Source organism: Lactuca serriola, chromosome 3 (assembly GCF_051521515.1).
Source record: "Lactuca serriola cultivar US96UC23 chromosome 3, Lser_US96UC23_V15, whole genome shotgun sequence".
Lineage (NCBI taxonomy): Eukaryota > Viridiplantae > Streptophyta > Magnoliopsida > Asterales > Asteraceae > Lactuca > Lactuca serriola.
The window spans coordinates 57,087,255-57,156,612 of NC_136410.1; the positions used below are offsets into that span (position 1 = coordinate 57,087,255).

A 69,358-nucleotide genomic window follows, 5' to 3' on the forward strand; every position below is an offset into this window, starting at 1 on the left:
AGTGAAGAAAACAGGATCTTCCAGGTTGTCAACATATAAAGTGACAATTTGCGGGATCGCAGGCATGCTCACATCCGAAACCCCTTCAAGAATCCGTTCCACTAGACTCATGGCAGGGAGTTTTTTTTTTTTTTTTTTTTTTTTTTTTTTTTTTTTTTTTTTGTAAAATTAGATTCTTTTTAAATTAGTTGGTAGAAATAGGTTTGTTTGAAAAACCTTTGTAGAAGTAGGTTAGTTTTTAGAGGGACCCACAATTCTATCACATATAACTCCTACTTACTAATGATCTAACTAAAAACTGATATGTATTTGCATTTTCAAGCGTGACATTTTACAATTTCAGCCCTTCAAATTTCTTCATTTACCTCTTTTAATATATAAAACTCCAACGTTTACCTTTATTATATATCATGAATAATTTACTTTATTAAAAATATATAGTTATAATTTATATAATATCTTTTAACAAACTAAATCATAAAATACATCTTAAATACATACCACTATTGTATAAAAGATCAATTAAAACTATATTATCATAACAAGTAAGCTTTAAATTACAATATTAATTAAAACCACATTATCTCCCTTACAAATATATATTTCTGACGTTTCTAACTATAAACATCCGACATTTTAGAAATTTCAGACCGTAGAAGTGTATTTTGAATGTTTTAGACTATATATTTTGAACATTTCAGAATCAAGATTTTCTCACATTTCAAACTAAACCATAATGAAAAAACCCGACCTTACAATTCTTATAATATAGTTTTTAGTTAAATTTGACGTTTATTTTGTATTGTTATTTTATTTTATTTGATCATGTAATTTTGTAACATTTAATTATATTCAGTAGTGATATCTATTTGATATATTTAATGAGATAACTTGTTATATCTTTACTATAATTCAATTATTTTTGTGTTAATATATTCCATAGTGGTATAGTTTTTTTTGTGTGTTAATATATTTAATAGTGATATATTCAGTACTCCAAAATATATATCATTACCGAATCTTAATAATAAACTTACAATTTATATATTAGTTTTCAAGGAAAATAACACAAAAGACAACAATTTTTTGGCATTGCGTTATTTTTTTTTGTTTTAAATTTGATATCGTATTTTCTAATTTTGTTAATTATTGACCATTTCATCGAGACCCCTCTCATGCAGGGGCGGACCCAAAAAATTTCCGAAGTGGGGGCAAATTTTTTTTTTATAACTTTTTATGGGTGCAAATTTTTTTGAAGATTCAAAATATATAATTTTTAATGGTTAAAATAAAATATTTTTTGAAAAAAAAAAATTTTTAATTAATTTTTTTTTTGTTGTGGGGGCAGCTGCCCCCATTGTAGGACCGCCCCTGCTCTCATGGTGATTTGGAAAATACGATGTCAAAATCGCCAAAATAATAAAAAAATGAAAAAAATGAATTTTAAACAAAAATTGGATAATAAGATGTCATTATCAACAAAGAAGAAAACGACCTGTCATTTGTGCCATTGAACAAAAATGTAAATGTCAGTATGGAACAAAATCGGAAAATGTGATTCAATTTTTTTTAAATATAGTTTCGAAATCAAAAAAATGATATTATGGTGTTTTTGCGTCATTTGTTATATGTTTAACAAGTTATATCATTAGGAATACATTTCAGACATTTTAGATTATAAATTAAACACATTTCAAACATTAATTTCAGACATTTCATATGGTTTCTAATGTTTTAATTAATCTTTTATTAATATTGTTGTGTATTTCAAGTGATTGATGAGATATATTTTATTATTTTATTTGTTAAAAATAATATATAAATTCTAATTATATACATTAAATAAATTAATTGTGGGTAATTAATAACAATGGTAAAACTTGGTGTTTTCAATAATAAAAAAGGGTAAATAAAAAGTAGATATATTTTGAAGGGCAAAAATTATAACATATGAAGGTTAGAAAATGTAAATATATATAATTTGTTCGTTAGAAACAAGAGTGAGGACCGTTAGATTGTTAAAGCTGGTGGGGCCATTTAAAAAAAACTACCTATTTCTACAAAGGTTTTCCAAACAAACCTATTTCTACCAATTGATTTAAATATCATCCTAGTTTTACAAAAAAAAACTCCAACTCTCTGCCTCATCTTGGATACACCAACATGCAACTTTGCAAATTTTTGTGACTTCTTCAACACAAGCTTCCTTGTTTAACCTTGTATGTAACAGGCTAAGGATATCACCTCCCTCCATAAGAACATTTGCAACCAAACCTGGGAAGAATGTACTCCTTGAATCTTCACAACGTACTACATTTCGCTTTCCTTAGAATAAACTTCAAACCAAATCTTTAAAATAGATATATGGATATCTTTGATGGTCTTCTTGGTGCAATTGATAATGAATCCAACCAATTCCACTTCTAATTGATCAAGAATCGAAATTTCCCCATTGAAGGGAAGATTTCCATTTTGTCACCGGCTTAAATCTCTCACACTTTCTCCATTGTACTCAATTAGTCCCCTATCTTAGACTATACATATGGAGTTCTTACCCAAACTGAGAATTTCTTATCATTAAAGGTCTCTAATAAAGTTGATTAGATACATTTCCAACCACATTATAAAGCCTTGATGACACTATGGTCCTACACTTAAATAGGCTAACTACCTTTACATATGAGCCTCCACTTAGATAAACCCAATATACTATTATGGAAGCCTAAAATGTTGAGCAAATCCAATATAATAATTAGTTCCAATATACTTGATAGACCCATCACACTATATAGGTCCAATACGTAAGATAACTAATGAAAAAAATATTTTTTTACTCGTGCAAGTACACTAATTAGTAACATATCTTAATCCTTTTAAAATAAATTTAACACTAAAGAATAACAATTATCATAAATAACCAAACTTTATATCCTTGAATGCTAGAATAACTACATCAAATCTCATTAATCATCGATTTTCAATTTAGCTGACTTTCATGTAAATTTTACATCAGAGTGCAACATTCGGTTCATTAACTTTACCTTCTAATAAACTTCATTTGATTCAATCTTAACACATGTTGTTGCTAAATTCATTTATTGATTTTTTTATTTTATAAATCTTCAATAGCAAAATGTTGTCTCTATATGCGTTTGCAATGACCTTCTACAACAAAAACAACCCTGTGGTCGCAAAGCGAACCTTCAACGAAGAGGCTTTTAGTATCAAGTTTGTCTCTTGCAGCTAGACCTAATTACTTTTATAGACGCCAAGTGACGTCTCTAAAGGTCATATTTCTTGTAATGTTTACATCTTGTGACTTATATGTAAGGGTATTTCACTAAGTAAATGGTAACAGAGTTTACAATTGTTCTATCAAGGAACTCAAATTTTCTTTCAAGTGGTTTAATATTCAAATTTCAGAGTTTGTATTTTATTATACTTTTAATTAATATTGTCTTTGGTTTGTCACGTCAAACTAATAAGCTAGTTTATTTTTTTAGCTTTTTAAATTTTTTATTTTGGCAAACAAAAAATTAGTTGATAAGCTAACTTTTTGAAAAAAGCTACCTAGACTACCTTTTCATGAGCTTTTTAAAATTTTCTGAATATACACTTCATTAACTATATAAAACATACCCTTCTAAATGTCCTTTTATATTTTACAGGTAGCTTATTAGCCAATTAACAACTAGGTTATAAGTTAGTAGCTAGCTTTTTAGCCAGGGAACATAGTCTAAATGTTATGGATGTGGTGAATAAGGCAATAATTCAAATTTGGGACCAGAAGTTGGTGCGATGCTCTTAGCCCAATAACCCTTACAAATCTCGTGGGGAACAAGACAAACAAACGTATTCCCTGATCGGTTAAAAGAACTGAAATGAATCTTGGCTCTATGCTCATAAATTTGTGCATTCCTCTAACAATATATATAATACATAACAAGTTATATAGCGAATAATTTTTCATTATAACATGCTTTTTATTGTTTCTTCTATGTTATCAGGGACGAAATAATTAGAGGTAGGTAGGAAGTTAATGGTAGAGGGTTGCATGCTAACCCATATGACAATTACCAGTGACTCATTAGTTGTTTATATATTTGCTTTGTCTTGATGGAGAAAGCAAGGATGTCAAGTCCCACCATGTAGATGTTTTGACTTAGCATTTACGTCTATAATATAGATAAACGAAATATAGATAATATTGGATCAGTGATAGTTGTGAAACACTTTCAAATTAAAGCATTTCGAGGGTACTCTCAAAATCTCTAATCGGATGAAACTCATTGTTTTACTAGAATAGAGAATGAAGAAGATGTTATGAAATGTGTACCCAAAATGAACCCGAAATTGATCATATAACAGAAACCAACTTTCTGTCCTAAAACTGCCATATGGTGGTTATAGGAAAACAACTTCTTGTCAAAAAAACAGTCAAATTACCTATAAAAACTAACATAAAACCGGGTCTATAAATGGATCACAAAACCGGGTGTTCTACAAAAATACGAGATTTTTGAGACAAAACCAGGTCTATAAATGACTCTGCCCCTTGGACCCCGCCAGGGGTTACCGCCCCTTGGACCCCTCTCCCAGGGGCGCTGCCCCCGGACCCCCGTTAGTTCAGACGCTTCGCACCTAAATAGCAGTATACTTTCAACAATGAAAAAGTCAAACAAATGTGCACTCCACATCATACTAAAATCACCAATAACTTGTCATACATGTGAACTGTATGTGATTGATGAACCATTCCACTGTCGAGTTGTGTATTTGGTTCAAGTTATCTAAAAGCTTCAAAGTCTTGCATAATAGTCTTTTTAACTTTACAACTTAGAAGAAAGGACTTAGAATGAAAGAAGATTTTCATTTTATATAGACTGACTTGTATGGCCATTATTCCAAGCGGGTTTAGCAAGTTAGAGTACTATTTTTACTGACTATCAACCAATCATGCAAGGAAAGTAACACTTTATTGAGGATTCTTGTCCTCATGTGTTTCTCTCTTACCATAACTATCTCATCTGGAGCCAACACCATATCTGCAAATCAGTCTCTGTTGGGAAACCAAACGATCATATCCGAAAGAGGCGAGTTCGAGCTGGGTTTCTTCAAAGCAGGTAAGTCTTCCAACTATTACATAGGCATCTGGTATAAAAAGGTCGATTCCAATCCTCCCACCATAGTTTGGGTGGCTAACCCAGAAACACCCATCTCTAATATATTCCAATCAGAATTAAAAATCATAAATGGTAACTTAGTGCTCTTGAATGAGTCCAAGTTCCAGATTTGGTCTACAAATGTCTCCACCACCACCACTTTGATGTCTGCAATAGCTGTTCTTCTTGATGATGGTAACTTAGTTTTGAGAGACTCCAGTTCAAATTCAGTTGTACCTGCAGTTTGGCAAAGTTTTGACCACCCAACTCATACTTGGTTGCCTGGTGCTAAACTTGCTTATGATAATAGAACCAAAAATAGCCAGCTTCTTACATCATGGAGAAGCAATGAAGATCCTGCTGTAGGGCTCTTTTCTTTGGAGCTTGACCCGTCTACTACAGAGTACCTATGCAAGTGGAATGGCTCCCAGCAATATTGGACGAGTGGGCCTTGGAATGAGAATTTGGGCAGATTTGATAAAGTACCTGAAATGAGGTTGAATTACATTTATAATTTCAGCTATCATACAAATGAGAATGAGAACTACTTCACTTATTCTGTGTATAATTCTACCATTATATCCAGATTTATAATGGATATTTCTGGCCATGCACAACAACAAACATGGTTGGAAGCTACCAAAGAGTGGAATCTGTTTTGGACTCGACCTAGAACACAGTGCGAGGTGTATGCTTGGTGTGGGGCTTTTGGGATTTGCAGGCAAACTGAATTACCGTTTTGTAATTGTTTGACTGGCTTCAAGCCTAGATCAGAGAGTGAATGGAATCAGAGTGATTTTTCTGGTGGGTGTGTGAGAAAAACTGAGTTGCAGTGTGGGAGAAATATGGAAAAACCTGATTTTCTGATGATTAGTATCAAGAGTCTGCCTCAAAATAAATTCATGGCAGTTGGAAGTGCCCGAGATTGTCATACCACCTGTTTAAACAATTGCTCCTGTAATGCTTACTCTTTTGTCGATAATAAATGTTTGGTTTGGGATGGAGATATCTTGAACCTCTCAGAAGACAATAATAATGGGAAACAAGTTTATGTCAAAGTTGCTTATAAAGATCTTCCACATCATAACAAGAGTAATCAGGTCACCATGGGAGCTGTTGTTGGGTCCATTGGAGTTGCAGTTTTTGTCTTGGGTCTATTTTCGCTTTCGGTCTATAGAAAAAAGAGAATATCGGTGGGTAAGACAAGAATGGAGGGATCATTGGTGGCATTTGCATACAGAGATTTAAAAATAGCAACAAAAAATTTCTCGGACAAATTAGGAGGAGGTGGCTTTGGTTCTGTTTTCAAGGGAGTATTGCATGATTCGTCCATTGTAGCAGTGAAAAAGCTTGAAAGCATCAGCCAAGGAGAGAAGCAATTCAGAAGCAAAGTTAGCACAATCGGTACTATCCAACACGTTAATCTTGTACGCCTTCGTGGGTTTTGTGCACAAGGTAACAATAAGCTGTTGGTCTATGATTACATGAAAAACATTTCTCTGGACACCCATCTTTTCCATGGAAAACAAATTTTAAACTGGGAAACGAGATATCAGATTGCACTTGGAATTGCAAGAGGCTTGGTTTATCTACATGAGAAGTGCAGAGACTGTATCATTCACTGTGACATAAAGCCAGAAAACATTCTTTTAGATGCCGAATTCTGTCAGAAAATTGCTGATTTTGGTTTAGCAAAGCTTGTTGGTCGAGACATTAGTAGGGTTTTGACGACTATAAGAGGGACACAAGGGTATCCAGCACCAGAATGATTATCAGGAGTGGCTGTCACAACCAAAGCGGATGTTTTTAGCTATGGGATGATGCTTTTTGAATTAGTTAATGGTAAGCGAAATGCAGAGCAATCTGAAGATTCAAGGAGTCCATTCTTCCCTTGTTTAGTTTCTAATGTTCTGAAGGTGGGAGGTGATATCCTTAGCTTGGTAGATAGTAGGTTAAACAGGGAAGCTAGTGTTGAAGAAGTCTCAAAAATTTGCAAAGTTGCATGTTGGTGTATCCAAGATGAGGAAGACAGTAGGCCTTCAATGAGTTTGGTGGAACAGATCCTTGAAGGGATTATGGATGTGAATATGCCTCCGATCCCTCGATCTGTCACGTTATTTGTTGATAACACCGAGCATGTTGTTTTCTTCACGGAATCACCCTCAAAGGGGAGTTCAGAGGTATACAGTAGCTGTTCCCCCCAGAGCTCCTCTTCTTGAAGATAATTATCTTTATTTAATCTGTTGTATTCAAATAATTAGACATATATTGTATTGTACGTAATAGAATAAAAGAGAAAATGAATTTTTGTTGCAAGTGGATGTGCATCATGACCTTGCAAACATGAGTTGGGTTTGGCAGTGAAGTTCGAATCGACTTGCTAAAAAGTATGGAAGTCATAATCTTGGAGATGAGTGGTTCTTACTTCTTAGTGCGACCCTTCATTCACGTTGCATTTTAGTCAAAGACACTATGTGGACTTACTTTTTGTGAGTGGTTTTATTGGACTCATACAGACATCTTCTTGGTAAAATAAAATAAAAAATAATAAAAACAAAATTTCATTCTTATACTTACAAATTTTAAATATTACTTTTATGTTTTTACAAATTCATATCTATTTCTAAACTAATATTATAATTTAATATTGAAAAGCTCACATCTTTTCATCGATCAATCTCTACCTAGCAACTAACTTTTCCTCGATGAGCTCTTAGCTCATGCGTGACCAACAACCTTACTCACTTTGCCTGTTGACGTAATTGATCACTTTGATCGTACGTGTGGACCACGCTAGTTATTGTGTTCTTTGTTTCTTTGTGAAATCATTTGAATCGTCCTAACTCATTAACTCCCAAGGTTATGTTGAGTGTCAAGTTAATTGCTCATACATTGGTTGTCATTAGGGTTGTAAACGAACTATTCATGAACCGTTTGACAGGAAGTTCGTTTATGTTCGTTTATTTAATAAATGAACGAACTTGAAAATAAATTCTCTTTCGTTTAGTTAAACGAACGAACATGAACAATGGTCTCATTCGTTCAATTATGTTTGTGAACGTTCGTATAAGTTTGTTTATGTTCGTTCATATAAGTTCATTTTATCTTCATATATGTTTAATTGTGTTTGATTACATTACAATATTATACATTAATTTATGTTCATATATGTTTTTTTATCTTGGTTCGTTTATGTTCATTTATCATGTTCACGAACATAAACGAACGAACATGAATAATGTAATTTATTAAACAAACGAACATGAACAAGAAAACTCGTTCGTTTAACCGTTCATGTTTGTTCATTTGTTTGGTTAACTTAAACGAACGAACATGAACAAGCCTCGTTCATGTTTGTTCGGTTCGTTTACAAACCTAGTTGTCAAAACTAATACTATTGGGAAGAAAACTATACTTATTATGTAAGTTGATAACATCATCCGAAGACGATGTACAATCAATTAGACTACTAAAATGGAATTGTGCCCAAATACTTACTTCGAATGGAAGTTGCTCGATCCAAGGAAGGCATTGTATATCCCCGAATGAAATACATCCTAGATTTCTTGAAAGAAATGGGCCTACTAAAGTGTAAACGGACAAAATCTCGTATGATCCAATAGTTATGGTCCGTGATTCATTAGATAAAAGTGCACACCGATGCAAGATGACCTAAAATACTACAACCGAACTCAACCACATATTACTACTATTATGGCTTGTTATTATGTTTGGGTAATCTTGTCACATGGAGGAGCAGGAAACATTCGTTCATGTGATAGGTCATGTGTCAGTGTCGCGGCAATGTGGAATCTGAGTATCGTGCTCTTCCACTAGGAATTTGTGAAGGAATGTGGATATAGAGTTCACTTGAAATGAAGGAAGAATCTATTTTATAGGTAGATAGCTTGCAATTATCATAGAAAAAAAGATTGTTCACCAAAACCGTACAAATTAAGCACATGGAGATTGATTGACACCTTATTTCTAAAAAAGTTAACTATGGAACTGTTCGGCTAAGATATGCTCTTTCTAATCTCCAAATTGTTGAAATTCTAATTAACCAAAAGTTTGCCTACAGCTAACTTGAATAACTCATTTTCAAGCTTGGTTCAATGCATATAGAATACCATGTTTTGGCTCTGAAAAATGATCCATGATAGTCCAAACTACATCTTATCTCATACACACGTTAACGTTAACGTTATGAACATGATCAACTAAGCTATATTAGAATGATTATGTAAAATGAAATGCAACTTTTATTCTGGAGTGATCGGCTCTATGAACCATTTATTCGCAACAAAACAAGTCAATGACTCGTTTATTTTTATCATGATATAATTTCTAATCACTAACGTGAACATAACAGAGAAGATAAATAGAATTACAATTCAAGAAGATGAGCCCTTTGACTGGGAGCCACCACCAGTGGAATTGCTGTGTACTAGTGAGCACTCAATTGAGCATGAATCAGTGAAGAAAACAGGATCCTTCATGTTCTCAACATATAAAGTGACAATTTGGGGGATCTGAGGCATGCTCACATCCGAAACCCCTTCAAGAATCCGTTCCACCAAACTCATTGAAGGCCTACTGTCTTCCTCATCTTGGATACACCAACATGCAACTTTGCAAATTTTTGTCACTTCTTCAACACAAGCTTCCCTATTTAATCTACTGTCTAACAGGCTAAGGATATCACCTCCCTCCATAAGAACATTCGTAACCAAACCTGGGAAGAATGTACTCCTTGAATCTTCACAATGTACTACATTTCGCTTTCCATAGACTAATTCAAAAAGAATCATTCCATAGCTATAAACATCTGCTTTGGCTGTGACAGCCACCCCTGATATCCATTCTAGTGCTAGATACCCAGGTGTCCCTCTTGTAGTCGTCAAAACCCTACTAAAGTCTCGACCAACAAGCTTTGCCAGACCAAAATCTGCAATTTTTGGACAGAATTCGGCATCTAAGAGAATGTTTTCTGGCTTTATGTCACAGTGAATGATACAGTCCCTACACTTCTCATGTAGATAAACCAATCCTCTTGCAATTCCAAGTGCAATCTGATACCTGGTTTCCCAGTTTAGAACTTGTTTTCCACAGAAAAGATAGGTATCTACAGAACCTTTTTCCATGTAATCATACACCAATAACTTGTTGTTACCTTCTGCACAAAACCCACGAAGACGTACAAGATGAACATGTTGGATTATACCCATCGTGCTAACTTCGCTCCTGAACTGCTTCTCTCCTTGGCTTATGCTTTCAAGCTTTTTCACTGCCACAGTGGACGAATCATGTAAGACACCCTTGAAAACCGAGCCAAAACCACCTCCTCCCAATTTGTTAGAGAATTTTTTGGTGGCTATTTGTAAATCTTTATAAACAAAAGCCACCAATGATCCCTCCATTCTCGTCTTACCCACCGATAATGATATCCTCTTTTTTCTATAGATCAAGACCAAAATTACACCCAAAACAAAAACCACACCTCCTACAAACCCAACAACAGCACCCATGGTGACCCAATTACTCTTTTTATGATGTAGAGGATCTTTAGAAGAGAGTGGAAGATCTTTAGAAGCCAATTTAACAAAGATTGTTTTCCCACTATCATTGTCTTCCAAGAGGTTCAAGAGATCTCCATCCCAAACCAAACACTGATTATCGACAAAAGAGTAAGCATTACATGAGCAACTGTTCAAACATGTTGTACGACATTCTCCAGCACTCCCAACTCTGCCTTAGAGTTATTTGGTGGTAGACTCTTGACACTAATCATGAGAAAATCAGGCTTTTCCACGTTTCTCCCACACTGCAAATTGGTTTTTCTCACACATCCACTGGAGAAATCACTCTGATTCCATTCACTGTCAGATCTAGGCTTGAAGCCAGTCAAGCAATTACAGAAAGATGGTCCAGACTGCCTGCAAGTCCCAAAAGACCCACACAAAGCATAAACATCACACTGTGTTGTAGGTTCAAACCAAACTAAAATCCACTCTTTGGCATTATCCAACCATGCCAGTTGCTGAACCTGACCAGAAACATCCATTATAAATATAGAAATAATGGAAGGATTATACGTATAATCCTTTCATGTCCATCCTCAGAAGGTTTCTGAATTAGCTTGTTCCACCTATTTATATAATAATACACAAATATAAAAGAAATTATATAAACCAAAAGAAACTTATTTTCAATTTTTTTTAAATAAAAAAACATACCAAGACCAGCTCCCGTTCAATCCTTAAGAACCAAAAAAGTAAACATGTTGACCAAAGTCATACTTGGATAGGGGTCCCGGTCAAACACCGTCTCCGGTCAGCAACACGAGTAGCTGCCGCCATGGAAATTTGACTTTTTGAAGGATTTTATTGTGTGTGCTTCAGCATTCTACAAATACAAATTATAAAATATAAAATATAAAATAAACATAAAGCTTATAATTTCTCATCTTAGAAAAAACAGAAAGTATTCTAAGTTACCTCAGATGAAAATTCTGAAGCTACAACTCCATATGTGGTTAACACAACATCACTCTAAGCTAATATTTTGGCATCTTTTGGACGACTTTGCCCATAGTGAACATAAATTGACACAGTCCCTGGTTCTGAATGGCTTTCAATCTCTGCCTATTACCAATGTTCACAAACATTAAATTTAGCTTCCATTGACCTATAAGAGCCAAGGGACATATGAGAAGATTCCCACCACCAATGAGTGATTGTTTATGCTTTCTAAGCTTATCAAAACCAGAAAATTTAGCTGCTTTTTTTTGGAGATGATGAAGATTGATCTGAGCCATTGATTTCACTGGTGGAATCTTTATCTAATGATCCACCTTTTTCAGTATGAGCGAGAAGGAGTGATATTGTCATTATAGTCTTTCCAAGCCCCATTGAATCTGCCAAAATCTTTATATTATCATGTCTAAATTATCTGTTGTGTATATAATAAAACATGGCAAAAATGTAATTATAAGCAAGAACATAGTCACATACTCCTCCTCTTGCCATTTGAAGGGTACTTGGAAATTCTACAGTAGCTTCTCCAGAAAATGAATTCACATACACTATGAATTTCCTCCTGTATACAAAAAAAAGACATCAATGTAAAAAAAAAAGAATCTAATGAAACAAGAAAAAAACATACTTGTCTGCAAGATGATATGCATCCCAACATGGATGAAGAGTAGTAGCTGCATCATCAACACATGGTCCTTTTTCCAAATTAACCATGAAATGAAGTGCTTGTTTTTCATAGAGGCGAAGTTCACACAATAGAGTATTAGGAGGTTCCATTTCCTAAAACATAATATGAACAAGTTCAGATTCTTTGTTAAGACATAAAAGTTATTAAGATGAAATAATATTAATATTAATACCTCTAACTCAGAGACATTTGCAACACCAACAATATTGTCAAGATCATTATCTGAAATTGTCTCTTCGGGTTCAACTGTACTTCCATTTGAAGATGAGTTTTTGAGTTTGGGAGCATTGAGTAATGGAGGAGGAACACCAGAAGAATCCTTTATGTCTAATCTTTGATTCCTTGTGTATAAGTCAGTAGGTGTAAATTCTGCCTAATTACAATCAAGGACAAAAGAATGAGCATTTCCAAATTCCAACCAGCATAGGGGTATTTTGGTAAATTATGAAAATGTATTACTTTTTTGAAAGGAATTAGTCCAAGTAATGGGAATAAAGTTGGAAGAGGTTGGATGGAGGTTTCATCAACTGAAGTGGTGGGTACCTTGACAGATGTCTGATGGCTTGTGTGCAATATGGAACTGTTGATGTAAACACTGTTTGAACAAATATTAACATCAACATCAGAAAGAGTAGGTGATTTTAGGTAATAACACCACAAACATACCTGATAGATAGATTAATGGTATCCATAAGACCTAGATTATGTGGAGCAGATTTACAAAACCCTTGAATTTGAACTTTCTTATCTCTAACAAGAGGCAAAAGGCATCGAGACCATTCATTTGGGATCCGACCAATCTGTTCAAGATGAAAATGGATATCAGCTTTTCAGGGACAATTTGATTATAATTACAAATAAATAAAGATATGTGTACAACGTACATCACCTCTCCGGAAGCTGATGTAGAAAACCTCACAATCTCTGAACAGGCAGAGGGCTCCCTGCCAAGGCCGCCGCTACCAAACTTGGCCGGAGAGGGTCCACTCAGCGATTTCTCAGGTGGAAATGTAAAATTTTCTGATGTAAGAGAGATGTTTTGAGAATGAGTGGAATTTGGATTTCCGTTGTGACTGATGAAAGAGAAGTGTGGAGACAACCTCAGAATATAGTTCGAATTAAACAGTTTGGTAGAATGGCAGAATAAACAAAAAAACAGCTAATTGTAAACTATATGCTAATTTATTCAAGCTTTTATGTTTGTTGAGAAAGTCATGTTTCTAGTTGCTATGATTTTAGGTACTATTTGGTAGAAGGGAATCAAGGAGCCGATCAATTAGCAATTGAACAATTCTAGTGGAGAAGATGTAGCTACATCAATGGTCGGAGTGGAGAAAAGAGTACCTGTTTGACTTCTAGTGGAGAACCGAGGTGTGTCCATAGGAGGGTATGTCCCGGCTATGATTGACCGAAGACGATGGATCGGCGACGATTGACCGGCAACGATTGACTGGCGACGTTGGACCGGCGACGCTGGTGCCGAATCGCCGATGGTTGATATGTCGATTTAGGGCAAAGAGGAGAGATGTGGTGACTAGAGAGGCGCGGTGACTTTGAGTTTGAACATTACGATGAAAACAGTAAAAGGACATCTCAACTTTTTCCCCAATTCAGTAAAAGATAAAAGGGGCAAGAATAATTTTAGGTCGTCTATATTGAGAAGGGTAGTATGGTAAATATGTTTGATGAGAAGGTTTTGGTTAGTTGTGGAGTGTACAGGGACTTAAATAAAGACTTCAAATAAAATGAGTCTTTGGAAAAATATGTTGGTAAATAAAATAGGGAAAGCTCCGGTCATTTTCAAAAATAAAAAAATATATATTAATTAATGACAACAATTAATAGTCACTAACTATTTTTCGGTTTGTAAATCAGTCGTCACAGTTTAACTGCGTATGGTTTAGAATAAGAAAGAGTAATTAGTGACCATTATTTTTGGTCACTCAACCTTAAATAAAGTGACCCTTATTTTTGGTCACTAGCCTCTAACACAGTGACCATTTTTTTTTAGTCACTAATAGTTATTTTGATATGAAACAAAAGTATTTTAATTTTATTCACAGTTTAGTGACTGATTTAGTGACCACCACATATAATTGGTCATTAAATTTGTAGGATTACCAAAATTCAGTGACGACTAAGATTTTGGTGACTAAATGATGTTGTTAATGACTAAACTTTAGGTCGTCACTAAAAATTGGTCACTAATAAGGACTTTTCTTGTAGTGTACACAGAATAAGTGAAGTAACTCTCGTTCTCATTCGTATTGTAGCTGTAATTAAATATGTTATCCAACCTCATTTCAGGTACTAAGTCAAACGAATTCCCATTCCAAGCCCCACTCCTCCAGTATTGCTGAGAGCCATTCCACTTGCTTACATACTCTTTACTTGATGGATAAAGCTCCAAAGAGAAGAGTCCTACACCAGGATCTTCTTTGCTTCTCCATGATGTAAGAACCTGGCTCGTTTTCGTTCTATTATTATAATAACCAAGTTTAGCACCAGGTAACCAAGTATGAGTTGGGTGGTCAAAACTTTGCCAAAAAGGTTCAACTGAATTTGAGCTGTCAATCAAAACTAAGTTACCATCATCACGAATAAGTGCTGTTGAAGAATTCAGAGTGGTGGTGGTGGTGGAGACATTTGTGGACCAAATCTGGGACTTGGACTCATTCAAGAGCACCAAATTACCATCAATGATTTTTAATTCTGAACCGAATCTATCAGAGATTGGTGTTTCTCAGTTTGCCACCCAAACTATGGTAGGAGGATTGGAGGAGACCTTTTTATACCAGATGCCTATGTAATAGTTGGAAGAGTTACCCGCTTTGAAGAAACCAAGCTCAAACTGCCCACCTTGGGATATGATTGTGTTGTCTCCGGAGAGAGACTGGTTTGCAGATATAATGTTGGCTCCAGATGAAAGATGTATGGTTAGAGAAAACAACAGGAGAAGCAAAAACCTCACAAAACTATTACGTTTTGTGAAGAACATGACTTGTACAAAAAATCTAGACAAATAGATAGATTGTGAGAAAGAGAGATGACAGATATAACATTATATACAGAAACATATTATGAGTGAAATTGTTCACACCTCAGAGAAATTATATAACATTGCCATGAAAGACTTTTGAAGCATTCAAATAACTTGAAAAAAATATACACAAATTGTGAGTGAAATTGTTCATCAATAACAAATATTTAATAGGTTATACAATTCTAATTAAGTCCTTTCTCCATAAGTTCTGAAGTGAAAAGAACATTGTCATAAAAGCCTTTTGAAGCGTTCAAATGACTTAAAAATATACACAAATTGACAGTGAAATTGTTCGTCAATCACACGTATTTCATAGGTTTTACAATTCTAAGTCCTTCATCCATAAGTTCTCAAGTGAAAAGGACATTGTCATAAAAGCCTTTTAAAACGTTCAAATGACTTTAAAAATATACACAAATTGACACTGAAATGGTTCATCAATCACCAATATTTCATAGGTTTTACAATTCAAATTCCCTTCTTTATAAGTTGTAGAGTGACAAGAGCATTGTCATAAAAGACTCTTGAAGCTTTCAAATGACTTGAAATATATAATTGACAGTCAAATGGTTCATAATCACCATTCACCAATATTTCATAGGTTTTACAATTCTATGTCCTTTCTCCACAAGTTGTGGAGTGAAAGATAAAAAAAATAAAAAAGCTTTCAAATGACTTAAAAAATATGCACAAATTAACAGTGATATGATTCATCAATCACCAATATTTCATAGGTTTTACAATTCTATGTCCTTTCCCCATAACGTGTGGATTGATAAGAGCATTGTCATAAAAGAATTTTGAAGCATTCAAATGAATTGAAAAATATACACAAATTGACAGTGAAGTATTGACCAATCACCAATATATCAAAGGTTCTACAATTCTAAGTCCTTTCTCCATAACTTGTGGAATGAAAAGCGTTGTCATAAAATGCTTTTGAAGCGTTCAAATAACTTGGAAAATATACATAAATTCATAGTGAAATGGTGAATCACCTATATTTCAAAGGTTTACATTAAAAGATGTTAATTTTGAATTTAAAATTTCATGCTCAAAGACCAAGCTGTTTCATCTTCGCCTCATGAAGGCACTTCGAAGCCGCATAGAAGGTACAGGGAGAAATCAGAATAGCAACGTCTCAGTTCTTGGAGGTCCGGGCGGTTTGGCCACCGCCTCCCGAGAAGTCATCGAAGTCACGTGGAGGCTAGCGGTTCATACCTGGAAGGTCATGGCGACATGATCGCTTGTTTCCGTGCTGCTTGGAAGCCGGGTGAAAGGCACAGGCGTGCGGTTTGTTCCCCGCCTCATGAGCTCGCAGTGAAACTGCGTGAGTCCCCATCGGGCTTAGAACAGATCTGCTGCCTCTTTTGTTCTTCACGATAGAATTAACGGCGTTAGGGAATTATAATAAATCCTTATTTTGGATTCCATTAACCAAAAAAAATGAATTTAACCGTGGAACAACCACAAAATTAACAACGTTAAGCAAATATAATAAAAATCCTAATATTTTGGTTTTATTGACAAGAAAAAATCAAATTTTTTTTTTTTTGTGATATTGGAACCGACTATTACTTTTAATTGGATTTAATTTTTGGGTTACGACATACAATATTTCGATGGCTAATTGGATTTAATTTTTAGGTTACGACATACAATATTTCGATGGCTAAATTGTAAACAACATATACCAGTAATTTTTTTTATCAATAAGACAGAACTTAGGTAGTTTTTCTTTTTTTAATGCATAATAGTTTTTAAACTCAAGTATTATGTATTTATTCTAAAAGTTTAGGTCATTTTTAGTGGCTAAATTTTTTTAGATGTTTTATTTTAATCATTATACTATGTTTAAGCTATTAATAGTCCCTGAATTTATTTAATGTAAAGTCCCAAAAATACTATGTAAAAAATTTATTTTTAAAACTATCATTTATTCATTCCAAAATCCATCAAAATGTGATAATATATAAAATAGCCATCAGAGTACAAATCATATCATAAAATGCGAAATATTGGTGGATATGGTGTTATCATGTCAGACTCTTCCCTTTTGAGCCAAACCATAAACATAAAACTGAAAGCACAAAGTTTAGTGAGTTTTCCCAAAATACCCCGTACAAACATACATAACAGCCGTAAACTAAACTGGGTTTATTTCACCCCCTAAGTCTATTTCAACTCCTTCGGTATCTTTCAACCAGTACTGGATCTATTTCACCCCCTGAGTCTATCTCAACTTTATATCTCGGTCTAGTGATACGGGTAGTCTCAGCGATGGTTTGGGAACCATTATATCCCGGTCTAGTGAGGGATTATCGTGAATCAGGAGGTTTGGGGTGAAATGCAAGTGCAAATATGTGGATCTCGGGTTATGAGTTAAGTATCGGCTTGGTTTTTAGGTGAGATCTCGAGTTGGGAATCGCGAGTGATTATGTACAATATTTTCTTTTAAATCTGATAAGAATTGGGGTATCTTTGCCGAGGGCATCAGTCGAATGGTTCAGACGTAAGGAATGGATTCGGTTTTCATGTTAGATCAAGCCATTGAGATTGCGTATGGAATTGGTTCTATCTGTAAATGGCATCAATATAAGTAAAGGCGGTATTATTACTTGGAACTCGTGTGTGGAGTCTCTTGTCATCCGAAGAATATGTTAGGTCACTTATAGTTTGGGTTTGATAATCTCAGAGTAAATGATTTGACCATATTATGCATCTTTCATCTGATTGTAACCGTTGCAGGGATAAGTCTTCTACTCGAAGGATTATCTGCGTCTTCTGTTAAGTATAAGTGTTCTGCAGCAATAAATTGTATATGATTATGTTTCTAGTGGGAACCTCAAGTTATCAGAAGTTAAGTAGTCAGTTGGGAGATAAGTAGAATGGATTTAGCAATGGTTCAATATGGGCGATCTGTCAGGAAGTGAGACCATCTCGAGAATTCAGATTTTAGGTTGAGTAGACGTGGTTATTTTGCAAGGGATTATCTTTAGGTGGAGAAAGGATTCATTCATATTCGGGTTGGAGAGCCATGCTAGGGTTGGTTTTGGTTGCCTTAGGAAGGTTGTGTATGTTCGGGGTTGTCGCCATGTTGCTCAGGTTCTCTGGCGTGTCGTGGATGGTAAGGAATGATTTTGTGGATGAAATCTAATTTAAATGGAGTAGAGTTGTAACGCCCTGTTTGATGGGTTTAAAGTAAAACAAATAAACTAGAAAAACAATTCCTAAGTTCACATGCAACCTACTTTGGATCTATGTTTTAACTATTGAACATATAACTTTGAATTGCAAAACAAGAACCCTAGAGGAGAGAGGCTATTTTCAAAAATAACAAACTAGGGTTTAGGAGTTACATAACTTTCAATTGTTATAGCAAACAACTGACAATCCTCTTGATTTTGATCTTGATCTTCTTGGAAGCTTAGCACCACAAATGTAATTCCTCTAATGGAATCACACCTAAGAACTAGCAAGAAAGAAACTAGAAGGAGAAAGAGGGAGGGAGTATGAAATTCTCGGCCTAGGGTTTCTTCAAAAGAAGGAGTGACCAAAACATGAACCAGGAGGCTCCTTATATAGCTGAGGGATCTAGGGTTTAGGGGAAACCCTAGTTATCCTTTGCTTAGGGCCTAAGCAAACCCAAGGGCCTTATCCAAGCCCCCATGGACGAAATCATTAGTGTTTCCCCTATAGATTTCGTCCACCCTCTTCCAAGGGGGTTCTAGAGCCTTCCACTCAACTATTAGATAATTACAAACTAGTCCCTACACCTTACAATTAATACTTTTAACCCCAAAATTAATTCTGATTAATTTCTTGCTAACTGTTAATTAAACATAATGATTTCTAATTAATATATTAATCTTTTAACATATTAATAAATCATTTATATTAATTTATTAATCTTATAATAAATCAATATCTCTCCTTTCATAATTTCCTTGTCCGGTTGCTAGGTTTGAGGGCAACCCAAAAGGATTGTGTTGCTATCAATTCAAGTACATACCAATTATAGTTATGGGATTAGACACCTAATCCAACAGTCTCCCACTTGGATAAGTCTGTAACTATAATTGCTAGTATGCCTTCTAAATTTGATCAGCAAATTGTAGCTTCCAAAAAGTTGCTGCCGAACTCTGACCCAGTCAGTTACGTGTCCTAAGATAAGTGATCATATAATCCTTCGTTCTACTAGATATCCCTAGACAAAAGACATGGAATGTATTCAACCTCTTTTGTCCAGAATCTATGTTTCCCGATTCCTGATTTGTGATGATATAGGACTTCTAATCGAACACATCAATTCAGTCCTGGCTAGGCCCAACACAAAAGTCAACACCAAATCATCGAGGGGCCCACAGATATCGCTTTTCCCATTAGGGAAAAAGGAACGAATAAACATTGACTCATATGCTTGTATCTTTTACTCATCAAACCATACATGACAATACGTTTTATAACACCAAGTTACTGAAGTATCACCAATGTATAGCCGACTTGCAAATTACAACACATATATCTTTGTTTCAAGATCATAGATATTATTGTCTCAGTATTACTCGTGATGAATTCCATGAAGTAATACTCTGATCGTGGGTTTATCCAATACTCAAATCTCACTCTCTGAGTACTCATGAACATTGCAGCAATTCTATTGCTATGTCTATCCTTAGACAATTTGCAATCCAATTCATGACAGTCTTAATTCACTACTTACTTCCAAAAGTACGAGCGACTGTGGAGTTTGAACAATCATATTATTCGGGAAGTAATACATGCAAAATATGAAACACAATAATAATCGAATCCAATATGGCCCCAAACTTTTGAGTGTAAATAAAACTTCTTTTATTTAGTCACCATATTAATTACACATTATTCATTGTATAATGTTTCGAGTAATCAACCTATCACTTGAATTATACCAATAATTGTCCCATGCTCCAAGCATGCACACTTTGTTTCCCATGGTCCTTACTTTGTGAAATAGATCAATTGAAAAACTTTTCCAATGATGCCCATTTCACAATTTCCAATCCTTTTTATTAGTGTTAGAACACAAGGTTCTTGCTACTACTAGAATATGTTAGATTCTAACATTTTATGCAATGATCCCTTTCGCAAAGTCATAGCACAAAAGTCACCAAGACTTGGCCAATGAAATTACAAAGTACTCTATCGGAAATTTTTACAAGATAATTCCATAGACGTGAAGTCTCACATTCAAAGTACATTCCTTTGAACATCCTTCTTGCATAAAAGTTTCTAATCTAGGCACAGACTCTCAACATCCAACTCCCAATATGGAAACATTTCCATATTTACCATATGACAACTTATTCTTAATAGAATCTTATCTATTCATAATAATGTCGATATGGTCCATCCAACACCATACTTCCAAATACTCTCAAGCGACCAATCCTCAGTGAACTTTGGATTGTCCTTTGATAGTTGTTTAATTATTTTAGTCAAAACCAATTCTAGTCCTTTTTTTCCTCTTAATGTGCTAGACATTTGGAAAATTTTAGAATGGTCAAATATTATAGCATTTTCAATCGATCCTATACCCGAAGCGTATGGGACACAATGCATAATGTCTTACATAAAGATATGATACTTTATCAATCTTCTGCAATAATATTTTATGTGTCACGTTCTCACAATTTGAACTATGAAGAGGGATGTCGTAATCATAATCGATTTTTGAGAATGTACTATGTATCCTTCACTAAATTTATTAACGTTTCTCGATCTAAACTTTAGAATTTTGAAGCGAAGTATAATATTCTCTCCCTTAATTATAGCAAAACAACTTCTCAACCATTGCAACTTTGCAAAGTCAATCTTTTTTTTCTATAATTAATATTGCTAACTTGCAATACTTACCATAATAATCATACTCCCACTAACATGATGATTATTTTCTTACCAGCATAACACTTATGCTCCCACTAGCTTTGACATGTATTCAGAAAACTATTTAACTTCCAGAAAATAGTGCTTATTGAATTCCTTAAGTTCATATTTCTAATACCTAATGCTTTGATAAGCCTTTATCAAAGCTTCTTAAACTTATACACCTTTGCTTTAGGTGGCTCATATGTGTGTCTAAACGATTTAGAACTTATATCAATAAGTCTCAAATGTTAGACTAATTTCCAAATCTCACAATTCCAACTATAGAAAGGGATGCCGTAACCATAATTGAATTTGAGAATACAATTTCCACAATCGTTATCTTCTTAAAATCTCTCTTAGTGAAAGCATTTTCTCACAGTCATTTTCATGAAGGAGGGAATCTTATGACACTTAGATTTTGTGGTGTATGAGTTCCTATCCATGTGAATTTGCCAAAACCAAAGTTTGCGACAAATCTAAACTCATATGGACTGAACTTTCTTAATCTTGATTTCTTACCTCATGGTAACACAAGTGCCCACCATGTCTTCCAAGTGGTTTAGCAACTCATCCTTACTTATCAATGTACTTTCCATTGATCCAGGTGCTATGTCTTTTTGCATTCACGTGAGAACTCATAGAACTCACATACATAATTAACTCAATTGGAATGGAACAGAAAAAAAATTAATGTCATCATGATAGGTTGTAAAGCTCAAGTCGTGTGCTAGTGATGATTGATAAGGTTTATTCTTGATTTTTTCTTGAAACCTTTTTCAAGATCATTAAAACTCACACTGACCTCTTGACATATATGACTCTCTTGTCAGGAAACTTTCCTAGACAAAACAAATATTCAAGAGTTAGTGTAGTTTTTATCAAGACAAAACACTTCACAAAATTTGTCCTAGTTGGTCTTTGTCTTATCCAAGACATCACAACTTACCAATTTCAAATGTGCAAGAATAAGAAAACTATTCAAAATTCCACATTTGATGAGTGTTATAAACCTTCTCGAGACTTGTCACTCAATTCACAATCTTGGAGTATAACTCTAAGACTTGATGTTGGAACGAATTATGATTGACTTCTTGATTTTAACCATTTCCACAATTCTCAATTCCTCTTCTTAGACATGCAAATGCACTAAGACTTACTTAGAGGATCAATTGAGATATGGTTCCTAATCATTAAGACTTATCATAAAACTCAATAAAAGTACTCTCCATTCTTCTTAGAATAGAGAAACTTTTATCTTTATGCCTACTTGATTCTTCTTATTCGTTCTGCTATTGATTGAAAATCTTTCGATCAACTCAGAATTATACTTAATCTTATAAGTATAACCATATTTACTAAACTTTAGTAAATCATGATGAATATTTTTATATGTATTCTTGTGGTGGACTTGATCAACGCACAACCTAGTGTACTTCATCTCCTAGTCCTTCTCTTGACACTTTGCCAAATAATTAGTCTAATTTCCAAATATGAAGTTTTTCATTCATCACGCAACCAAGTTGCATGACTCCAAGTTTCTATCCAACTGAAACTTGGGCGATGAGAATCTTCCTTTATTTGGCAAACTCTCGACATTTCCACAAATGACATAATTAAGAATCAAATCCATTATTGATAACAATACATAAGCATCAATTTTTCATAACGATTTCATTGCAAGGATATATAAAACTATTCAAACCAAAAATTATATTTTATTCATAAAAGCAGCGGAAAGCATGTCCTTACAATGCAAAATCAATTGAAAAACTATGTTATTAGCAAATCTATCATAACTTTCTAAGCTCAAAATCTGATCTTTGAATCCATGCGACGGTGATCCATTTCTTCGTGATCAGACTCATCTTGCTTTTCCATCAAGCTTCCTCTCTTTTCTCTGATCCTTCAAAACATTCAAATGTAATCTTATCACATTATGTATTAAGAATCAATGAATAGGAACTTAATGGAGTTAGACAGTGGATTTTACCTGAAGTAGAGCCATATTCCTTGACTCTCCCATTTCTTGGACTCTTCAGGTTCTCAGGGCAGATTTGTATCCAACGCCCGTTCTGTTGGCAGCAGAAACAGGTGGGTTCTTTTGGAATGTCCTTGAAAGCATGGTTGGTTGATTCACCAAACAAATATGCTCCATTGCTTTGCCAAATCATTTCTAATTCAGCAGCAATAAGCATGTAAGTTAGGTCAATGAGGGTGGCGTCAAGATCCATCATATAATACTCTCTTTTAAACTTATTATATGATTCCGGGAGTGACTGAAGAACCCAGTCCGCAACCAACTTCTTAGGAAAGGTCGCACCCAACATTATCAACCTATCGATGTGTGATTTCATCCCTAGGACGTGAGCACACACGGGTTTACCATTTTCATGTTTCATTGCCAATAAGGCTTTAGTGATATTGAACTTTTCAATCCTTTGGTCTTGTGGGTTTGGGAGAACAACGGGAGGAGGTGGAGGAAGTGAAATCAAGCTAGTCCACATGGTAGGGATTGATCTTTCACCTTCATTGTGGAACAGACTTTCACTTTGAGTAGGAATATATTTTCCTTTGGATTTGGGAATACCATGGTTAGATTCAGACATGCACACAACGGGAGAAATCAAGTTAGTTGATTGAATCCTTAATAAAACACCCAAAAGAGATATTAAGGCTAGGATCCAACACAATATTCCACAAATTGGAAAAGGGATGCCGTAATCCAATTTGCAGAATATTTGAAGGTAGGTAAATGACGATTTACCAATTTCCACCATGAAAAACGAAAAAGAAGGTTATGTTTTAAATGTATTGGAAACTCCTAGATCTTTTGAGATACATTGAAACTATTCAATGGCATGTTTTAATCTCGGATTATGCTCTTCTATTTGTGACTGGGATGCCGAGGATCACAAACAAGATGTGAATAACCATGCAAATGTGCTTGGTAAGCTCATTGTCTTTATCATTAACTATTGATGTGCCAGTAAACCACACACGCTCCATCAAAATGACAATCATGAGATACCCATTACTATTCTTTATTAGTTCCTTTTAGTGTGCTGGTTAACCACACACGCTCCACTAACGACCAATAAAGCATAATGTGCAATTTCATGGATTAGCATACTATTTCACATTTTTTTTTCTAAAGTAACTAGAGTTGGGATTTTGTAAAATAATGTTCTAGTACTTTATTTAATAACATTATACTTTTAATGAGATGTAGTTGTCCTATCAAATCCGTTCTGCTAACGACCCTCCACTAATCAACGAAGCTGTGGGTGAGAGTGGACACCCATTCAACTACCATTTTATAGGCAGTTTCCTTATACCCCCCTTATAGATTAGCTTCGTGAATGAGGCATACTAGCGATTTGACCGACCATAGTCTTATACATATATAATATTTAACTTTTAATTATAATATATATAAGGTGAGTTTTAAACTTTTAAAACTTTAGGGTTTATATGTAAATTTCGAAAATTAAGCCATTAATTTTAAAATAAACCAAATAACTAGATTTAATATTTATCTATTAATTAACTTTTAATTAATTTATTAAATCTTGTAAGGTTTATCTAATCAAATTAAACAATTAATTTAATCCTAATCCTTAACCCTCTAAATTTCGAAAATGTGGGGATAGGATAACTTCCTATTTTTCTCAATCAAATAACTAGATTTAATATTTATCTATTAACTATTAATTAATTAATTAAATCTTGTAAGGATTATCTAATTAAATTAAACAATTAATTTAATCCTAATCCTTATCCTTCTAAATTTCCAAAAACTAGGGTAAAGGATAATTACTGTATTCTTCTCAATTATCCAATTAGGCAATAATTATCCAATCAAGTAATAATTATCCAAAATAAGATAAAACCCTAAAATAACTAGCAAATTTCGAAATTAAGGGGAGGAGGCTAGGGTTATCCAAAACCCTAACCCTAATTTCGATCAGGGTTCATGGAGGCTAGGGTTTTTCCAAAAACCCTTTGAACCAATAACCCTAGAAATCGAAAATTTGGCCTTTTAGGGTTTAATAGCTATAAACCCTAATTTGCAATTCAACTATTATAACAATTCAACTATTATAACAATTTAACCACTTGGGTTGTGGTGATTTGGTAAGACATGTGGAAGATATGGTGGATAACCTATTGACCCATGTTCAAATCCTGGCACTACTTAGCCTTTGTGGCCATGGAGGTTCGCCTGCAGTGACTCCAGGGCATGAGACAAAGTCTCATGTTTGCAGCGGGGGATTAGTCGGTGCGCGTAAGCTGGCCCGGAAACCCTCGTTAGGGAAGTTCCCTTTCCAAAGAAAACTATTATAACAATTCAATTTAAAACAACAATGGGTTTTAGGTAAAACAAATAAACTAGAAAAACAATTCCTAAGTTCACATGCAACCTACTTTGGATCTATGTTTTAACTATTGAACATATAACTTTGAATTGCAAAACAAGAACCCTAGAGAAGAGAGGCTATTTTCGAAAATAACAAACTAGGGTTTAGGAGTTACATACCTTTCAATTGTTATAGCAAACAACTGACAATCCTCTTGATCTTGATCTTGATCTTCTTGGAAGCTTAGCACCACAAATGTAATGCCTCTAATGGAATCACACCCAAGAACTAGCAAGAAAGAAACTAAAAGGAGAGAGAGGGAAAGAGTATGCAATTCTCTGCCTAGGGTTTCTTCAATAGAAGGAGTGACCAAAACATGAACCAGGAGGCTCCTTATATAGCTGAGGGATCTAGGGTTTAGGGGAAACCCAAGTTATCCTTTGCTTAGGGCCTAAACAAACCCAAGGGCCTTATCCAAGCCCCCATGGACGAAATCATTAGGGTTTCCCCTATAGATTTCGTCCACCCTCTTCCAAGGGGGTTCTAGAGCCTTCCACTCAACTATTAGATAATTGCAAACTAGTCCCTACACCTTACAATTAATACTTTTAACCCCAAAATTAATTTTGATTAATTTTTGGCTAACTGTTAATTAAACATAATGATTACTAATTAATATATTAATCTTTTAACATATTAATAAAGCATTTATTTTAATTTATTAATCTTATAATAAATCAATATCTCTCCTTTCATAATTTCCTTGTCCGGTTGCTAGGTTTGAGGGCAACCCAAAAGGACTGTGTTGCTATCATTTCAAGTACATACCAATTATAGTTATGGGCTTAGACACCTAATCCAACACTGTTTCGAATCATTTCCCATTTTGGGGTAGTGATCAAGGATTGGGTATCAGCAGACTTAGGACCCTTGAATAATTAAGATTTGGACTCATTTGGAGGTGGATGATGTAATTTGGATGATTCGGGTGTCCGGTTTGTGTTTCGGAGCCAAAGGGCATTTTGGTAATATGACAGCTTGGGCTTTTATGGAAATTAGATGTTTTTCGGGAAATTATAAGGCAGGTATGATTTGATTAAAGCGTAGATCTTCTTGTTGCCTTTTCATGAATGTAAGGATCGTTGGAATCAGATTTATATCGAAGAAGTTATGGCCTTCGGAGTGCTTTATGGTTTAAGGGGAAACCCTAATACGTGGGGTGTACCTAAGGAGTACACAGGGCGTACTGGTGCGAATAGTAGTATGTAAGGCGTAATGTGGTGTATGCTTAGCGTACTGCGAAGGAAGGATCAGGAGTGTGAGGCCTCATATGTTGGGCGTACGAGGAGTACGCGGGGCATACGAGGTGTATATGAAAACCCTAATTTTTGATATTGTACCCTATATAAGCACTCTAAGTCTTTAGGGTTGGTCTCTTCACCAGCCTCCAAGTCGCCAAAATCCTAGAAATCGTCCCTTAGCCTCCATGGTGGTGTTTTTGAGCTCATTGTGTGCATCTTGGTGTGTTTTGGTTCATATTCAAGACGATGGAGTTTGGTGCAAGGTTGTGGATCAAGAAAGAGCTTGTGGATCCTGATTCTCTACTTTATTTCCAGGTTGTTTAAGGTAAAAAGCTATAAACATGTTCATTAATGGCTTACTTCTATTATATATGAGTTTGGTTCCTTTTTTGGCCCCAAGAATGAGATCTAGTGGGTTTATGCCACTCTAGGAGCTACAAGTTGCCAGGTTTGGTGTTTCCGAGGTTCTAGATTTATAAAGTTGTGTCATTTAGGGTTTAAAATCCCCCATGCATGATTTTGTGTCCATTTAATGAAATTGAAGTGTCATATCTTGAAGTTGGCTCCATTTGGGGCATGCAAAGTCACCAAGTTCGTGACTTTATGGTTATATACGTTTATTAAGAAGTAGATCTATGGTTTGGACTTATGGACTTCAGCATTAAGATCTTAATGAAGAGTTTAGCTCAATGGAGGAGTACATTGGGCATACAAGTCTATACGCACAACGCACAAGCCGAATAGCGTGTACGCTTAGCGTACAGCTGAGTACGCCCCGCGTACTTAGTTAGGTGGGATTTTGCATATTGGGCTTCAAGTTTGTGCTTTCTTTTGGGCTTGGGTGTAACGCCCCGATTCTCAGGTATGGGTTTAAATGAAAGTTATTTGGTTTTGAGACCTACTCGAAGATTTTGTTTCCCTACTCGTCGAGTAGCAGCGAGGTGGTATCGCGTATTTAGTGGCCTACTCGCCGAGTCCATAAAGGGACTCGACGAGTAGGAGCTGGCAGATGAAAACCTAAATCCCGGGGTTTTACACCCTATTTAAGGAAGCATAACCCTACTTTGGCCTCTTTGCAGTCCATTAAGAGCTCAGAAAACCCTAACTCGTTGGTGTTTCATCCTTATGTGTCTAAAGCTTTGGATAAGAGATCTTTTGAGAAAAAGAGCTTGGAGGACAAAAGGCTAGGGGCAAGGAGGTGTGGGAAATCCGGAATCTACCTCAGATTGCATCATTTGGAGGTATCAAGTCGTCACCTTTACTTCATTCTTCTTCTAGACCTCTTTTGGTTGAGATCTAGGGTTTTTATGGTTTGGTTGAGATGATAATGTGGGATATGAGCTAGATATGAAGTTGTAACTTCAGATCTAGACCCTTCTTGTGTTCTAGAGTCATAAAGCCCCGAATATAGTCATATATGAAGCATTTTTGAAGTATGAAACCCCATTGTGAGCTTGGATTTGACATTTGGATCCTTTGTAGCTATGCATGCATGTAAAGTTTGCAACTTTACGTGAAAAGCATGCCTTGGAAGCTTGGATCTGTAATTTGGAGCCACTGCATGGCTTAAAAGAGTCTGTAGGGCTTAAGGACTGAAAGAACTCGGCGAGTCGCAAGGTTGACTCAGCGAGTCTCATGAAGATGAGCCTGGACCCGATGAGTTGGATGAACAAGTCGACGAGTCCAATGAAGATTGATGTAGATTCGATGAGTTGGATGAACAACTCGACGAGTCGGATGAGTTTCCCCAAATTATGTATGTGTGTGTAACCGTCGAGTTGCAAGAAGGAAAACTCGAAGAGTGCCCTTAGGGTTCGATCGTAAACCAATGGAACTCGACGAGTCACTCCATGACTCGGCGAGTGGACAAGTATTTCAAGGAACTCAACGAGTAGTCGAGGGTACTCGGCGAGTTAAGGTCAACATGGACTGTTGAACTTGACTGATGACTTTGATTTTGACCAGGGCTTGATTAGTTGATTGTTGGGGTACCTTGAAAGGTTGGGAACTTATGAGTATGATTATGCTATGGTATCAGGTGGTGGAGCTTTTGATAGGGATCTGAGAGTTGGAGTTCATCTACTGAGTCGACATCTGCAAGGTGATTTATCCTCACTATGTCAATAGGGTCTACGGCACCAAGGCCGTCCCTTAAGTTGTTTATTGTTATTATGTGCTACATGTGGTTATGATCTGTTAGATCGAAATCAGGATAGACAGTATATTATGGTCTTATAATCCGTAGGGATTGGTATGTTAGTGACCTGATAGGTCGGTACTCTAGTTACGAGGGATTTCTATGATCGATGATCATTGAAATAGATATGTTTGATGTTTGTATATGCCAATATATGTTTGTTATGCGCACTTGGATATTTTCTTGTTGGTTGGGTTGAGGCGGTCCTGCTTTGTGCTGAAGGCCAACATACCCTATGAGTGGTCCAGGGAGACTGTAGGCCCATGTGGCGGTCCAGTTATGCCAAAGGCTCGGGAAAGATTCAGATAGACTGTAGGCCCGCAGGGCGGTCTAGTCAGGCCGATGGCCCAGTATGCATGTTATTGATTGTCTGTTATTGATATGGTATTATCGGTGTGGTATTGGTATTTTGGGGGTAGCTCACTAAGCCCTTGGGCTTACAGTTTCAGTTTATTGTTTTAGGTACTTCAGGAGATCATGGCAAGGCGAAGGCGTGACCGTACCGCTCCTCATCCTTTTGATCTAGTTATTGGGACACTCTGATGAATAATGATTTGAAAACAATTTGTAAACAAATACTATTTGGTTTTATCTATGATTGAAAAAGTTTAAATTTGGCATAAAAATTTTGGATGTTACAAGTTGGTATCTGAGCCTTGGTTTCAATGAATTGGAGGAACACTCGTGTGAGTCCAGTCTCAAATCAAGGGAATTTTCGAAATAAATACTAAAATGGTTTTCAAAATAAGGATGGAGGATGCAGAGGGTACGATCAGCCGGAGCTTGTAAGTAAACTCCAAAATACCATACAGTTATTTGAAATTATGATATGATAGAACAGCATGCTAGTGCTAGGCTAGGAGTCTTCATGAATTACATGATAAGATTTGCCTGATTATATGATGCCTACTAGCCTAGGGTTTCTTATATACGGAATTGACATCATAACTGTAGATGTTTAGTGTGTGGATCAAGATCTTATAGCCTGAGAATGTCTGATTCGACGTTAGTGTAGGATTAGATATTCGAAAGTCTATTGGGTCCAGCGTTATGTGTGGCTAGCATACACTATTACTGCAGGGTTGGTGAAGGTTCCATGGATGTGTGAGCTGTGAAAAGCATAAACTTTATTTATAGATTCTATACTCCATAAGATAACCATTAACTCATGCATGGTTGGACCAAAACCATAAAGACATGATTTTTACGAACAAGGCACCCCAAAACACCAATAGGTACAAACCAAATCTTATGCAGTAGCTTTTATTCACAAAGACCAACTCATGGGACCAAAATATGTTCAAAACCCTTACTAACCTATATCTAAACAAGGAATCAACAAGGTTAAGACCTTATACCTCTTAGAGGCTGAAAATGATGGAAGGACTCTGGATCTACAAGCTCCTACTTGATCAATGCTGCTCTACAAGGCTTCTTCTTCTTCTTCTTCTATATTCACCACATACACACACCAAAACACACACAATGGTCAATCTTTTGAGATGTAGGTTAGGGTTTCGAGATAAAGCTCAAAAGAGGCAGTTGAGGCTGATAAGGATAGAGCCTTGGGGATATCAGGTGCTTAAATAGATTGTAAACCCTAAAAATTAGTATTTTCCCCTGGTTGACGTACGCCCAACGCACAATTGGTACGACCATCCTACCAGGGGGCTAAGAATGTGCGATGCATGCTTCAAAGTATGCCCAACATACGAGGTCCTTAAGCTAAATAAGAGAAAACATAATTAGCTAAAGGGTATACCTGACATATCGGTCGTTACATCAACCCTAATTAATAATCTGGGTAATAACCCATAATCAAGTGTCCAAATCATATTCTATCTTACTAAGGGTAAAAGACTATTTTACCCTTCCCAATATTGACCAAACTAAACATGAACCAAACCCAATATTACCCAAGGCCCAAAATTGGCATAAAAATGATTTCTGAGATTACGCCATGTGTACCTCCCTACTACACCGTATGTACTGGACTACAACGAAAGGAGAACTTTGGCTGAACTCGTTACACCATGCGTACCAAGAGGGTACGCCCGACATACTCCCTTGTGCCTAAAACTCATCATTAAGCTCTTAATGCTTAAAGACCAAACATCCAATTCACAGATCTAACTCTTGGGGAGGTCTTAATTTATAAATTAGGAAACTTTAATCTTTTTCATGGCTTAATAGGGCCTAAAACCAAATCGTAGGTTCATAACTTCACCAAAAGACCAATAATTCATGCATGGTTGGACTAAAACCTCCAAGATTCGATTTTTATGCAATAAGGAATTCAAAACATCAAGAAATGCTAATCTAGGCTTTTGGAGCAGCTTTTACTTATATGAGCCAACCCTTAGGACCAAAACATGCCAAAACCTAAGCTATACTAGATCTATGCAAAAGAATCATAAAGGTTGAGACCTTATACCTTCAAGAAGATGATGATGAAGAGTAGAACCTGGATCTATGAGCTATGTGTTGGGTTTTGGCTATAAGAACATCCTATGTGCTCATACAAACCCTAATGCTTGGATCTAGGTTTCTCTTATTGTACATGCAATTCATCCAAGACTATAAATTAGGGTTTAGATCATACCTTGATTGTTATGTAGCAATAACAATCACAATTCCTCCTTGTAATGACTTTAGAAAGCTTAGAGTCACAAATGTCACTCCTCTAATGGTTCACAAACACCAAGAGCAAGAGGATGAAGAAGAGAAGAGAAGGAGGCTGCCCAAAACATGTGGAAACCCTAAGGATCTTATTCGCCACGTTTTTGGGGCATAAGGGTTCTTTAAATAGTGAGGCTATTAGGGTTATCTAACAAGGAAACACTAATTTGGATGCTTAAGCCCTAAGCAACCCATATGCTCCTTCCTTAAAGGCCTTGGGACGATTTCTAATGGGTATCCCCATAGAATTCATCCACCCCTTTAATATGGAGTCCATTAGCTCAATATTCAACTATCATACAATTGACAGTTCTAGTCCCTTAGTTTAATTAATGTCTTTTAGTCACAAACTTAATTCTTATTAATTCTTGACTAATATTAATTAAACAATATGATTTCTCCTTTAATATATTATTCTCATAATATATTAATAAATCATATTTAATCCTTTCTCTCCATAATTCATCCTATCAAGTTGCTTTGGTGAAGGCAACCCAAAAGGACCATGCACCATCGGGTCAAGTACATACCAAAATAGTTATGGACTTAGACACTAATCCAACAGTCTCCCACTTGGATAAGTCTAATAACTATTCTGAGTATGACTTCAGATCCTGATCTGCAATCGTAGCTTTCCAAAGCCGCTGTCAACTCTGATCATATCAGATACGCGTGTCCTTTAGATAAGGGATCATATATTCCTCCATTCTAGATATCATATAGACTGAAACATGGATCTAAATCATTATCTCTGTCTATGTGCTGTTTCCCGAATTCAGATTTATGACGACTGACAACAGACTACAATTTGAACATATCAAATTAGTCCCGGCTTGGCCAAGCACTTAGGTACCATCACTAAATCATCGAGGGGCCCACATATATCACTTTTATCCTACTTTGAATAAAAGGAACGGATAAACTTGACTCAATGCTCGCTTGCACTCACTCACGAAATCACACACAACAATATGTTTTATAACACCAAGTTACTGGTGCGTTTACATATTATCAATATGCAACCGACTCGCAAGATACAACTCACACATCTCGTTTTCAAGAATATAAGATGTTATCGTCTCACCAATCACTTGTGATAAAATCCATGAAGTGATCCAAGTGAGCGTGGGTTTAATCCAATGCTCAAATCATATTCATAAGCACTCATGAACGTTGCAGCAAACATTTGCTTATGTCTAATACTCTTTAGACAATCCACACACCAATTCACGACAGTCTTCATTCATATCTACTTCCAACATATGAACGACTGTGGCCCGTTCGAATAATTTGACTATTTTCAACCAATTAAATTATTCAGGAAGTCAAAACATGCAAAGTGAAACACATGAATAATACTAATCCCATATGGCGAACTTTGGATTGTCCTTTGATAGTTGTTTAATTATCTTAGTCAAAACCGATTCTTGTCCTTTTCCCTCTAAATGCACTAGACATTTGGAAATTTTTTGAATGGTCAAATATTATAGCATTTGCAATCGATCCTATACCCGAAGCATATGGGACACAATGCATAATGTCTTACATAAAGATTCGATACTTTATCAATCTTCTGCTATAATATTTTATGTGCTACGTTCTCTCAATTCGAAATATGAAGAGGAATGCCGTAATCATAATCAAAATTTAAGAACACATATGTATCCTTTGACTAATATTATTAATATTCCACAACCTAAGCCTTTAGATTTGAAATGAAGCATAGTATTCTCTCCCTTAATTATAGCAAAACAACTATTCAACCCTTACAACTTTGCAAAGTATGACTCTTGTTTTCTATAATTAACATTGCTAACTTGCAATACTTGGCTTAATAATCATGCAATCATAACATTTATGCTCCCACTATCATGATGATTATTACAAATATAACACTTATGCTCCCACTAGCTTTGACATGTATTCAGAAACAACTTAACTTTCAGAAAAACAATGCCTATTGAATTTCTTTAAGTTCATATTTCTAATACCCAATGCTTCGATAATCTTTTATCAAGGGTTCTTAAACTTATACACCTTTGCCTTAGATAGTTCATATTTGTGTCTAAACAATTCAGACTAATTTCCAAATCTCACAATTCGAATCATGGAAAGGGATACCATAACCACAATCGAATTCGAGAATACAATTTTCACAATCACTATCTCATTAAAATCTTCCTTAGTGAAAGCATTTCCTCACAGTCATTTTTCATGAAGGAGGGAATCTTATGAAACTTAGATTTTAATAGTGTATGTGTTCCTATCCATGTGAATTTGTTAAAACCAAAGTTTGCGACAAATCCAAAATCATATGAATCGAACCTTCTCAATCTTGATTTCTTGCCTTATGGTAACACGGCTGCCCACCATGTCTTCCAAGTAGTTACGCAGCTCACCCTTTCCTATCAATGTACTTTCAATTGATCAAGGTCCTTGTCTTTTATTCATTCAAATGAGAACTCATATGGCTCACATGCATAATTAACTCAATTGGAAAAGCACATAAACAAGGTAATGTCAACACGATAGGTTGTAAACCTCTACTCGTGTGCTAGTGATGATCGATAAGGTTTATTCTTGATTTGTTCTTGAAACCTTTGAAGACCATTAAGACTCCCACTGACTCCTTGACATATAAGATTCTCTTGTCAATAAATATTTCTTGACAACCAAATATTCAAGAGTTAGTGCAACTTTTATCAAGACAAAACACTTCATAAAATTGATCCTAGTTGGTCTTTGTCTTATCCAAGACATCACAACTTACCAATTTCAAATGTGTGAGAATAAGAAAACCTTTTTCCACATTCTACATTTGATGAATGTTATAAACCTTCTTAAGACTTGTCACTCAATGTCAAAATCTTAACTCTAAGACTTGTTTTGGAATGAAGTATGATTGACTTTTTGATTTAACCATTTCTTCAATTCTTGATTCCTCTTCTCAGACATACAATTGTACTAAGACTTACTTAGAGGATTAATTGAGTTATGGTTCTTAATCATTAATACATATCATAAAGTATAAAAGGTACTCTCCCTTCTTCTTAGAATAGAGAAACTTTTATCTTTCCGCCTACTTGATTCTTTTATTCGTTCCGCTATTGATTTAAAACTTTTTTCAATCAATTTAGAATTACACTTAATCTTATAAGTATAATCATATTTACTAATCCTTTAGTAAATCATGACGAATATCTTTGTTACCTTTGTGGTGGACTTGATCAACACAAAACTTTGTGTACTCGATCTCCTAGTCCTTCACTTTACACTTTGTCAACGAATTAGTCTAATTTCCAAATATGAAATTTCACATTCATCGTGTAACCAAGTTGCATGATTCCAAGTTTCTGTCCAATTGAAACTTGGGCGATGAGAAACTTTCCCTATTTGGTAAATTCTTGACATTTCCACTATTAACATAATTAAGAATCACATCCATTCGTTGTAGTAATATGCAAACATCAATTTCTCATAACGATTTCATTGCAAGGAAATAAATAAATAAATAAATGAGTCAAATCAAAATTTATTTTATTCATAAAAGCAGCGGAAAACATTTGTCCTTACAATGCAAAATCAATTGAAAACTATGTAGAAAAATTCCTAACAACTCTATCATAACTTTTTAAGCTCAAAATATAATCTTCAAATCCATGCGATCGAGATCCATTTCTTATGATTAGATTTATCTTGGTTTTCCATCAAGCTTCCTCTCTTTTCATTGATCCTGCAAAACATTCAAATGCAATCTTATCACATTCTGTATTAAGAATCAACAAATAGGAACTTAATGGAGTTAGATAGTGGATTTTACCTGAAGCACAGCCATACTCTTTGACTCTCCCATCTTCTGGACTCTTCAGGCTCTTAGGGCAGACTTGTATCCAACGCCCTTTGTCTTGGTAGCAAACGCAGGTCGGTTCTCCTAGAACGTCCTTGGAAGCATGGTTGGTTGACTTTCCCAACAAATATGCTCCATTGCTTTGCCAAATCATTTCTGATTCAGCAGCAATGAGCATGTAAGTTAGGTCAATGAGGTTTTCGTCATGATCCATCATATAATACTTTCTTTTGAAATCATTATATGATTCAGGTGGTGACTGCAGAACCCAGTTCACAGCCAACTTATCAGGGAATGACGCACCCAACATTATCAACCTATCGATGTGTGATTTCATTCCTAGAATGTGGGCACACATGGGTTTACCATCTTCATGTTTTATTTCCAATAGGGCTTTAGTGACATTGAACCTTTCAATTCTTCGATCTTGTGGGTTAGGGAGAATAATTGGAGGAGGAGGAGGAAGTGAAGCATGATCTCTTGTTCCTCGATCGAATCGTGGAATATCATCTTTGTGTGGAAAGCTTGTTCCACGGGATTTGGGAAGACTATAGTTGTCGTACTTTGACATCTACAAAACGGGAGAAAAACAAATTCAAGTTAGTTGATTGATCGAGTCCTTAATAAATCACCCAAATGAGATATTAAGGCTAGGACCCAACACAATACGCTACAATCTAGAAAAGGGATGCCGTAATCTAGTTGCAGAATATTTGAAGGTAAGTGAATGACGATTCACTAATTTCCACCATGAAAAATGAAAAAGAAATAAGTTTTAATTTTATGAAAACTCCTAGATCCTATGAGATTCATTGAACATTTCAATGGAATGTTTAAATCTCGATATGCCCCCTAGTTTGTGACTGGGATGCCGAGGATCACAAAGCGGGTGTGAATAACCATGCAAACTTACATGGTACCCTCACATGTTACATTCACCTATTCGATGTGCCGGTAAACCATACACGCTCCACCAAACAATGACAAACATTGAGTCACCCTTTGCTCCCTTTGCTTAGAACCATTTAGTGTGCCGGTAAACCACACACGCTCCACTAACTTCTTCGCAAGGGCACAAAGTGTAATTTCATGGAATTGCATCAATTCACTTTTGCCTAAGTAACTAAGATTGGGAATTTGAAAAAAATTTAGTTACTTTTGTACTTCATTATACTTATAATGGAAGGTTTCTGTCCTATCCTACCCGTTCGGCTAACGACCCTCCACTAGTCAAGAGTGCGGTGGGTAAGAGTGGATACCCATTCAATCGCCATTTTATAGGCAATTCCCTTAAACACCCCTTATAGACCAACTTCGTGAATGAGGCCTACTAACGGTAAGACTGACCTTTACTCATACATATATATATATATATATATATATATATATATATATATATATATATATATATATATATATATATATATATAATGTTAGACTTTTAATGTTATATATATAGTATAGGGTGTATTTTACACTTTTAAAATATTATGTGGTCAAATTTAACAATTATACTTTTAATTCAATTAAATTATAAACCAAAACTTTATGGATTTATACACCTTAAATTATAAATTCAATATTATGTGGTCAAATTTAACAATTATACTTTTAGTATAGGGTGTATTTTACACTTTTAAACCTCTTTTAATTATACACCTTAATTAATTAAGAAAACCATAAGGGTGTGATATGAACTTTTCAAAAACATCACTAGGGTCTTCGAATTTAACATTCCTAAATTAAACTTTTAATCAACTTTTAAATTCCAAAACTTGAGGGCAAGTTTTGAAACATTTCAAAACATTAGGGTTTAGAATTTAAATATACATCAAAATTAAACTTTTAATCAAAATTTAAATTCCAAAACTTGAGGGCAAGTTTTGAAACCTTTTCAAAACATTAGGGTTTCAACTATTTAAATTTCAAAAATAAAACTTTTGAGTTCAAATTTAAACTATAAAACCTAAAGGGGAAAAATTGAAACTTTTCATAACACAAGGATCAAATAACAAACAATATAAATTAGACAATTAATTTCATCATTATCTATATTTGACCTAATTTCAATTTCTTGCAAAATAAGTTACCCAATTAATATAAATAATCAAACTTTATCATATAAGGAAGTTATTATCTAATCAATTGGTAATTATCTTTTGTTTAATCAAGGATATACTCATAAATATGTATAAAATCGGATTTTAATGATCTAAAACAGATAATGCAAGTATTCATGAGTAAAACAGCAAGAAATCCCGAAAATAGCTCATTCTGACGCTCGAACTCGCCGAGTACCACACTGGAGTCGCCGAGTTGAGGCCTACTCGCCGAGTTCATTAGGCAGGTGAGCAAAAAAATCGATTTTGTAGCTTGAATAAACACATAAGGCATCAATACAATAGAAACCAATCAAGGCTCTGATACCACTGTTGGGTTTTGGCTATAAGAACATCCTATGTGCTCATACAAACCCTAATGCTTGGATCTAGGTTTCTCTATTGTACATGCAATTCATCCAAGACTATAAACCCTAGATCTAGCATATGATAATCAATATAACATATAAATTAGGGTTTAGATCATACCTTGATTGTTATGTAGCAATAACAATCACAATTCCTCCTTGTAATGACTTTAGAAAGCTTAGAGTCACAAATGTCACTCCTCTAATGGTTCACAAACACCAAGAGCAAGAGGATGAAGAAGAGAAGAGAAGGAGGCTGCCCAAAACATGTGGAAACCCTAAGGATCTTATTCGCCACGTTTTTGGGGCATAAGGGTTCTTTAAATAGTGAGGCTATTAGGGTTATCTAACAAGGAAACCCTAATTTGGATGCTTAAGCCCTAAGCAACCCATATGCTCCTTCCTTAAAGGCCTTGGGACGATTTCTAATGGGTATCCCCATAGAATTCATCCACCCCTTTAATATGGAGTCCATTAGCTCAATATTCAACTATCATACAATTGACAGTTCTAGTCCCTTAGTTTAATTAATGTCTTTTAGTCACAAACTTAATTCTTATTAATTCTTGACTAATATTAATTAAACAATATGATTTCTCCTTTAATATATTATTCTCATAATATATTAATAAATCATATTTAATCCTTTCTCTCCATAATTCATCCTATCAAGTTGCTTTGGTTAAAGCAACCCAAAAGGACCATGCACCATCGGGTCAAATACATACCAAAATAGTTATGGACTTAGATACTAATCCAACACTATGGACTCCAAGTACACCTTTTAAGTTCTTATTCTTCACTATAACACACCAAAAATCACACAAACCCTTGAGATTCTCACAAATGCAGGTAGGGTTTTGTAGGAGCTGAAAGAGAGGGTTGTGGCTGATGGTAAGAAAGGTCTCTAAGGGATTAAGGTCCTTAAATAGGGTCCAAGACCCTAAAATTACGGTTTGCATTTAGCACGAGTATGCCATACGTACTCTAGGTATGCCAACGTACTCGAAGAAACCCCATGTCCAAGTTTAGTAAGTTACGCCCCTCGTAACTCCCAATTATACCCAACGTTCTAACACATTTGCAATATATATATATATATATATATATATATATATATATATATATATATATATATATATATATATATATATATATATATATATATATATATAATCGTAAAAGAAATTACCTTGGAACCGAGCGTTACATTTAATTTTTCATTTTAGTCACTATAACTGATGATAGCCGTCATAAAAAATAAAATAATGTCTTCAAATTTATAATTAGTAATTGAAATTTTACTGATGTTTTATTTTAGTCATTATATTATTTTTTAAGTTACCATTAGTTATTGAAATTATTTAAAATTTAATATTTTAGTTACTCTACTTCAAATTATCATTTATAAAAACAAAAAATAATATATATATATATATATATATATATATATATATATATATATATATATATATATATTATTTTCTCCACAACTAAACTTGTTACATCAAATTATTTTAGATTAAATTATACGAATGATGCCTATGATTTAAGGTATCCTACACATTTAGAGTAACTTTAAAAAAATTCAAACAGTCCACATAGCTTTAAAAATATTAGAGTAAGTTACATAAATTGTCCCTCAAGCAGGTGCCAAAAGGTAGGCACGTTCAGTATCTATTTTCAAAAATTAACTCGGACCGTTCCTTTTTTGGTTTAAACTTGCTCGCTTCGTCCCTAATATGCGGTTTTTTGTGATTTCAGTCTTTGCCTAATCTGGAATGACCATTATGCCCTTTGTGGAGTTCTTTTCCAATTAATTTAATGTTGTCATTATTATTATTATTATTATTATTATTATTATTATTATTATTATTATTATTATTATTATTATTATTATTAATTTTTAAAAAAATATGGCCCCAAACCTCGATGATGTTAAACATGAACTCAATGTCTCAAACCCCAACCCACTCTACCCTATTTATCTAAAAATACAACCACCGACAAACCACCTTGAAGTCAAAATCTGGCCATCGGACCACCACCTAGCGCCACCTTGAAATACCTATATATTGGACCACCACTGTTGGACTACCACTGTATTTTCTCACTATATCTCTTACTCCCCTTATTTTTTGCAACAACATCATCACATGCAACATCACTAACGATAACCCTTTGTTGGTTGATAAATGCGTAGCAGACACCCTAAAGTGATACTATTGATCTACAAAAGGTGTCGATCATAATCTTCTTTCTTCTAATGTGACCTATGAGTTTCGATTTACAGTTTAGGGTTCAGTTAGGATTCATTTGTAGGTTCAGGGTTTATTTAGGTTTGATTTCAGATGTTTATTTGGTAAATTTGTGATGCTCTGATGATTGAAGGTCGATTGAATAGGTGGTGATGATGATTGAAGAGGTGGTTACAATGATTGTTAAAGAATGGTTTATGGTGGTGATTGTGGTTGGTTCTGTGCAGGTAAGCGACAAGGTTTGGTGATGGTGGTCGATGGTATGTGGATGTGAAAGATCGAGTATGCTCAAGAATCATATTAAAGTGATCTGGCTAATTGACATATGATACTAAAGGGTCACAGTAACAACAACTTGATATAATTGATTATTTATTAGAAATTGATTTTAATAAATATTCAAAAAACTTTTATAATTAAATTGGAAATTATTTATTTCTAGGAAATAAAAATTTTCATTAGTAAGTAACATTATATATAATTAATATGGTATGAATTATTAAGTCATGCACAACATTTTGGACTAGATAACTTTTTTTTTACCAAAAAGTTAAATTTTATATTTTAAAAATGTGGTTTATAAAATATAAAAGGATTTTGTCTTCTTTTACCTTTATAATAATAAAAATTTGGCTAGACAAAGGAGAGTATGGGCTCTTCATTTGTTTAATGAAAAGAACACTCCTTTAAAATGACAAGCATGAACAATATGATTAAAATAAGGAGTGATGGTCATTTGATTAATTTATTCAAAATAAAGGCATGTCATGAAGCATGGGGAACACATAGGCTTTAGGGGCATGAGTTCTTAAAGTGTAAAGAAGTTATGGACCAAAGATTTACTATATAAAGTGAGGATTTCATATCTCTTTCACTACTCATGCGGAAAATGATAACTATATATGTATGTGTGTTTCTCTCTAGTTTTAGTTGACGACTTGAAGATCACACTTTTGCTTATGGTCTCTTTATGTTCATATTTTGATAAGAACATAAAGCTTAAGAGTCTTAAGATTTTTATACAAAAGAACTAGCATTCTACACCAAGTTGATTCATTGTTGGTGTCTCTAAAGTTCTATATTCTTCATCAACTTCTAAGTCTCCCAAGAGGATCCAAAAAACTACAAAGGTTGTAATTTTCTCCGACTTCTTCTTTGGTTGCTGTTTAATCTTTCTACAACTTTGCAAGAAGATCCTTGGAGGGTTTCACTTGTTTATGTTATTCAAAAAATTATAAGTCTTCCATTGCTAAAAATCATGTTTTTGAATCCCAACAATTGGTATAAGAGTAGACCTGACAATTTCAGACACGAAGACACGAATCTGTGAGAGACACGACACGACACGAATACACGACACAAATACATCTTAAAAATTGAGATAAAGCTTATTTATCATCGTGTAATCGTGTCGTGTCAAATTCGTGGCTGACACGTTTTCATGACACGAATACACGAATTGCCAGGTCTATATAAGAGCCACCTTGCAAGTTTTGTTAGATTTTTCTTTTTTATTTTTGTAAATCTTAGTTTTTGAAGAATATGGATAACTTGGTTTTGTATAAAAACAAGTTCATACATATTTTCTATCACAACTTTATACTTGTTATTTTATGTGACAAATATTCCCATGCATCTTTTGTCATTTAAAGTTGTCTTAGAAAAAACAATGGTTGTTTGATGTATATGTTGATATGTATGATGTGCATAAAGTAAACAATGACCTTTGTGTTTGTTGTGTTGGTTGTTTTAGTTATAAAATGGTTGTAATTTTATTCATACGGTATGTAATAAATTAAATATGTTAGTTTCTTGATTTATTTTTGTAAATAATAGATTAGTTGTTAGAAATAATTCATTTTTACAAAAATGTAACAAGAGATGAAGTTGGATCCATTTTTTGAAGAAAAAAGAGCCATTTTCAAAGTTAAAATGTGTGCAGGATTTTCAGTGACAGCTTCTTAAACCCATCGCTAAAGCTGTTTTCTAAAGGGCTATTGGACTTTTAGCGACATTTGCTGAATTTTAGCTTTCAAGAAGTTCTTCAAATCTTTTGCAAACAAATGGTGTTTTCTCAAATGGGAGCTTCTACAACAACATTAGAAGAAGATTTTTGGTCCCTTAAAATCTTCTTTTAAGAATAGACTTCGCATTTTTGTGTTGGCTCACAAAAATGTCATTAGTTGGTTATGTTTATGCACATATAATTTAATACAAGCTTGTGTTGCATATTTTACACTTAACACGAACATGATACGAACATGAATTCAAATTTAAGTTTCACCCTAATTTCGTTTCGTGTCATTATTTTTGTCGTGTGGTGTCAACAATTGCCACCCTACTTATATACCTTCAACTCATCTATCCACTAATATTAATCCTTTCTCCATTCGAGAGCGTTTATATGTGAGAACTCTTAAATTTGGGTTTTAGACGTTGAGATGATGAACTTCTCTTTGGTGGGCTTTGCTCTTTTAAGAGGATGCATCGAACTCTTGGCAATTACTTGTTAAAAATAAAACAAATATATCATACAAATAAAACAAAAACCACTGCGTTGTAAATTTTTAATATAAAAATAATAATAAATCGAGCTCGTTACTAATATCCTAAATCCATAATTCCCCAAATATTTTTTTTATTTTAATATATAAAAATAATAATAAATTATATTATATAAAGGCTCGTTTAGGCTACCAAGCCTAATCGAGCCTAGTGACATAGGCTTAAGCTCGAGTACATTTAATAAATGAGCTTAATATTAAGCTCGAGCTCGGCTCGGAGCTCGTTTAAAATCGGTTTTGAGTCGAGCTTTTAACGATCCGATCCCGAGTAGCTCACGAATAGCTTGGTTCGTTTGCATCCCTACTTACCATTTAACTTCCAGGTTACCAACCGTTGATTTGGCACTAGGCATTGTCGTTACTTTTTTTTTTGATGAGGTAGCATTGTCGTGACATTATGATATGGCTCATCTGATAATGTGGTATGTAGGATGATGAAATTGAAAAAAAAACATAATACTTTCTTGCAGGTTTGTGTACTATTAAAATATTAAATTTACATCTTTTATCTCCAGCGAGATTTGAATCCTAACCTTTAGTTGATAACACATTTCCGTCAACTACCCATATCACTAAAAGACATTTGGTTGACATATATGTCTATAGTTGTTTCATAAATCTCTTTTACAAATCAACTTATTATTTTTATGAATCTTTTAATGTTGGCTTAGAGGTAATAATTTGTATTTTATTTGACATTATCCGTTTTAAATATACCAAAAAGTTAATTAACTCTAAGCATTTAAGGTTTTGTAATTTTCATTTTCATGTCATTTTTTATATTATTTTTATTTTATTTCATGAAAATCATTATTCGTGTCTATGATGATCATACTCAATTAAGTTTTAATATTTAATTATTTATAACTATTGCAAAAAAATATCTGTAAGTTATATCTATATGAAACGTACAAAAAATATAGAGTTATTAAATATGTTACAATGATGATAAAAATCTACTAGTTGGAATGTGTACATGAAAGTATTAATTAGCAAAATGTTAGTAAAGAACGTTATGAAATAGAGTGTAAAACATGAGTTACATGATATTGTAAAGAAAGAATGCCTGAGTTACGAATATTAGTGTATAGTTATATAAAAGATGATGAAATTGGATAATGTCACCCTTATGATGTTATTCTATGGAAATGCTTAGTACGGAACTTGAATAAAGACATCAAGTGATATGTATTATGTAATGCATCATATAAATGGAAGAAGCATGAAAAATGGACACTTGGATGTCACAAATGAAAGCATGCAAACTTGGAAAGGCTTATGAAATGTAATCTTACAAATGGAAATTAGTACTTGAAAAGACAAAGCATGATTGAAATAAGTAAAGTAAAAATACTTGGATATGTATTATTATGAAAGTGAACTTAGAAACTTGAGAATTACTTAAGAATGCTTAAAGTAACGAGTCCCGCACCAGATCGAAACTGAAAAAACCGAAAACTAAATAAACTATAAACCAAGAACCGAAAACCGGACAAAATAACACTATTCAGTTACAACCGGTTCGATTCTACTAAGAAGTGTGCTATCTAAGAAGGTGTTTCGAACCAAAACCGGACCTAAACCGAAAAACCGAAAACCGAATAAAGTGTAAACTAAGAATCGAATACCACTATTCGGTTCCAACCTATTCTGGTTCGGTCTTTCGATTTAAAAGTTCATCTTAAAGTTTGACAAAAATGGTTGAAATAGATAAAATGAGAAGTACAATGTTAATTTTGGACATGAAAATAAAAGTTCGCAAGTAATACAAAACTTGAATACTATGATTCCTTATTATAGAAAAGTGCTAGAGAAAGAAATAACAATGTTTGGGCTAAGAAAATAAGTATTTTAGTTAAGCCTAAAAATGACCATAATGGTAAACAAAAAAGTTATTGTTTTTACACATACGAGAACCTGACTCTTGAATGAAATTGTAATGATACTTATGTAATGTGGAAAATATTTGTCAACAAAAAATGTGGCTGTCTCCCATATCTTCTACGCTGACGATGCACTATTTCTTGGAGAGTGGTCACGATCTAATCTCAAAAATCTAGCTCGTATCCTCAAGTGCTTCCATGTTTCTTCCGGCCTCAAGGTCCAACTTCCACAAATCTAAAGTCTTCGGGATTGGAGCTACCTTTCAAGAAACTTCAAACTGGGCAAGTATTTTAGGTTGTGAAGCGGGTACACTTCCATTTACATATCTTGGGGTACCTATCGGTGCTAATATGAACCTGGTTAAGAACTGGGACCCAGTGATAAATTTTTTTTTTTCAAGCAAAGCTCTCAACTTGGAAAGCTAAATCACTGTCATTCGGGCCGGTTAACCCTCGTGAAATCCGTATTGGGTAACTTGCCTACATATTATTTGTCGATATTCACGACTCCAACTGGAGTTGTTGATAAGACTGAGAAAATACGCAGGAAATTCCTGTGGGGAGGGAATGATGAGAAAAAGAAGATCCATTGGGTCTCATGGGACAAGGTGATCGCTTCCAAAGAAGTCGGAGGCCTCGGGGTCAGATCTATAAGAGCACTTAATATCAGACTCATAGTTAATGGTGGTGGTGACTGAAAATGGATCCGTATTCATTATGGTGCAAGGTTGTGACAGGTATACACAATCTTGAGAACAAACCTGCATTTTATTTATCAAATAAAAATATCCCAGGGGTATGGAACAACATTGCAAACGTAAAGAAGGATCTTCAAAAGTATGGAATCCATGTCAAAGATATTTTCAAACAGGTGGTAAGATCCGAAAACAAGACATCATTCTGGCATCATATTTGAATTGGGTCAGAAAACTTTAGATCCAAATTCCCGGATCTATATGCTATCGAATCAAATAAACAATGCACTGTTGCCCAAAAGGTTACTGACAATGGAAATGCATGGTGTTGGAAATCATGTCCCCTTGCTTTAGGACTATTCCATGAATTAAGCTTGTTGTACAGTGATATAAACTCCTACCCACTTACGCATGGAGATGATCAATGGAAATGCAACTTGGCGATGGATGGTAAGTACAAGGTGGAGGTCTTAAGGCGGAAACTAGACCATAAATTGCCTCAGGTATCAAATCCCACTGTTGTATGGTATAAAGAAGCTCCTATCAAAGTTCTAGGATTCATATGGAGGGCAACTATGGGTCACATCCCTACAACAACGGCTTTGGCGCGTCGCGGTATCACCATCTCTTCCTCAGCATGTGGTTCATGCGTCAGATCAGATGAACATGCGGCCCACCTGCTAGTTAGTTGTCCATTTGCAACCTCTGTCCAAGAGAAGATACTTACTTGGTGTGGAGTAACTTCCCTCCTCTTTCAATGGTGTTTGCGATTTCGTCCAATTTGCTACCACATGGGGCAGGTGTTTGAAGAAACGAAGGAGATTTATTGTCATATGTTACGGTCTACTATGAGGGATATGAAAATTCAGGAACGACAGAATTTTCCAATGCAAGGTCACAAGTCCTAGCAAGGGGGCTGAACTAATAAAGTCATTTACGTTCCTATGGATGAAACTTAGAAGCTCCGGCGGTTTTTGTAACTGGGATGAGTGGAATACATCTCCTTTCTCTTTTTTGTAATGTCTCTTAACTTTTCCTGTTGGTTTCCTTTTTGCCCCTGCCTTGCCACTTGCTAGGTTGGGGTATCTTTATAATATATGGCCGTTTTCTAAAAAAAAATGTGGCTCCATTAATGAAATAACAATAAATAGGTTAAAGTTGAATTTATTTTGGAAAAAAATAGGTCTAAAATGGAAAAAAAATGCAAAATTTAGGGTCTTTAATTTATGGAATATTGGTAACGGGTTCCAATGTTCCATTGCTGAAATAACAAAAGAATATGTCAAAGTTGAGTCTTTTTTGAGAAAAAAAAAACTATTAGATGAAACGCAAAAAAATAAGGTATTTTATGAAAAAAATAAGGTATTTTATGAAATAAACAGATTTCTTATTTACATAGTTTATTAGATTAGTGAGCTAGGCTCCGGTATAAATTACGAATCCCTATATCATTTTTGTCAAGAAAATACATTTACAGTTCTCAATAGTTGTAAATATCTTAATGCAAAGAAAAACAGTTATTGCTCTACATCAGCTCATATAGTCATATTCTTTTCATAATAACAGTGATCAATTTGCCACAAAAAAGTCAATGACTCCAACCATACGATTTTTCTGGTGAATGTAACAAACAACGATAAAAAAAAGACCTTCAAGAAGATGAGCTCACTGTAAACGAACTGAACGAACACGAACGAGACTTGGTAATATTCGTTCGTTTAAGTTAGCCGAACAAATGAATGAACACAAACGGATAAACGAACGAGTTTTCTTGTTCATGTTCATTCGTTTAACAAATTACATTGTTCATATTCATTCATTTATGTTCGTGAACATGCTAAACGAACATAAACAAACGAACATAAATGAACAAAAATAAAAAAACATAATTGAAGATACATGAACATAAATGAACATATAATACACTAATGTAATCAAACACAATTAAGCATATGTGAACATAAAATGAGCTTATATAAACGAACACAAACGAACATAAACGGACAACATGATAAATGAACGTTCACGAACCTAATTGAACGAACGAGAACATTGTTCATGTTCGTTCGTTTAATTAAACGAACGATAATTTGTATTAATGTTTGTTCGTTTATTAAATAAATAAACATAAATGAACTTCCGACCAAATGGTTCACAAACAGTTCGTGAACGTTCAGTTCGTTTACAGCTCTAGCTAGGAGGAATTGTTGTGTACTTGTGAACTCCCATTGGAGGATGAATCCATGAAGAAAACAACACGATTTTCCTTATCAACGAATGAAGTGAAACATTGGGGAATCGGAGGCATGTTCACATCCAAAACCCCTTCAAGAATCTGTTCCACCATACTCATTGATGGTCTACTCTCTTCCTCGTATTGGATACACCAACATGCGATTTTGCAAACTTTTGTGACTTCTTCAACACTAGCTTCCCTATTTAACCTATTGTCTAGCAACCTAAGGATATCACCTCCCCCAACAAGAACATCCGCAACCAAACTAGGGAAGAATGTACTTTTTGAGTCTTCACAAGGCACTACATTTCTCTTACCATAAACCAATTCAAAAAGCATCATTCCATAGCTATAAACATCCGCTTTGGCTGTGACAGCCACCCCTGATAACCATTCTGGAGCTAGATATCCTCGTGTCCCTCTGATAGTCGTCAAAACCCTACTAAAGTCTCGACCAACAAGCTTTGCTAAACCAAAATCAGCAATTTTTGGACAGAATTCGGCATCTAAAAGAATGTTTTCTGGCTTTATGTCACAGTGAATGATACAGTCTCTGCACTTCTCATGAAGATAAACCAATCCTCTTGCAATTCCAAGTGCAATCTGATACCTCGTTTTCCAATTTAGAGCTTGTTTTCCATAGTGTATATGGGTATTTAGAGAACCATTTTCCATGTAATCATACACCAACAACTTTTTTTTACCTTCAGCACAGAACCCACGAAGGCGTACAAGATTAACATGTTGGATGTTACCGATTGTGCTGACTTCACTTCTGAACTGCTTCTCTCCTTGGCTGATGCCTTCAAGCTTTTTCACTGCCACAGTGGACGAATCATGCAATACACCCTTGAAAACCGAGCCAAAACCACCTCCTCCCAATTTGTTAGAGAAATTTTTGGTGGCTATTTGTAAATCTTTGTATGCAAAAGCCACCAATGATCCCTCCATTGTCGTCTTTCCAACCCATATCCTCTTTCTTCTATACATTAAAATCAAACTTACACCCCAGACCAAAACCACACCTGCCATGCACACAACAACAGCTCCCATGGTGACCAGATTACTCTTCTTATGGTGTGGAAGATCTTTAGAAGCAACTTTGACATACATTGTTTTCCCTCTACCATTGTCTTCCAAGAGGTTCAAGAGATCTCCATGCCAAACCAAACACTGATTATCGACAAAAGCATAAGCATTACAGGAGCAATTGTTCAAACAGGTTGTACCACATTCTCCAGCACTCCCAAATGCCACAGAGTTATGTGGAGGCAGTTTCTTCACTGTAATCATGAGAAAATCAGGCTTTTCAGCAATTCTTCCACACTGCAAATCAGTTTTTCTCACACACCCACCGGAGAAGTCACTCTGATTCCAATCACTCTCTGATCTTGGCTCAAAAGCAGTCAGGCAATTACATAATGGAAATTCAGTCTGTCTGCAAGTACCAAAAGCCCCACATAAACCATAGATGTCACACACTTCTTTCGGTTTAGACCAAAACATAGCCCACTCTGCAGTAGATTCCGACCATACTTGTTGCTGAAGTTGACCAGAAACATCCAATACTAATCTAGATATAATGGCAGGATTATACAGAGAATAAGTGAAAGAACTCTCATTCTCATTCATATGGTAGCTGAAATTATAAATGTAAGCATAACTCATTTCAGGCACCAAGTCAAATATTTTCCCATTCCAAGACCCACTTGTCCAATATTGCTGGGACCCATTCCATTTGCTTACGTACTCTTTAGTAGGCGAGTGAAGCTCAAGAGAAAACAGCCCTACAGCAGGATCTTCATAACTTTTCCATGACGTAAGCAGCCGACTCTTATTCTCTTTATTATCATAAGCAAGTTTAGCACCAGGCAACCAAGTATGAGTTGGGTGATCAAAACTTTGCCAAAAAGGTTCAATTGAATTTGAACCGGTGTCTCTCAAAACTAAGTTACCATTATCAAGAATAACAGCTGTTGCAGAGTTCAAAGTGGTGGTGGTGGTTGTGACATTTGTGGACCAAATCTGGAACTTGGACTCATTCAAGAGCACCAAATTACCATCAATGATTTTTAATTCTGAACGGAATCTATCAGAGATGGGTGTTTCTCTGTTTGCCACCCAAACTATGGTGTGAAGATTGAAATGGAGCTTCTTATAATACCATATGCCTATGTAATACTTGGAAGAGTTACCTGCTTTGAAGAAACCAAGCTCAAACTTTCCACCTTGGGATATGATTGTGTGGTCTCCAGACAGAGACTGGCTTGAAGATATGATGTTGGCTTCAGATGAAAGATTAATGGTCAGAGAGAAACAAAAACACAGGAGGGGAAGAAACCTCGCTAATAAGCTATTATTTTTTGTGAAGAACATGACCTTTGCAAGATTTAGAAAAGGAGATAAATAAAGAGAGAAAGAGAGATGACAAATGTTATCATATGCAGAAACATATTATGAGTACTGGGTATTTTATAACTGACAGTGGAGCTCTAAGGTGAAGTTACTAGGAGGTCAAACAGGATTGGCTGCTAGTCAACAAAAATAGTACTCGATCTAGATAGGAATACTTCTACAGTTCTACTTGCTATCACAGACATAAATATACACAACTTGACAAATGACTTAAATAATATACACAACTTGACAATTAAATGGTTCATCAATCACCTACATTTCATATTTTTTTTCAAGTCACATACACCCCTTCCAATCACAGACATAAATACAAAGTCAAAATTTGTACATGGTGGGACTTGAAATCCTTGTCTTCTTCATCAGGTCAAAGCAAAGTTATACCAAAGACTGTGGGTAGATGTTTACCATTAAAGGGGTAAAGACATGTGACTCTCTAGCATTAACTCCCAACCTACCTCTATTTATTTTGGTCCCTTATAACCTAGCTAGAAGAAGCCATATAAAAACCATGGAATATAAAAGCAAAAGTCACAATCTATTCTATATTTTGTTAAGAAGAAGGCACAACTTAATGAGCATAGAAACCAGTTTCATTTCAGCTCCACTATCATATCGGGGGATATGTATGCTAGCCCTTAAAACCAGGAGATGGTTTAACGGTTATCGCATTATATTATTCGGTCATAACCTTAATCAATCACTCACATAGTACTCATCCTGCCTACACTAACATGTATGTGACAAAACGAAAATGGACCAGATTACATTATCATATTCTTCAGTTGCATGAATTATATCAAATCCAAAACAGACTTAACAGGGAAAAACGATTGAAATCAATGGCTATAACTTCAACCATCATTTCTAAGCGAGACCACAAGGAAACAAAATATAACCAGCATCATTGTCCAATTTCGAGAATTCGAAGCAAGAGTAGAAAAGTTGACCTTTCTTCCAACGAGGCCATAACCAACGGTATGATTAGCGTGAAGATGAATTAAGAAAAACGCTTGACTTCCTTCAATCCATGGATCCATTGATATCATTCTTCTCCGTTCGACAGCGGTTATTTATTTATTTTTTGGGAATTCTTATGAAATCTAGGATTTAAACGTTAAGACGGTGAAGTTGGCGGGTTTTGTGAAAGAACTATGGAAATAGTTATTTATTTTAGAGCTTTTTTTAATTATTGATTCGTTACTTATTTTCAGGAGAATTTACTTGATAAACATTTAAACTAAGTCTATTTTTTTGACAAAACTGCAAAATTTGGTCCCTGTGGTATTCACAAACCTTTGGATAAGATCCAAAAAGTTTTTACCTTGCATAGAAGGTCCAAAATCAAGGTTTTTCTTGGTTTTTTGTCAAAAAAAACTTAAAAAGACGGTTATGCCCTTTTGATTTCTTTTTTCCTTTTTCTATAAGTATTTTAATGTTATTTTGATTTAAAAAAAAAAAAGAAAAAAATACGAATTTTTCACCCCTACCTCTACCCCCACCGTACTCTCTCTCTCTCTCTCTCTCTCTCTCTCTCTCTCTCAAACAAAACAACAAACCCAAAAATAAAACCCACCATCCACCGTGTGTTCCTCCCTCTTTTGTTGATAATCGGAGCAAGTCAAGCACCTACGAGTGTGTCATTGTTACTCCTGGCACTTCCTTGTCTTTCACTCGCTTGTGCTTCTGCCGGAATGACAAACCAAGGGTGGTGTTGCTGCTGTGTAACCACCAGGAACCACCTTGGTTCTTCCTTTTTTCCACTGACCGAAGAAGACTGCTAGGAACCACATCCCCTCGTCACTCTCCACCATTTCTCACTCCACCGGCGAAGAGAACCACCACAGTCAATAGTGACAGCCTCTCCACCTCCTCCTTGTCCAGGTTTAGAGGAGAACAATATTAGGAATTTCATTGTCCAATTTTAGAGGAGATGGATTTGAAATCTGGACCGATCTGTAGGTATGATTTGTAGGTTTCATTATCTCTTCATAATTCAATTTCAATAGCAATTTGGACCCATTTTCAAGACTTGAATTCTCCTCTCCTCGATTCGAATTTCCCTGATCCAATTCCGATTCCGACCTCTTCATTAATTCCTCCATTTTCCTCTACTTCTTTTCCATCGGAGCTTTCTTTACCTTCTCAGAGCCAGTATTGTTGTCGCCACCGGTGGTGAAATGTTCACAGCATTCACCGTCGGAAAATTCCACCAATTCCCATCATCATCGTTCTTCAGTGCCCTAACTCCATTCCTCATTCTGAAACCAAAATTAAACTCAAAATTACCACCAAATTTGATCCCCAATGGGTATCCATAACAAGTTTTCGAATTTAGATAAAAATTATCAAATGATCTGTAGTTTTGGATTGTGGATTTCGAGTTCCCCATGATGTCGAAGGTAGGTTAGAAGAATGGGAGAGAGAGAGAGAGAGAGAGAGAGAGAGAGAGGAGGGGGGTAACGGTGGGGTGGGTGGGAGTGGGGGGATAATTTTTTCTTTTCTTTTTATTTTTAAAGTAAAAAAATATTATAATAGTATTAGAATAATTAAAGAAAATACAAAAAGAAAACAAAAGGGTATAACCGTCTTTTCAAGTTTTTTGCAAAATCCCAGGAGGTTTTTGATTTTGGACCTTCCATGCAAGTTGAAAACTTTTTGGACCTTATCCAAAGTTTTTCGCAAACCACAAGGACCAATTTTTCAGTTTTGTCCTATTTTTTTTTATAACTTTTATTATATAACAATATTTTTTTTTTATATTCTTAAATTATTTTAATTAAAACTAGGTGAGTTACTCGGGTTGCGGGGCCAGACGTGTGATTTTTTTTGTCTGCGTCATTAAAGACATATAGAGACATTCAAAAGAAGAGTTAAAAAGAAGCAAAAAAATTTATGTTTTTTGGTCTCCCTAACATGCAGGTTCTCCACAGTAGACGATTTTGAATTGTATTCCATTTTGTGAAGCATCTCTTTAATTCTATATATACCTTGAAATTGAAGGGTCTATACTTCCTTTTAGGACCTCCTCTTCATTCATATATGCATCTAGGCTCATCATCTGCCTATAACACGTCGTCCGAGATAATTCTAGAGCTGCAAAGAAGAGTACCAAGACGAAAGCTGCAAAAATTTTAGAAATAAATTTATAAAAATAAAAAATACATGAAATTTTAAATTCGAGTATCAAAAGTAAAAACTGACCTATGAAAAAGATACATATTGTTTCCATAGTTGCAATGGCCAATATGTGTATTTCTTGCATGAGTAAAATATATAATTAAAGACCTCTACTTACAGAAAGAAAATAATAAGAGAATTAAAAGAAAAACCAATTTCCACATCAGAAAATGGGCTTCCACTTACAAAAATAATGTTATCTCCCACAATAGAAAATGCTTCTTCAAGGGCGCATTCGACTGATACAACATGCTTCACCTGAAACAACATCAAAAAGAATTTTGCATCAACTCTAATAACAAATGTGAGGAAAATATGATTCATCAGTATCATAAAGAAGACAAATTTTTACAACATACTTACTGATGCCCTGTTCTTACATCTTTAGCTTTCCTCCTGCGATATGCCTAGTTAATCTTACATTTCAAGTACAGATGTTACAAATATTTGCAATCCTTGTCTAGATCTGTATACTGTTGTGTAGTTGAAATGGAATTGTTGAGCTAAAACAATCTGTAAAACAAATAGAGAATCATTTCCCAGTTTCCCCATAAAACTATTGGTTTGATGAAGTAAAAGAGTTAATGAATCGACAACATCAATGTAAACATTGAGATAATTACAAAAAAATATACGCACCCAAGTAAAAGAATTAATGAATTGACAACAACAGTGTAAACATTTAGATAATCAAACAAAAAATATACGCACCTTTTTTGACCTGTGTGTAAATTTCCCCACAAAAGAGGTAAAGAACCTTTCCCCCCTCCTTCTTTCCCTCTCTCTCTTCTCCAAAAATCATATACCAACTATGATTTTTTGCTCTGCCGTTGCAGGTCATCCAGGAGCACATACATTGTTCCAGGTCTGTTTTGGGACCACTCCCCTGAGTCTTGTTTTCTATTTATTTTCTTCTTGAGGTTGTTGTTTAGCAGCTAAGAATTATTATGAATTGAACTTTGTTCTTTCTTGGAGATTCACACATATCGAAAGCTTGGAAATTACCTTAATATTATCAAGTATTTATGTTAGTTAGAATGTATGGGATATATGATAGATTCAACAACGGTCTACCAAAGCTTAACATCACCATTGTTTCCATGTATTTGACCATGTCTCTACGAAACCCAAAAAAAAAATCCAAATTTAGATCAATAAATATAAACTTAATATTCGTCAATGTGGTATTTGACATCTATAGCTTGAAGATATTGTTGGTGATTTTAGTGTCACCATGTCATTTTAAGTAACTGGAACCAACATGTGAGCTAAGGGGCTTCATGATTTGTACTCTAATATATGTACGGGGTTGTGCAGAGTGCACGCATGTATAAGATCGACTCAGAAGCCAGTTCGACGACTAGTCGGTAGCGCCCCTTTGGCGGGGTCTAGGGGCAGCGCCCCTAGCGGGGTCCAAGGGGCATAGCCCCTGGCTGGGGTCCCGCTGAATTTTACATATGGGAACATATTGGAAAATTCAATTTCTTGAGGGTGATTATGGTAAAACCAATGAAACTCGTTAGTTTTTGGTAACCCTAAATCCTCATTAAATCCGGATTGATATTACTTGCTTCCAACGCAACTAATGACGACCCAACCCTAATGAAACCCTAATCGTGCTTAATGTATAAACAACTCTTCCTCTCCTGAAGGGGGTTACGATCTTAAGCTCTCGTTTTTCATCATACATTCACAAAATTCTCTAGCATATTTGCTTACGTTTTCTGTGCCTAGAAACGTAAGTGTCCACTTGGATTATCCTAGACTGAATTTCTTGTAACCCAAGCATAGGGTAGAAATATCAGTTCGGAAAGTGATATCACGATCCAAGTTGGAATCCAGATCTCCACCACATACCCTAAATTTTCCTACATATATGGCAAGAAAAAGACCTGTTTGCAGATACTTGAAGGTGTTTGCTATAAATAATATATATGTAAGGAGGCTATTTAGGTCTTTTGCAGGAGGTCGATCCCACTGTGGAGGCCGAAGAAATCGGTATTTCAGATGGAATGGAAGGTATTAGATATTGATGTATTTCAGCATGTATATCCTATAGAATCTTTCAAATATTGTAAGGATATTGTAGATTATATTGCCTAATTTGAAGGCACTTACATATTATATTTATTCAGAGGATAATGAAAGTAGAGGCACAATTGCAAAACCTATTCTTTTATGGTATCAGAGCTCAAATCAATCCTTACCTAACCCTATTTTTTCATTGCCGACCGCCACTCTCTTCTGATCTCTACCTTCCACGTCTTCTCTCAATGGCTCTCCACCCTGCTCTCACTGTTACCAACATTCACAACTTCATTCCCATCAAACTCGAGATGGAAACAGCTCCACATCACCTGGTCCGAACTCTTTAAGATTCATTGCAGGGCTTTTGAAGTCATCGACTTCATCATCCCCCCTACACTTGCTACCTCATCTTCTGAAAAATATAAAGACAAAGCACAGATTGATCTTCAACTTCATTCCCGCCTCGATCCCTTAGTTCTTCAGTGGATCTATTGTACCAACTCCCACGACCTTCTTCACACCATTCTTACTTCTAACTCCACTGCATCCTAGTCAGCCCTTGCAAACATCTACCAAGACAACAAAAATTATCGGGCTTCTTATTTGGAACAGAAGCTGACCACCACCCGCCTTGACAATTTCTCTGATGTTACATCCTATTGTTAAGCCATGAAATTGCATGCAGATCAACTTGCTAATGTGGGAGCTCCAGTATCTAACAAACGCCTTGTATTACAAATCATTGTAGGTCTCTCCGAGCAATATGATGGGATTGCTATGCTGATTCAACAATCTGATCCTCTTCCAGATTTCTATGATGTCCGATCCAAGCTTATTATGGAGGAAACCCGAAAGTCCAACCAAGCATCACACACGTCTTTGATATCCACTACTAACCTGGGAACCACACCTTCTCCTCAACCTCGGTATGATAGTGACAGGGGTCGTGGAAACTTCCACAACCGGGGACATGGACGTGGTAAAGGACGAGGCAACAATGGGCGAGGTCGTGGCTCGCAAAATCAATACCAACATCAGGGGTTGTTTTCTCAAACTCGTGGACTTTCTTCTCCTTGGAATAGCTGCCAACAACAACAATATCTCCAAGGCAATTCTTGGTCGGTCCCATCCTCACAGCCACCATATGGAAAATGCCCTCAATAGGCTATCCTACCTTTCCCTCACCCGATAATGCGACAAGCTACACGACCAAGGACATCAGCCCCTCAAGCATACGCTAGTATTCTTTGTCGTCGTCCCCTTCTTCTTATGAAAACTACGGTGTTGGTCACACTCATACGGATATCGAGCAAGCTCTACACACCATGTCCCTCAACCCTCCTTCCATCGTATTATTTTAACAATAATATATTAAATGATATCATGGTTGGTGACGGTTCTAGAATACCCATACACGGATCCGACCATACCATGTTAAAACCCCCTTTTCTACCTCTCAAACTTAACAACATTCTTCACTTTCCTCATCTCATCAAAAATTTATTATCAGTTCGTTAATTCACAATCGACAACTAAGTTTCCATTGAATTTGATGCTTTTGGTTTTCTTGTGAAGGATTACCAGACGTGGACACCTATACTTCGATGTAACAGGACTATAGATTTGTACCCGCTTCTTCCCTCTTAAATTCAAGCTGTCACTCCTTTTGCTTTTTCAGCCATCTCTCAGCAAGTCTGGCACCAACGCCTAGGGCACCTGGGACCAGATTTACTTTGTCGTTTAAACAAAAATAATGTTATCACTTGTCATACTACTTCTAAATTCCCTCGTTGTCACTCATGTATTTTTTGCAAACAAATAAAAATTCCCTTTTATGATTCTATGTCATCTACTCACTTACCATTTGACATCTTTCACAGTGATTTATGGACATCATCCATACCATCCAGTGGAGGACACAAATATTACATGTTATTATTAGATGATTACACTAATTTTTTGTGGACTTACCCCCTAATCCGCAAGTTTGATGTATACAACATCTTTACTAGATTTTCCACCTATATCTCAACTCAATTTGAATGCAAAATCAAAACTTTCCAATGTGATAATGGAACCGAATACAACAATGTTCAGTTTCACAATTTTCGCAAACAAAATGGAATGATGTCAATTTCATTTTTATTGTCCTCATACATCTCCTCAAAATAGGAAAGCGGAAAGGAAAATTCGATCTATTAACAACATCATTCGAACCCTTCTATTCCACTCCACCGTCCCTCCCTTGTTTTGGCATCATTCCCTTCAAATGGCTACCAATCTTCTTAACATACTTCCCGCCAAAACCAAACAATATTTCACTCCTACCTCCATCTTATATGGTAAACACCCATCCGACAACCACCTACATACTTTCGGATGTCTTTGTTTCCCGCTCAACCCATCTTCGTCCATTCATAAACTCGAAAATCGATCCTCCTTGTGTGTTTTCCATGGTTACCCTTCAAACCACCAGGGGTACAAATGCTACAATCTCTGTAACGACGTAAATTTTCAAAAACAATTTTTCATTTTTCAACGGCATAAATATCTTTAATAATTCTCAAATTACATGTTCAACACTTGTTATCAAAAAAAATCATATCCCAAGATCATAAATGAAATCCTCTGACTATGTATGTATGGATCAAGTCGGCGCCTTTCCACGGTCGTCACTAGTACCTGAAACACACGACACAACAACTGTAAGCACAAATGCTTAGTGAGTTCCCCAAAATACCGCATACAACACATACGCCACTCGAGGCTACGGTACGACCCTCCGGTTGATGTGTCTCAGTGGGACCCTCCAGTCCCGTAGCTCGTTGGACCCTCTGGTCCGGTCATAGCTTGTTGGACCCTCTGGTCCGGTCACAACTGGTTGGGACCTTCGGCCTGGTCTGTATCGTTAGACCCTCCGGTCCGGTCTGTACAATCATATAGCATACATATAACACATAACACATAACACAAAACTCATACATAACACATAAGACCCTCCGGTCAGCAAATAAATACCACTCTAGGTAACGTATAGTGAGAAGATCACCTCGGTAACTCGGTAATCTCGAACTCTGTGAAATTGGGTCAAGCCTCCACCTCATCATATGAAATAAACACTCTACATCAATACATTTCCCCAAGGCTAGACCATATCCTTTCTTATCACTCTCAGGAGGGTAAAATGACCATTTTACCCCTTTCATAACTTAAAGACCCTAAAGTACACCAAACCCTAAAAGTCAACAAAAGTCAACCTTCCGGGTTATGCTACGTATACCAAACATGTACGTTGGACGTACCCGGCGTCCTCACAAAAATGGGGTGCGCGACCCTTTACGCTGCGCGTGCTGGGATTACTCCCCGCGTAACTCCCAGTTTCAGTCCTTCAGCTATTGAGGTCTTAAACAGTTAAGACTCACGTCCAACTTCTAGATCTGACCATTTCTAAGCCTCTTAATCCATAAAGTCGATGACTTTAAGCCTTTGCATGGCTGAACAAGTCACTAACACCCAAAATATCCCATTTCTAGCCCTAGAAAGCTCAAAACTCAAGCATGTCTTCATATCAACGACCAAGGTGGGAACTTTATGGATTTAAAACACAAATACCACTGAAAAGGGACAGATCTCGAACCATGGAGCTATTGGATTAGTGTCTAAGGCTGTAACTATATATGGTAAGTACTTGACCAGGTTGTACATGGTCCTTTTGGATTGCCTTCACCATAGCAACTTAACAGGGTGATTTGTAAAGAGAGAAGAGATACTATTATTAATATATTATGAGAGTAATATATTAAAGGAATAATAATATTATTTGATTAATATAAGTTATAAATTAATTGAGAATTAATTTGGTGACTTAAAGAGGTTAATTGAATAAAGGGGCATAAACTGTCAAATGTATGATAGTTGTGTTTTGGGCTATGTATCCTTATCGATATTAGGCTGGACGGATTTTAGGGTTTGGATATCTTAAAATTGTCCAAGCCTCATATCTAGAAGGATCTTTGGATTACTTAGGGCCTAAGTTATTCAATTAGGGTTAAGGGTGTAACCCTAGTAACTCATAGTATAAATAAACCCCATGGGTGAGGGAAATGGGCCACTCTTGCAAGAAAGAAACCCTAGAGCCGATTTCCTCACCTCCTCCTCTCTCTCTCTCTCTCAAGATCATCCTCTTGCTAATTGGTGTTTGTAAGCCATTAAAGGAGTGACAATCGTGACTCTAAGCTCCAAGAATAAGAAGTTTCAAGCAATCAACTTAAGGTATTCTTCTAGATGTGTTTTTCATATGTTATGATTCAATTCTTTACACTAGATCTAGAATTGTAAGCGTTGGATACATTGCATGTTCAATTAGAGAAACCTAGATCCAAGCATTAGGGTTTGCATATGCACATAGGAAAGTTCTTATGGCTCAAACCCATCAGGAGCACCTTACACTCATAAAGTCTCCACCTTTGGGACTTTTAACCCTAGGAATGGCCTATGCAACAACAAACCAAAAGAAGAGGAAAGTTTTGAACTTTATACCTCTAAATGTAGCTCCTTCGTCTGTAGATCTCAGATCCAAGCTTGCACTTCAAGCTCTAGTCTCCACAAGCTCCTCTCATTCTTCTTCACTAACACCCCATGGCACTTTTAGCTCCAAAATCACACACACTCACTAAGGACGATGGAAGGCTCTCTCTTAGGGTTTCACTCATTGCTATGGAGGTTGAGAAATAAGCATTAGCATCCAATATATAGTGCACAAGTCAAAAATTAGGGTTTGTATCTGGACACATTACGCCCAGCTTAACCCTGGGTACGCCCAGCGTACCCAGGCGAGTCCGTGTCCAAATTAAGCGCATGAGTATGCGCAACGTACTGCCCAGTACACCCAACGTACTCATTTTCCACAAAAATCTCTCAAGGGACCAATCTAGACAATTTGACAAAATGGAAGGGTTAAGTAGCTTTACCTGAATTTCGGGATGTTACAATCTCGCTACTCATAAAATTATAATTTCCCGTCACGTTGTGTTTGACAAAAATGTTTTCCTTTGAAATCATTTTCTACTCCCACCCCGTCCTACTCTTTTCTTCAAACCAACCCACATCTATTTTTGTGGACTTCCGCTGCCCCAACAACCCCTAATACCACCCTTCCATTAGCCAAAACAGATCAGGTTGCCACCTCTCTTCCTCCCTTGCTTCATACATTCTCTCGTCACCCAAAAATACCACTCACACACCTCAAGCTACTAATCAGCAGCCTCATGTCTTGCCTATTCCTCCCATCACTGAAACAACCCCCAACCCACCTTCGCCACCTCCTACCCAAAATACTCATACACATTCCATGTCCGACATCACTAAACCAATCCAGCCATTCAACCTTCACACCAATACTTATCCCGAACCCATTCCAAAAACTCCCGTTGCTGCCCACTCTAGCTCGGCCTGGACCAAAGCCATGTGTGATGAATTTAATGCAATTATTGACAATGAGACTTGGGAACTTGTACCTCGTCAACCTAATATGAATGTGATCAGATGTATGTGGGTTTTTAAGCACAAATTAACTTTCGACGGTCACCTTGAGCGGTATAAGGCCTGTCGTGTTTGTGACGGCAGGTCTCAACAGGTTGGCATTGACTGTGGCAACACGTTTAGTCCGGTAGTTAAACTGGCTACTATTCGGATTGTACTCACTTTAGCCTTGGCTCACTCCTGGTCTATCCATCAACTAGACGTCCAAAATGCTTTTCTTCATAGCAAACTTGCAGAAACTGTTTACATGCATCAACATTATGGTTTTCAAGATCCGTCCTATCCAAATCATGACTGTCATCTGCGAAAGTCTTTATATGGTCCGAAAAAATCCCCTCAGGCATGGTATCAATGCTTTACTGACTTTGTGTCTTCTATGGGTTTCAATCATAGCCAGTGTGATCATGCATTATTTATTTACCCCAAAGGTGATGAAATGGCTTTCATTCTTCTATACGTTGATGACATCCTCCTCATCACATCATCTGACATTCTTCGTTCAACCATAACGCAACAACTATCCGATGAATTTGCAATGAAAGATCTTGGTCGCTTGAGTCATTTTCTCGGCATCTCCGTCAGTCACACTCCAACCGGCCTATTTCTCTCTCAACAAAAATACACTTTGGATATCCTTGAACGAGCCAGCCTCATATCAGGCAAACCAACCCTCATTCCTGTTGACGTTAATGGTAAACTGAGTGAAAACGACAGAAAACTCATGGACGACCCCACATTATATCGCAGTCTGGCGGAGGCCCTCCAATACTTAACCTTCACCCGACCAGAGATAACCTATGATGTGCAAAAGGTTTGCATGTTCATGCACGCACCTCGCATTCCCCACTTCAATGCATTGAAGAGAATCCTTCGCTACGTCCAAGGCACCATCTCCTTTGGTCTTCACATGGAAAAACCTAGCCCCATATCTCTTATTGGCTACATGGAAACCGATTGGGCTGGTTGTCCAGACACATAGAGGTCCACATCATGCTACTGTCTATACTTTGGAGATAACCTTATATCATCGTCATCCAAAAGGTAAACCACCATATCCAGGTCTAGTGCGGAAGCCGAGTACCACGGGGTAGCTAATGTTGTCTCTGTGTTGTGTTGGGTTCATAATCTACTTCTCGAACTCCATCACCCTCCGCTTAAAGCCTCTATTGTTTACTGTGATAACGTTAACGCTATCTGTTTGTCCAGCAACCCAATTTAACACCAGCGGACCAAACATATTGAAATTAACATACATTTTGTTCGGGAGAAAGTCCGCCAAGGACAAGTTCGAGTTTTACACGTTTTCTCTCAGTTCCAAATCGTCGATATCTTTACGAAGGGGCTGCCATGTGTTTTGTTCGAGGATTTTAGGTCCAGTCTTAACCTCTGGTCTCCTCCATCTACAACTGCAGGGGTGTATTAGCTATTGATGTATTTCTGCATGTATATCCTATAAAATCTTTCAAATATTGTAAAGATATTCTAGATTATATTGCCTAATTTGAAGACACTTACAAATTGTATTTATTCAGAGGATAACGAAAGGAGAAGCACGATTCCAAAACCTGTTCTTTTAGAAGGAGGGTTTCCTATCAGGCGTGATTAAATTTGATTAAAATTCGTGTTTTTTTAGTTTAATTTTGGTGGGAATATGAGAACTCCTCCTATAATAGGGTACAAGGCAAACAGATTTTTTTTGGAAATGGCGAATATTGTATTATAAATAAAAGGCCAACACAAGTAGCAAGCGACTATTTGTAGGCAGTTACAAGAGAAAATACAAAGATTTTAACAAAATGGAGATATACTCTAGTCTAGCCACGTACAATTCAATTCCGAAGTTCTGTATTTGAACCAAGCATATGTTTGTGAGATCACCTCGTCTGCAATCATAGTTGGAATCGGTTTCACCGCCTTAAAGATGAAATTATTCCTGGCTAACCATGTAAACCAAAGCATCGCGTAAAGCACCACCTTGAATCTCTCCCCTTTTCTTGGGCAGTTCCACCATGTAGCTGCGAAATTGAGAAATTCATTAACTGTGTCAAAGTTAGTAGCTGGAATGTCACACCATTTGAAGATCCAAGATCTCGCCTCGATTGATATTGGACATTTAACAAATAGATGATCACCAGTTTCATGTTCGCCATTGCACAAGGGGCAATTTGTGTTTGCCATAATAATGCCCCTGTTCATTAAGTTTGTTGCTACCGGCAGCCTATCCATTAATGTTCTCCAAACGAAACATTTAACTTTCAAAGGAATTGCTTTTACCCAGTTGATTGTTGTGCCAGTGTGTGGGTTTACTAAGGAGTCTATCTTTTGTCTCAGGGTATTGACCGTGTAGTTCCCGTCTGGATTTAAGTTAAAACGGAATCCTATTGGTGTAGGATTTGTATTAACCCCTTGAATGATGGAGCATAACTCCATGAAATCATCTAGAGCCTCCCCGTCCATATTCGCCGATTTCCACCTCCATTTGAAACCTGTTTGATCAATTCTATTTGTTATTCTACATAGTTTTTTCGACTCCATGGCATATAGTCTGGGGAAACGCTCCTGTAATGTTAGAGAGCCACACCATCGATCTTTCCAAAGCAATATATTAACATTTGAGCCAGGAATTAGAGTGAAGATTTCCTGATGATTGATGTCAAATTCAGGGAGAGATTTTATTGCCTTAGCAATATTACACCAGGTACTGCCTAGTGAGGCATTAGCAATATAATTGACTGGCTTGTTTGACAAGTTGTGAATACTGTTAATGCACTTTCGCCATAGCCCCCCCCCCCCCCCCCCCCCCCCCCCGATATTGCCTTCAATCTCCACCACCATTTTGCAAGCAATGCTAAATTATGAGCTTTTAATGAGCCCACCCCAAGGCCACCATCCTTCTTAGAAGCTACTACTTTCGACCATGAGACCCAATGAATTTTGCGTTTGGAATCATCTCCACCCCACAAGAACCGTCTTCTCAGCTTTTCAAGATCCTCTATAATGCCGGATGGAGCTTTGAATAAGGAGAGATAGTAAGTTGGGAGACTATTTAGGACTGATTTGATCAAGGTAAGTCGCCCCCCCCCCCCCCCCCAAAGGAAAGAGCTTTGGCTTTCCAAGTTGATAAGCGTGTTTGGAATTTGTCGATAATTGGCCTCCAATGTTTCTTCAATGACATATTAGCGCCAACTGGGACCCCCAAGTATGTAAATGGAAGTGAACTTCTTTGGCATCTCAATATTTGAGCCTGTGATTGCAGTTCATAATCCGAAACTCCAATACCAAATAATCGTGATTTGTGAAAATTGACCTTCAGCCCTAAGCATATGTGAAAGCATTTTAATATTCTGGCCAGATTTTTAATGCTACTTCTATTCCATTCACCAAGGAATATGGCATCGTCTGCGTAAAATAAGTGTGACAGGGTAGGACCATGGTGTGGTAATGAAAGGCCTTGGATAAGTGCTTTTTCCTGTGCTGTTTTGATTGCAATATGTAGCCCCTCCATTGCCATTAAGAATAGAAAAGGCGATAGAGGGTCACCCTGTCGAACTCCTTTTGATATGGCAAATTCCTTCGTTGGGGATCCATTGACAAGTACAGATGCCCTTGATGACGATAAACAACCGTGAATAAGATTTCTCCATTTTTGACTGAATCCAATTTGTTCCATTGTAGATTCGAGATAACCCCAATTTATAGAATCAAATGCTTTCTCAAAATCAACTTTGAGAAGGAAGATTTGTTTCTTGGTCTTTTTTGCCCAGGCTGCAACTTCGTTGATAATTAGGGGACCTTCAAGTATATGTCTACCTTCAATATATGAAGATTGAACCTCATTCACAATCTCACCAATCACCTGTTTTAGCCGCGAAGCTAGGATTTTGGAAACAATTTTGTACATACATCCGATTAAGCTAATCGGCCTATAGTCACCCAAGCTCATTGGGTCCTTGGTCTTTGGTATGAGAGTAATAAATGAGGAATTGCATCCTCTTGCGAGCCTTCCGGATGATTCGAAATGAGCAACAAACCTGAAGTTATCCTGTTTAATGAGGTCCCATTTCTTTTTTAACACTTTAAACGTATATCCATCCGGTCCAGGAGATTTATCTCCCCCATAGCACCAGATCGCTTGTTTGATCTCCTCAGGTGAAATTGGGGCATCGAGGATCGAACAATGAGCGGGAGAAAGAGTTTTAAAACCAGGTTGATAAATTTTGGCCTGACAGGCCATTTTTCATAAAACTTGTCTTCAAAAAACTGATGCACCTCCTGTTTAATCGCTTCCGGTTCAATATTCCATACACCATTGATTACCAAACCATGCATTCTGTTTTTCCTGTTCTTATTTTTGACAGCTCCGTGAAAAAAGTGAGTTTTCATCACCATCAACTAACCATCGGATTTTTGCACTTTGTTGAAGATCCAGTTTGGCAAATCGTTCTAATTCACAAATTCTGATCTTGTTTTCTTTACGTTCCGATATTTCAGCGTTAGTCAACATACGAGACTCGGCAACTTCCTCTATTTGGTCAACCCTCTCTTTTGATTGGGACAGTAAATTGGCTTCTTTATTTGAGTCCGAGTTCCTCCAAATGCCTATTTTTTTTCTTGACATATTTGAGTTTGGCCTTCAAGAACATATCAGGCGTTCCGAAACCCACGAAGGAATTCCTAGCAGAAATGAATGTGGAGTTGAAGTCGTCCCTATATAACCAGGAATTGAAGAATCTAAAGGGTGGAGGACCAAAATCAAGGTTGGAGGGCATAAGCACCAATGGATTATGATCAGAATACTCTCGTGGTAGAACTGTAACAGAGGTGAGAGGTTGTTGTGCAATGAAATTTGAACATACCAAAAAGCGATCCAATTTACTGAGTTTCAGGCCATCCTCACACAAATAAGTGAATTTTTTTTCCACCAACGTTGAATTCCTAAAGTCCGGCATCATCAATGAATTTATTGAAGTCTCTTGCTGTAGAACGACAAAATCTGGAATTGGCTCTCTCTCCCTCATTTCTAACAGTGTTAAAATCTCCAAAAAAAATATCCATATACCATCTTGATTATTTTTTAAATTAATGAGCTCCTTCAAAAGTTTCCTTTTATCCGAAACAGACTGTGGTCCATAGACATTGACAAAAGTTGTAATTCCAGGAACTCCGATCCATTGACCTGAAATAGCTAGATAGTGTCTGGAAGAGAAACAATGTGATTTAGCAAAAATACTAGGATCCCAGATGCTAACAATCCCACCAGATCCTCCCACTGGGTTAACGAATTTTACTTCAAAGTCCATATTGCCCCACGCCCCTGTAATGTCAATATTGGTTGAATCCGCCACCCACGTTTCTTGCAATCCAATAAAATCAATTTTATATAAGTTTTTCAACTTACGAATCCAATCAATTTTATGGGAATCCCCACAACCCCTGATATTCAGACTTAAACAATTCATTAGGAAACCTCATTAACACCTTCGCCATTGTTGACTTCTTCCACATCGATTGGAGCTTCATTATTAATGACTTCCGCAACGATTGGATCGTCCGGAGGGATCTCAAAGCCCACCTTGCCACCGACCTTAAGTAGACTGGATATTTCGTTAGATAAAGAATCATTCCCAAATTGAGAATCGAAACTTCCCGTATCATAAACGGAGGCTGTGAGGTTGAGATCAAGTAGAGGAGCTGACGCCGGTAATTAGTTAGAGGAAGAAAGAGGAGGCCACGGATCAAGGTCTAGAGATCTACAAGGAGGCATAGTTGAGGATTGGGATTTTTTGCTGAGTACTTTTCTCCTCTTGTCGAGAGACCAACCTTTATCAAATAATTGGGGCGGTTCATCCAAATGAATTGGGCTGGGTGAAGTGGGCCACTCATCCCCACCTGGGAGAGGAACAGTGGAAATGGGCTTTATCGGTGTATCCAAATTTGAATTAAGGGCCTGGGTCGGATTAGTTTGTTGGAGCATCTGGTTACTGATTGGGATCACCAAACCGATGTCACCCATGCACTTGTTGGGAGACGGTTCAACTTCGTTCATGAGTGTGTCCTCGGGAAGACCATTTAGATTTGAATTTACATCTACGTCATCAGGTTGGGAATTATGCATGATCGGAAACTGTTCCTTGGAGTTAATGCATTCATGTACGTGAGAAGACGATTCATCTACGTTCTTTGGAAATTTTACCGGTGACCGGACCTCCTCCAACACCGTATTAGCCTCCTCCACTATCTCGCCATCTTCAACATCCTCCAGATTTCTCCCTGGTTCTTCCCATGTTGCCAATATATCGTCATCATCCTCATCATCTTCCGAGTTCTCGAGGCCATCTGGGTTTGAGGAACATTCATCTCCGTTATCTTCTTTTTCCTCGTTCGCTTCGCTTGTGGGATAAGCTTTCCTAGGATGTGAGGTCTGAATCCTATCGAATGGAGTCCAGTCGCTGTCGAATTCCACCACCCCCACTCTAGCTAGAGTGGATTCAAGAGCAATATCTAACTCACCATTTATGATTTTCCTGGACTTAGTTAGGATGCAAACATATCCAGTGGATAGATCAAAAGTATTCCACTCCCCCCCAAAGCTTTCACATGGCTTTCCAAAAGCACCTGCAATTCGTTCATAGTTTGCCTGAGAGCGATATTTTACTGGAACCCCATGAATACATTGATGGGTTTTAACCATAAGAACTTTCCTATGTGCGCATGCAAAACCCTAATGCTCGGATCTAGGATTTCTAATAAACATGCTTTGAATCCAAGACTTCTAATTACTAACTAGGTTAAATTACAACATTGAAACAGATCTAGAATCATACCTTTGAGTTCCTTGTTGATCTTGAGGTCTTGGAGCTTCTAGAGTCACAAATGTCACTCCTCTAATGGCTTACAAACACCAAAGCAAGGAGGATGATTTGGGAGAGAGGAGAGGGGAGGAATTTCGACCAGAGTTCTCTTACTTTAGGAGACGTGTCGAATTCCATCAGCCATGGGGTCTATTTATACTTGTAGACTCCTTAAGGGTTACAACCTAAACCCTAATTGGATAATCTTCTCTTAAGGCTATCCAAATCCATTCCTTAGATATCTATATGGACGGTTTTAGGTATCCTAAAACCCTTAGAATTCGTCCAAAGCATATCCCAATGGATTTACAGTCTAAAGCTTAACTATCAAACAATTGACAGTTTATACCCCTTTATTTAATTAATCTCTTTAAGTCACCAAATTAATTCTAATTAATTCTATGACTTATATTAATCAAATAACAAATATATTATTCATTATATTATTCTCATAATATACTAATAACATTTACTCTCTCTTAATAAATCATCCTATCAAGTTGCTATGGTGAAGACAACCCAAAAGGACCATGCACAACCGGATCAAATACTTGCCTAATATAGTTGCAGCCTTAGACACTATTCCAACAATCTCCCACTTGGATAAGTCTAGTAGCTATACAAGTACAATTCGCTTTGCAATCGTAGCTCTCAAAGACGCTGTCAACTCTGATCTAATCAATCTTGTCCTTTAGATAAGGGAACATACAGTCCTCTGTTAGATATCATGCTGACAATCCTATGGAATGGTTAGTCAAGCATTTAGGTTTCTCGATCTCTGATTTATTTGACATAGAACTTAATCAAACACATCAATTCAATTCTGACCGGGCCCAGAACATAAGTCAAATCAAATCATCGAGCCGCCGAGATATCGCTTTTACCTTTTTAGATAAAAGTTACAGATAAACTTCGACTTATATGCATTTACTTATTCATTAACCAACTATACACAACAATACGTTTTATAACACCAAGTTACTGATGCGTTTTCGTATTATCAATGTACAATCAATTAACAAATAATAAACCATATATCTGGGTTTTAAGACTATATGATATTATCGTCTTGCGATCACCTTTTATATCGTATTCCATAAGGTGATTCCAGCAAGTGCGGGTTTATTCCAATGCTCAAAACTAGTTCATAAGCACTCATGAACGTTGCAGCAATCGTTTGCTATGTCTAACACCATTTAGACATTCTACACACCAATTCATGACAACCTTCTTTCATATCTACTCCCAACATATGAACGATTGTGGACCATTTGAATAATTCGATTATTCCTAATAAACTCAATTATTCTGGAAGTCAAAACATGCAAAGTGAAACAATAGCTAAACAATTAACATAAGATAGTAACATTACTCATAAATAAAACTCCTTTATTTAATCATCAAATGTCAATTACATTTATCTATTACACGTTTCTAATACTATCTAATCTATGCTAATATCATCCTTCAGCCCAATGCTCCTAGCATGCTGCAAGTGCTTAACCCTACTCAGTCCCTTCGT

The 69,358-nt window shown here is 36.1% G+C and overlaps 1 protein-coding gene, 1 long non-coding RNA gene and 3 pseudogenes across 11 annotated transcripts; 2 read left to right on the forward strand and 3 right to left on the reverse strand.

Annotated features, from left to right (window-relative positions):
* Nucleotides 1-3,133: 3,133 nt before the first annotated feature.
* On the forward strand, nucleotides 3,134-7,478 carry LOC145095288 (G-type lectin S-receptor-like serine/threonine-protein kinase At2g19130 pseudogene; annotated as a pseudogene).
* Nucleotides 7,479-9,401: 1,923 nt separating this feature from the next.
* On the reverse strand, nucleotides 9,402-15,399 carry LOC145092346 (G-type lectin S-receptor-like serine/threonine-protein kinase At2g19130; annotated as a pseudogene).
* LOC145092344 (DNA repair protein RAD5A-like) lies at nucleotides 11,673-14,109 on the reverse strand. Of its 9 annotated transcripts, XR_013702494.1 has the most exons (9): nucleotides 13,731-14,109; nucleotides 13,276-13,406; nucleotides 13,053-13,186; nucleotides 12,846-12,981; nucleotides 12,559-12,759; nucleotides 12,327-12,478; nucleotides 12,176-12,260; nucleotides 11,886-12,088; nucleotides 11,673-11,806 (listed from the first exon to the last, which is right to left on the reverse strand). XR_013702494.1 is itself a non-coding variant. In XM_079030273.1 (8 exons), the coding sequence occupies exons 1-8, from the start codon at nucleotides 13,765-13,767 to the stop codon at nucleotides 11,936-11,938; spliced, it is 930 nt and encodes a 309-aa protein (XP_078886399.1). In that variant the 5' UTR covers nucleotides 13,768-14,109; the 3' UTR covers nucleotides 11,788-11,935. The 9 variants fall into 9 exon arrangements, 8 of the variants coding, with proteins under 8 accessions (XP_078886399.1, XP_078886395.1, XP_078886397.1 ...); XM_079030273.1 differs by having other exon boundaries at nucleotides 11,788-12,088; nucleotides 12,930-12,966; XM_079030269.1 differs by having other exon boundaries at nucleotides 11,788-12,088; nucleotides 12,846-12,966.
* On the forward strand, nucleotides 13,393-14,148 carry LOC145092347 (uncharacterized). Of its 2 annotated transcripts, none has more exons than XR_013702496.1 (2): nucleotides 13,393-13,516; nucleotides 13,626-14,148. It is a non-coding gene; the product is annotated as an uncharacterized LOC145092347 (long non-coding RNA). The 2 variants fall into 2 exon arrangements; XR_013702495.1 differs by having other exon boundaries at nucleotides 13,416-13,551.
* Nucleotides 15,400-47,540: 32,141 nt separating the features above from the next.
* LOC145092348 (G-type lectin S-receptor-like serine/threonine-protein kinase At2g19130 pseudogene) lies at nucleotides 47,541-50,383 on the reverse strand (annotated as a pseudogene).
* Between the last annotated feature and the right edge of the window lie 18,975 nt (nucleotides 50,384-69,358).

Coding starts and splice junctions, on each gene's coding strand:
- LOC145092344 (XM_079030268.1), bottom strand. CDS start 13,767: ATGGACACACCTCGGTTCTCCACTAGAAGTCAAACAG. Junction 13,187..13,275: donor CTACATCAGCTTCCGGAGAG/GTGATGTACGTT, acceptor CATCTTGAACAG/ATTGGTCGGATCCCAAATGA. Junction 12,261..12,326: donor GCATATCATCTTGCAGACAA/GTATGTTTTTTT, acceptor TTTTGTATACAG/GAGGAAATTCATAGTGTATG.